At 39.7% G+C, this 72,089-nt stretch overlaps 3 protein-coding genes across 4 annotated transcripts in view; 2 read left to right on the top strand and 1 right to left on the bottom strand.

Annotated features, from left to right (window-relative positions):
• Nucleotides 1-8,380, bottom strand: part of LOC113432635 (interferon-induced protein with tetratricopeptide repeats 5-like) — a 13,569-nt gene extending 5,189 nt beyond the window's left edge. The window contains exon 1 of the mRNA XM_087964163.1: nucleotides 8,230-8,380. Coding sequence (XP_087820289.1) covers nucleotides 8,230-8,234 — 5 coding nt within the window. The 5' untranslated portion in view covers nucleotides 8,235-8,380. The remainder of the gene's footprint in view (nucleotides 1-8,229) is intronic.
• A 12,012-nt stretch (nucleotides 8,381-20,392) lies between these two features.
• Nucleotides 20,393-49,364, top strand: LOC113430077 (putative lysosomal acid lipase/cholesteryl ester hydrolase). Of its 2 annotated transcripts, none has more exons than XM_087964160.1 (10): nucleotides 20,393-20,757; nucleotides 26,319-26,430; nucleotides 32,671-32,788; nucleotides 37,471-37,669; nucleotides 38,886-38,995; nucleotides 39,732-39,868; nucleotides 45,035-45,181; nucleotides 46,469-46,540; nucleotides 46,997-47,068; nucleotides 48,670-49,364. In XM_087964160.1, exons 2-10 carry the CDS (start codon nucleotides 26,326-26,328, stop codon nucleotides 48,910-48,912), a joined length of 1,203 nt encoding a protein of 400 aa, XP_087820286.1. In that variant the 5' UTR covers nucleotides 20,393-20,757; nucleotides 26,319-26,325; the 3' UTR covers nucleotides 48,913-49,364. The 2 variants fall into 2 exon arrangements, with proteins under 2 accessions (XP_087820286.1, XP_087820288.1); XM_087964162.1 differs by having other exon boundaries at nucleotides 20,636-20,746.
• A 17,566-nt stretch (nucleotides 49,365-66,930) lies between these two features.
• CH25H (cholesterol 25-hydroxylase) lies at nucleotides 66,931-68,373 on the top strand. The gene has a single exon (XM_087964159.1). The coding sequence runs from the start codon at nucleotides 67,034-67,036 to the stop codon at nucleotides 67,877-67,879; it is 846 nt and encodes a 281-aa protein (XP_087820285.1). The 5' UTR covers nucleotides 66,931-67,033; the 3' UTR covers nucleotides 67,880-68,373.
• Nucleotides 68,374-72,089: the final 3,716 nt, after the last annotated feature.

Raw genomic sequence — 72,089 nt, 5'->3', positions numbered from 1 at the left:
CCAGGCCTGAATCCTGACTAGTAGGGGTCGAGATAATCCGTTTCATCCAGAAACCTCTGGAGCTGCTGCACGACCACCTTCTCAACAACCTTCTCCACAAAGGGAAGATTGGAGACAGGTCAGACATTATCCAACCAGGTGGAGTCCAGCGATGACTTCTTAAGAAGACGGCACACCACAGCCTTCTTAAAATGCTGGGGTAGCGTCCCCTCCTGTAGGGAAGCATTAATCACTGCCAGAGTCCACCCGCCTGTCACCTCCTGAGAATCTTTCACAAGCCAGGAGGGACATGGGTCTAAAATACAGGTGCTTGCGCACATACTCGCTAGGATCCTGTCCATTTCCTCAGGAGCAACAGGATCAAACCTTTCCCATTTAACAGGGCAAGAACCTGCCTCAGAAGCTTCCACTGGATCAGCTAATCATTAATACAGTAAATATGGGTAAACTCTCCACTCAGAGTTACCAGGTGGTAAGATGGCCAGCCAATACATTTAATAAACAAACAAACAAATAAACAAATATCCTTATAAACAAAAGTTCCTTTGGGGTCCCCCATACTTTTTTAAACTAGGTAGGAGTCCCAGGAGCAAAAAGTTTTAAAACGCTATTATTCTAGTCTTTCCCAAATTGATGCCCTCTGATTGGTTGGTTTTCAATTTTCTGCGATGCCTGGGAATTCTGGAAGATGAAGTTCAACATACAAGGCTGACTTGAAAGGATTGTAGATTCATTGATCTCCCACTTTTCTCCGGTAGCACAGCCAGGCTTACATGGGTATCTCCCTTCAAGTTAGCTTTACAATAACCATTCGGTCAGGTTGAATGGGCTTAGAGGGAATGACTGGGCCCAGTTGAAGGTGGACTTGAAGTGGATCTTATTTTAATTATTTGTTTAGTTATTCAATCTGTAGAGCCACCCATCTCACCTAATGCCTGGCTCTCAACAATCCAATAAAACAAGGTAAAAACCAATATTGTATCCAAATGTATAACGCCATCACAAGAACTGGAGGTCATGACTTTGTGTACCTTGGCTCAACTATCTCCAACACTCTCTTTTTAGACACTGAGCTGAATAGACATATTGGTAAAGCGGCCACCACATTTTCCAGACTTACAAAGAGAGTATGGCTTAATAAGAAGCTGACGGAAGATACAAAGATTCAGGTCTATGGAGCCCATGCCTTGAGCACACTCTTGTACTGCAGCGAGTCTTGGACCCTTTATGCATGGCAGGAGAGAAAGTTGAACACCTTTCATATGCGCTGCCTCCGATATATTCTTGGCATCACCTGGCATGACAAAGCTCCAAACAGTGCAGTCTTGGAACGTACTGGAATTTCTAGCATGTATATACTATTGAAACAGTGATGTCTACAGTGGCTTGGGCATGTCATGTGGATGTCTGATGGGTGGATTCCGTATGGAGAATTAGTTCAGGGAAAGCACCCTAGAGGGAGACCACAGCTGCAATATAAGGATAGCTGCAAGAGGGATCTAAAGGTCTTGGGAATGGACATTAATATCTGGGAAACCTTGACCTCTAATAGTTCAGTTTGGAGGCTAAAGACACCAATTCAAAGAGATACTCATTTGGCAGGCTGAGGGAAAGAGGCAGTCCCAGAACCAGTGAAATCTGGGGGCTGGACAGGGGACAGTATCTAGCCTCAGTGTGGAAGGGATTGCCACTCTTGAATTGGCCTTTTTTAGCCACATTAGATGCTGTTTTAGGACCCCTTTTCAGAGCAGGATACCATAGTCTTTTGAGACTGAAGGATGCCAATTAAAACAAAAACAAAAATGCCATCGAGGATCTTCCTTATCTTAGATCAGGGTTCCCCAACGATTTTGGCTTTGCAGATTGGCAGCGAGGAAGGCATGGTTCATGCATACACCCACTGCTTGTGCAAGGGAGGATGTGCATACATGTACGTTCAATGGCCGTCTCCATTGGCCCCGTTGCAAACCACTCACAGCCCACAGGTTAGGAACCCGTGTCTTACACCACTATTTTAAGCCCTCTAACCCCACTGGCTCAAAAATGCTTTTGTTGAAAGAAATCTCTTAAATCTCTTAAGTATAGGCTACTTTCCAATTCTTAAGGAATGAGGATAAAGCCAGTGTGACATTTGATTAAGAGTGGATACAGTTCATGTGATTGCTATTCTGCATTTAATCATTTTCACTAAAATAGCATTGTAAAATTAGTGCTAATGTTTTCTGGGCACTTAAATCTTTAAAATGCCTCGGAGGAAGCCTCAAATGGAAGAATTTAATTTCATCATCATCATCATCATCATCATCATCATCATCATCATCATCATCATCAATGACCCCATAATCCCTTGCGGGGTGGAGTCTGGGCAACTGAATGAAGCTAGCCGAGTGTTTAATGGCCGGATGCCCTTCCCGTCTCCAATGTGGAATTTTCTTCAGCAGATATATTCTGGGCATTGTGCCCAGAGAAATATCTGCCTCTACCTAGGATCCAACTCACAGCCTCCTGATTCTGAGGCCTGGAAGAATTTAATTTTATGGTGTTTGAAAAATCAATAGGAGGATTAAGCTGAACCAGCAGGATCAGAGAGGGCTGCCTGTAAGGTAAACTACAAAGCATTTTTGTTTTCTTCCTTTCACCCTTGCATGTAAACTTGCAGTGTTATTTGCATAAACCAAAACAGACACTAACCTTCGTTTTATCACTGCACCCCCCCTGCCTTGTTGAGGATGTAAATGTGTCCTTTCTAAGGTGAGGCTTGTCTGCAGTGAAGGTATTAGCTAGTTAATCCCTCCAATCTGGCATCCTTCATTGGCAATATTGAGGGCACAAGCATGCCCAGGCAAGTCTTTTTCTCCTACCACATCCTCATGTTGTCACCTCCATATCATCCCCAACCCATGAAGGATTTAGACTTAGTTATTGCCTCACTCTGACTTTCTCCAGGAGCAGTTTCGAAGTATGGAAATTCTGTCCACCTTTGTCACCCCGTCACTTTGGAGAGACACAATGAGATTGCAGGCATAAATAAAGGACCACAGTCCACTATGGGCCATGGGTGGTTTGGAAGTGGGCCATGCAAGTGGCGGGCCGGTGTGCATGTGCACAGGCAGCAGCCCACCGTTTGCATGGGCTAACAGATAACAGATAGCCAGAGTTGGAAGGGACCTTGTAGGTCATCTAGTCCAACCCCTCGCCCAAGCGGGAGACCCTACACCATTTCTGACAAATGGCAGTTCAGTCTCTTCTTGAAACCTTCCAGTGATGAAGATCCCACAACTTCTGAGGTTCAGCTGTTCCATTGGTTGATTGTTGTCACCGTCAGAAAGTTTCTCCTTATTTCCAGGTTAAATCATGAGTTCTCCTTTCTGCCCCCCCCGCCCCCACCTCCGGCTGCCACAAAGGTTGGGGACTGCTGCTTTGAGGGACAGGAGGCAGAGCTGCTACCAAGACAAAAGGAACCTGAGTCAGGTGCAGAATTGTAAGCTGAGAAAGTGTCTTACAGAAGATTTCCCCCTCCCCCCAAGAAGAAAAAGACAGGGATGGAGGTAAGTGCTTTCAGACTTGAAGGACTCTGTCACTACTATTGTGTAGCAAAGAATCATTAGCCTGGATAACTAGTTTACCTTGAAGGACTCACAGTAACACTCGAGGTTTTTAAGAAGAGATTGGACAACCATTTGTCTGAAACGGTATAGAGTTTCCTGCCTCAGTAGAAGGTTGGACTAGAAGACCTCCAAGATCCCTTCCAACTCTGTTATTCTAATTCTAATAAGAATTGGCAAGGTGGCTGCAACTTTCACACTACTTTAGTTTTCCACCAACTCAAGGTATATGTATGTGTGTGGGAGGGACATTTCAACTTGGCAGAGAGCAGGGATGTCCATGAGGTATGGTCAAGCTTAGAGGTGGCATTCAGCAGGTTCTGACCAGTTCTGGAGATCCGGTAGCGGAAATTTTGAGTAGTTCAGAAAACCGGCAAATACCACCTCTGACTGGAGATTTTACAGTATCCTTCCTCTGCCACGCCTACCAAGCCACGCCTACAGAACCGGTAGTAAAAAAATTTGAACCCCACCACCAGTCAAGCTGTTAGGCTGTAGTCGCCACCATGGTATGATTGAAGCTTCTCCTGGTTTTTTGTTGCACATAAACAGAGAGGTAGAACTTTGAATGCACTTCAACATTTTTCACCATACCTTACAGATGGGAAAGGGGTGTCAAACTCAACGCCTGCAACCCAAATCCCGAGCTCTGTTTTCAGCTTTGATGGCCTCTTACAACCCTTTGTCGGTGAAAATGGAGCTTGGGAGAGCCGCGTGCAGCCGTCCTGAGCTCCATTTTTGCTGGCAGAGTGCTCGGGCCACCTCAGGTGCCCCCGACATGAGTGACGCCAAGCTGGCCACGCCTATCCTAGGCATGCCGATCCAGCTCCCCCCAAGATCAAACACAACCCTGATGCAGCCCTTGATGAAATAGAGTTTGATACCCCTGCTCCAAGTGATCAAGAAAGAAAGAAGAAAATAGCATTTTTGAACCTTCCCAAGTTTTCAGTGTTGCCTTTCCTATTTACAATGCTATAAAATCATCCTTATAAGTCATCAGATTTGTAAATGTCATTTGGCTTAATGTATGCTACCTTCTTTCTCTCTCTCTCTCTCTCTCTCTCTCTCTCTTTGAAGATTTTGCAGATCATTCCTTTTCCATCCCCGTTCTTATCATAAAGCTGTTCAATACCACAGACAATACTGCTACCCTACAAAAAGATCTTGACTATGTATCCGAATGGTCAAACAAATGGCAACTTCAAATCTCAACAAATAAATGCTCTGTCTTACATATTGGCAAAAAAAATCAGAAAATAAAATACAAGCTGAATAGTCAAGACCTTGTTGATGACCCAAGCTCTGTAAAGGACCTTGGAATACTCACCTCTAATGATCTAAGTGCTAGAGCCCACTGCAACTACATAGCCAAAAAGGCATTAAGAGTTGTTAACCTAATCCTACGTAGCTTTTTCTCTGGTAATATCACACTACTAACCAGAGCATACAAAACATTTGCTAGACCAATACTCGAATACAGTTCATCAGTCTGGAACCCACATTACGTATCTGATATTAGCACAATTGAGAAAGTCCAGAAATATTTCACAAGAAGAGTTCTCCACTCTTCTACTCGTTTGTAGAATACCTTATGCCACCAGACTTGAAATTCTAGAACTAGAAAACCTTGAATTACGCCGTCTTCGGTCTGATTTAAGCATGGTATATAAAATCATACATTGCAATGTCCTACCTGTCAATGAATACTTCAGCTTCAACCATAACAACACAAGAGCACACAATAGATACAAACTCAAAGTAAACCGCACCAAACTTGATTGCAGGAAATACGACTTCAGCAATAGAGTGGTCAATGTCTGGAATACTCTACCCGACTCTGTAGTCTCTTCCCCAAACCCCAAAAACTTTAACCTTAGACTGTCTACCATTGACCTCACCCCTTTCCTAAGAGGTCTGTAGGGGGCGTGCATAAGCGCACCAACGTGCCTACCCGTCCCTGTCCTATTGTTTCTCTATTCTTTTATTTTTCTTATATATACCCATTTCATGTATTCACAACTATGTATACACTTATACTTATTATCTTGGAAACAATTGACAAATCAAATAAATAAATAAATAAATAAATAAATAAATAAATAAATAAATAAATAAATAAAGGGTTAAGTACAGGTAGTCCTCAACTTACAACACAATAGAGCCCCAAAATTATGTTGCTATGTGAGAAATGTGTTAAGTGAGTTTTGGTCCATTTTATGACTTTTCTCATCACATTTGTTAAGTGAATCATGGATTCCGAGTTTGCCAAACATGTAAATATTACAGAATTTACAGCTTCATGCTACATAACTAAGCTCCATTTCATGCTGAATAAACTAAATTATTAATATATCTTAAATAGAAAACTATCTTTAGATAGATTTTTACTCCAAAAGCATTTTATTAAAACAAATTTGATAACAATGAAAAAAAAATCCATTTTTTTATTTATTTAAAAAATCATCGATTTTTATCCACCCTGATCATGATCACCCAACTGTAAAATATTGCAACAGGTAGTAAATGTCAGCTAGTTGCCAAACTTCCAATTCGTGATCAAATGTTCATGGGAGATGGTGTGATATTTCTGACAGTCATAAATGGGAGTAAAGGTCATTACTTTTTCCAAGGCTATTATAACTTCGAGCCATCGTTAAATGAATTATAAGTTGATGACTACCTGAAAAGTATTATCTTTTCCATTTAATCTATTTTGAGTTCTAGTCTAAAAAAAAAAACATTTTCCTAACAACTGTTCAAATCTCCCTCCCTATGCTCACAGAAGCTATTATTTATATTAGAAATGATAAATCTAGTAATTGGCTCATAATGAAACAGATTTAATTGGATTCATTGCAGTTGATTTATACCCTGGATAACTGCTTTAAGTTCATTTACGGCATTATACATTTATAAAACAGACTGTATTCTTTTCAAGAAATAAGCTGAAACTTTGCATAATGAAAACACTAAATACTACGCTAAATGCATATCGAAGGAGCATAGTGATCAAACCAATATTTGCTGTTTGCTTCTGATATAATATGCTAGAAATCGTTCATTAGGAATTAGGTATTGTTATTAGCTTCTGCTCATATTATTGTATACTGTCAGAAATTAGTTGTTAGGAATCAATTCTAGTTTATTGTCACCTTGATACCGATTGGCATTAGTGCAAAGTTTGTTATCTTGCTTCTGTGTCTTGGCTTCAAAGCAGTGGTGGGATTCAACCAGTTCGCACCAGTTCGGGAGAACCAGTTGTTAACTTTCTGAGCAGTTTGGTAAACTGGTTGATTGGAAGAAAATCATTAGGGCAGAGAACTGGTTGTTAAATGATTTGAATCCCACCACTGCTTCAAAGCTAGGCACATCCTTGAAAATATAAAAGAAACTGTTACCCAAGAATATCAGGCTCCTGGATGGAGGAATCGGAGTAGGGAGCTTTCTGCCTCATACATAGTACCACAGCAGGGAGTTACCTGAAAGCATTCTGCTGAATAAACAACTTGGCCAGTCAGAGGTGGTATTTGCTGGTTGTCTGAACTACTCAAAATTTCTGCTACCGGTTCTCCAGAACTGGTCAGAACCTGCTGAATACCCACCTCTGCCCCTCCCCCACAACACAGGGCTATAGGGATGCTCCATAGACAAGGAGGGCAGAGACAGGTGCCTAAACAAAGAAAAACCTTGGTAACGAACCTTTGACTCCGGTTGCGTAAACTTTGTCTCTAATGGGGTAAAAATGCGTATAATACTGTGGAAAGGGAACTTCACAAGGACAGTGGTGACACCCAAGCAGGAAAAGCCCGAGGGGAACATCAGGCCAGCCATAGAACAAACTTGCATAGGAAAAGAAATTCAATTAAAAAGTATTGAAAGAAGCCCCCTAGACAAAAGCCAAGTAATTAAGAAAGCTAGGGAAACAAGGAAAAGAAAACCCTTACAGGATCAGCAAAACAGACAAAAGACACAGAATAAATTACATAGGAAACAGACAGGAGATTGCCAGAAAACAAATAGAAAAACCCATTATAAAGGTAAAAGAGATTAAGAAAGAACCGATAAGGCAATCAAGCTGCCCCGCAGAGTTTATTTTCCGCACCTCGCTAAGTATGCCTTCCGGCAAAAAATAAACTCTGACAGGATTTTAATATCTAAACATTAAACACTAAATGAACATTCACACACAAAGGGAGAAAAAAGGTATAAAGAACCAGGAATTCACCATTCAAAGTTAGCTAGCTAGCCCCAGGAACGCAGACTTCTTGCTATCTCTCGCCTTCCTGAAAAAATAAAAAGCAGTTGTCTGTATCCTTGCACCGGAGCTCTCCCAGCAGGAAAATCGAATCCTCAGAAGAAAGGCATTTGCCAGCCTTTCAACAATACTCTGGGCACTCTTGCAGTGGTGTGGTTATTCCTTATGTATATTTTGTCTGTATGTTTTAGAAAGAGTTTTCAGCTCTTTTAGCTTGGCCAAAAATAAAAAGCTGTTACTTTTTGCAAGCTCTCTTTGGCATCTCAGTGGCTCAGGGAAACTTCTGGGACCTTACAGTATTTAAGGCTAAATACTTTATAAGTAAAATAACCGAGAAGGCTAATAGGCTGTTACTTCTTGTTCACTTACCTCATATTGCCTGGTTAGAAGGTTTTTTTTAAGAGAGCTTGCTTCTCTGAAAATAATGGGCCTCTTTTCCCAATGATCTGGTTTGAAATGCTGAATTGGTTTGTTGCTACTCGCTTTTAACTTGTCATAAAGAGAAAAGAGTTTTTTGTTTCCTGTTCCAATAAAAGGAAACTGAAAGTTGCTCTATTAGCCCACCCCGGTGTAGGATCAGTTTTTATTTCTTGTGGTCCTGCTCGTGTTGTTCCAGTACAGTGACAATAGAAGATTCCACATTCTAGCAGATTCTTTTCTGTAAAGAAATTCTGTATTTTGATTTGTTGTTAAACAGCAGTGCTAACGGTATGATGAGTGGGGCTTTCTTGTTCTTGAAAGATGTGACATCCTTTTTAAAAAACAACAACACACGATCTGTTGAAAGTTTCATTTGTACTGGCTTTGTACTGTTTTCCAAATGAAAACAATGAATTACCATACCAAGTAAGCTTCTGTGCCCAAATCAAAATATGTAGGAGCCCCATTTTGTGTCTTGTGACCAGAGTTTATGGATTGGTGTGTTGTATGGATCCTTGTTTGTAATTTAAAATGTCATAGCTATTACTACGAATTAGTGTGTCATGGGTGTTAAGGCAATTTCTAATGACACTACATGAAAATATAATCCTAGAGTCTTCACTGTGGGGGATCCACATGTTGACCAAACCTTGAATTGGCAAAGCCAAATGCTGGATTTGGTGTTTTTTTTAATGCAATATGAAGTTGCATGGAGATCTGTTTTGTTGGAAAATGTAGCACTGATCTGGGTTTTCCCCCCTCTTTCCTGATGCTCAGGGTTGCTGCAATATGTTGTGTTCATCTATATACTGTAGTGTTCTTAAACAATGTCCTTTGTGGGAAGTTGGGTTGTTACTTTGGTAGTGGAACACTTGATTGATGTGGATAGTTTTTTTTTTAAATAAACTTGTGTTTGTAGTTTGCTGTGTCTGATGAGGATATCCAGGAAGAGTAGCTTGCTCTCGTTTTCTTCACCCCTTCTGAATTGTATACCTTTGTTGACAATGTTGATAGTTTTGTATGTATTCTCTAATTGGTAATCTAGATGGCAGATTTGTGGGTTGCAGGAAGTCCCCCCCACAAAGAATGAAATATTTTGAGGCAAGATTAAAAAGGCAAGATATTTTATTTCCCAAAGGGAGAAATAGAGAAACATGTATTTCAGAGGCAGAAAACATAATACAAGTACAATTTCTCTTTTTGAGAATAGCATGGTCCTGGGTTATCACTTCTCCATACAGACACAAATTCAATTTCATATTCATCTTTGTGTTCTATTCCATATCTTATTACTATTTTAACATTTTCTCAATAATTTTTCCCTTCCCTTAGTTTTTTCAATCTTACTTTTAATTATCTCATTCCTTCCTAGATTCAATTATATATATCTTTTTCTAAGTTTCAATATCTTTCTAGTCATTATATTTATACTTTTGTATGTCCTGTTTCAATTTCATATTTTCTTTTCTCAATAAACAAAATTTTTCCCTAATTGGAGTACGACACCTTTGTATCTTTTAATTTTTATCCATTCAACTTTTATTTAAACTTCAATTTATGCCTTTACAATTATAACATTCAATATAACACATAACTTCCAATCGAATTCTGCTTGGTACATTCTTAAAATGCGTACTAAGTTCTTAAAGAAAAAGTATATAAAATACTTATTCTATTCCAGTTCAGCTCTATCATTAATGTTAGTTATAATATTTGACATCTTTAACATTTCTTTTCAATAGGGTATCATACTTCTAGGAACACTTATAATATTTCCATAATTTTTTCATGTTTCCTTCATATTCCTTTTCACTTAAATTTTTATAACACAAATAATTAAAATGTTCCTCTCCTTTCCTAATTTCATTCTCTCATTCTCTTTATTTCATTTATTTATTAAACATTCCATTACATTACAATGAGTATTTTATCTATCATTGTAATCACACTTGTTTCATATTTTCAAAGTTCATTTCTATTTCTAATATAACAATACTATCTTATGTACCCTTGCAGAATCCCCCTTTCAATTAAGTTTTCACCCATTATCTCTGTGTCTTCTAAATAGGCTTATACCCTTAATCCAGGGGTGGGCAAACTACGGCCCGCGGGCCACATCCGGCCCGTTGGTCATTTTAATATGGCCCGCCTCTGAAAAAAAAAATCCCCTCTGAATAAAAAATCGGGCCGCCAAAGAGACTCCCGCTGCGCTAAAAAATCGCACACACAACACGGAGCTGGGCAGCCGCTTCCTGATGGCGGGGCCAAGGCCGCCGCCCGGGAACGCCCACTGCTTTCCCTTGCCAGGGCCGGGCGGTGGCGTGTTGCCCTGCGCTGCGTGGCCCCGCCTGGCAGCGCGCTGGCTGGTCTCCTCCTCCTCGGCCATACAGAACAAACAGGCAGAGAAGGAGGAGACCAGCCGGCTGGTTGGGGAAGCTTTCTGCGCCGAAAGAGGCAGCTACTAATCTCCGGTTTTGCTCCGCTCTCCAATGGTCCGGCACCACCCTGTTCTATGCGCTGGCTGCTCGGACTTGCTGGGCCTGACACATAGAACAGAGCATGCTGCAGGCATCTCGCGACAAGCCCCAGGACATGTGGTCACCTGCTGGCTGGCTGGGCCAGGCCAGGCTGGAAGAGGCACGTTCTTCAGAAGGAAGAAAGCGTGCTCCAGGAGGGCGGGTGCCGAGCAGGTGGGCGGATGTTCCGGGACCACTTAAAGGTCGACTTTAAGAGTGCCCCCATGGAAGAAGCCGAGCAAACGTAGTGGTGGCAGGGGTGACAGGGCATGTGTGTCCCTCCACAAGGAATATGAAGGGAGGCAGACACCACACCTCTCAGGAAAAAAGTAGGTGCCAAAGCCCTGGCTGTCACCTGGTAGGGGACCGTGGAGGGACCCTCACATGCCCTTGTTGCCCCCGCCGCCTCTACTTTTGTTCTCGTTCTTTGCTTCTTCCATGGGGGCGCTCTTCAAGTCAATCTTTAAGAGCTGGAAGACGTTTGTTAGATCACCACCAACTCATCGTTGGGAGAGGTGTAGCCCTGAATACACGAGAAGTCTTGGGCAAAGTTCTCTGACTTTTAAAACGCATCCGTGCAGTGTTTGCCTCCCTTCATGCTCCTTGTGCATGCCGGAGCACCTAACTGGAGCAAAAGAGAGCGAAGTTGACTGCTATGAAATGAGCACCTTGGCTTCCCTCTTGCTCCTCACAGTTGCCCTGAGCTGGTGCGGTTCTTTACTTGGGCAGCCAGACGCCTGCAGCAGCACCCGCAGTAGCAACAGGCAGTTCCGCCCGGCTCCACTCAGGTGTCCGGCTGGGGCTGTCAGGAGTTGCTACCGCCGCGCAGCTCGCGCGGCTCCAGTCCGCGTTGCCTTGGGAAGGAAAGGCAAAACCAGGAACCGCTGAGCCTGAGCCTCCGGTGCCGCTGCTGCCATTGCAAAGCACCGCCGTGGCTCTTCCTTTTGCCTTTCCCTTCCTGAGGCAACGCGGGACTGGAGCCGCACGGAGCCGCGCTGGCGGTAGCAACTCCTGACTCAGGGGGCCTCAAGGGGAGGGGAAGGAGGAGAAGAAGGGGGGGGGAAAGGGTGGGGGGGCGATTCCCAAAAAAATCTTGTGCTGACCCGGCCCGTCTGTCAAATTTTAAAAGTCAATGAGGCCCCCGAGCCAAAAAGTTTGCCCACCCCTGCTTAATCCTTGTATGTTTTCCCTGTTTCTCTATGTCCTGTTTCTGTCCTTTATAGTTTCTTTTCCTTTCCCTCTTCCCCCTCTTCTTCTCCCTTCCCTTTTTGACCCCTTCTCTCTCTAATTCTGATTCTCTCTTCTGTAATCCTCTCTTCTGTTTCTTCCTAATGTTGTAATTACTTTTCAAACTATTCTTTTTTGGGGTTGTTTTTTCAAATCGTAATTTTTTCACTCTCTTTCCCCCCTTTCCTTTCTTTTCCCCACATAGAAATACTTGGTGATTGAAGATGGCTTCTTCTTTGTCCCGCCCCTCTTGTTCTACAGGCATTTCTTGTTGTTTCTCATAGTTCAGGATCTCCATTTCTAAAAATTGAAATACGAAGCCAAAAGAACCTCTTCCTTCTTGTGCATCTTCTTTCTGTTTTTTAAGTTCCATTCTCAATTCTTCCAAGAGTGATACCATTTTAAAAACTTTTAAACAATCACCCAATTAATTTTAGTCCTTTAGATCCGATAGCCAAAAATCCAAAAATCACCAAGTAATCCAAATAATCCAAAGCTGTTTCTTCTTGCTTCTTTTTTCCACTTTCTCTTCCTGGGGTTCTCTTATCTTGTTACAAAGTTTCAGTTAAAATGTATCTTTTAGGAATCTTGTTAAAGTTTCACTGTTAATTCTTTTCACTTCCGGGTGGTCTCTTCCATTTTTCCAGATCCCACCCTTTTGTTTTTTTCCTTCTTTTAAAAGTTTTTGAGAATCCAGAAATCTTTATTATCCCTTTGACATTTTATTTTCAGCTTAAATACCTGTTAATGTCAAAGTGGATTTTTGCCAGTTTCTTGCTTAACTCTCTTAGTTGTCAATATAGGGAAGAAAAGAAAAGAAAACCCAAATCCTTTCCCTTCCCTCTCTCATTCGCCGTTTCAAAGTCTTCTTTGGGAACAATGTTCTTTATAATTCAAATTCCAAGGTACCTTATATTGTTGCTTTTTCAGTTCAACCCAGTCAGCCAAAACTTTCTCTTCTTATCTTCCTCCTGCACATTCTTTTCCGGTTGTGTTCTTCTTTGAGGTGGCCATTTCCGACCACTGCTGCAGCCACCTTCGGGAAAGGGAGTAAAGGCCAGCTGGGGAGGAGAGATGTGACTCTCCTTGACCCTGCTGGCAGTCTCCCCCTCTTCACCACCTCTACGGGGTGGCTTAGCACTGATACCAGCTGGCTCAGGGCGCTCCCGCGGCGAGCACACATCAAAACTGTGCATGATCACAGATTTCGGTATGTCGTCGAAGAAGCTCAAACTGGAAGCCTCCCACTTTTTCTTAATAGCCCACAGCAGATGTCAGCACTTAAGGAGATAAAGAGCTTTTTGAAAGAAGCTAACTATATAGATGGCTCTATTCATAAGCAAAGCAAATACTGCAAGCAGAAATTCATTCAAGACAGGATATTTTGAAACTGCTTGCAGCAAAGTTTGATAGTTAATAAAAGCAGAGTGATAGGATTAGAAGCAGCCTCTCACCCAAGATCCAACACAGGATGAAACCCAATTAGCCACAATAGGAATTGCCTAACATCCTTTCAGACCTCTTCATTGCACCCCCAGAGCAGCAAACCTGGGAGCATAGATAGGAATCCGACAACAGCCAATACCTGGGAGCCTCGTGGGGACTCCTGGGAGAGGAGGGGAGGGGTGGGGTGGGTGGGGCCAGCTGGTTTTCGGAACTACCCGTTCGCCAAACTGGATGTAAAATTAATATCCGGTTTGCCAAAACCAGCCCGAACCGGTTGAATCCCACCCCTGATAACCCCTACATAGGAATCTGACAACAGCCAATAGAAAATTAAAGGACATGTTCTTGCACAGGAACAGGAACCTTAAATACAAAACCCAAAGAAGGTATAAAAACCCTACCCACTCTCAACTCCATTTTGTCAGCTGCCCAGAATCACATGTGGTTCTGCTTCATTAAACCACCTTTCCAGTCAGCCTCCATGTCTCCAGTGTCTTTCTCCCAGCTTGGATCTGAACCAGATGGATATTTCTTCCAACAGGGTCAGTATCGGAGGTTCTGCCCTATAGAAACTGACTTAGATTTCACTTGCTGCTTTACACAGCCGGAATTCAGATAGTCCCAGAGAATGATAAGCATAATTTAGGACGCAAAACTCAATTTACGGAAAATTGGTGGGCTTCAAAGCAAAAAGGCCTGACATGTAGCTCAAAGATCAAGGTACTCGCAACAGAGACAAAACTGTTTTATTTCTATCACAAGGTGGCAATGAAATACTTATCAGATTCACAAACATGTTTATTCCTTGGCTCAACCGGGGTTTTTTTCTTCTTCAGTTCAGTTCTTAGAGACGATTTAAACAAGTCCCTGCAGTTGGCAAGATTTTTTAGATGTGATTTGCCATGGTCCCTTTTCTACAGCTGAGAAAGTGACTACTGGCCTAAGGCCAACCAAGTGGCTCAATGTTTAAGGGAAGAATAGAAATCTTGGTCTCCTGATACCTTAACCAGGGCACCAAACTGTCTCTCTGGCTCAACATATCCTGTGATTTTCGATCTGTATTCTCAATAAGAAACCGCCTGTCCCAACTGACTTGGGATGTACTTGCTATTATAAAGGAGGACTACATTGTGTATAATCATGCCATTAAACATTTTTTAAAAGAGAGGATTTCTGATCAAGTCATTAGAAGTTCGCATTTGGACACATCACTTCAATGTTCCCATATTGCTGAGCTGTTAGCTTAGTCTTGGGTGTAATAGTGTGAATAGAGTTGTAGACTAAAATAAAATGTTGATCTTCCCTGTGTATGCATGAGAGGGAAGGCTGCCTACAAAATGGCCAGCACCTATGATCAGGGGTGGGATTCAAATTTTTTTAACAACCGGTTCTGTGGGCGTGGCTTATGTGGTGGGCGTGGCTTGGTAGTCATGTGACTGGGTGGGCTTGGCTTGGTGGTCATGTTATTGGCTGGGTGTGGCCAACTCAACATCACTCAAATTGAGGCACGCATCTCCTCACCTGGCCTCTCATGACTGTGGGGATGCTGCAACAGTCATAAGTGTGAAAAAGGGTCATAAGTCACTTTTTTCAGTGCCATTGTAACTTTAAATGGTCACTCCACACAAGCAAAGTACCAGCAAAGGAAGGAAAAAAAAACTCCAGAGAAGTTCCAGAGACAGGAAGTCTAGTCCTGCCAAGAAGGGTTAATGGAGAGGCAGTTTCTGTAAGCAACACCAGAATGTTTCCTTCCTGCCTTCCTTACAGGATTAGGCCAGTAATTTCTTCTAACAACCAGTTCTCCGAACTGCTTAGAATGTTAACAACTGGTTCTAGTGAATAGGTGTGAATCCCACCTCTGCCTATGATGCCATTGTCCTGTTCCTTTAAGGCAGGGGTGTCAAACTGGTTTACACTGAGAGCTGCATTAAGCTTATGGTTGACCTCAGTGGGGGCATGGTGGATGTGGTGGGTATCACTCGTGGCTGGGGCACCTGTGGTGACCCAGGTGTGGATGGGCGGATCAATTACCTCCAGCAGAGGAAGGCAAGACCAGGGTGAGAGCCAAACCCTTGTCCAGCAGAGGAGCCTTGCCATCCCTCTCAGGCCGTGCAGAGGACCCCCAGACAGTGGCGTAGGTTGCCTGGAGACCTGGGCAGTGGAGGGCAAGTGCCCAGCCCTGCCCAGCCTTCCCCAAAGGGGCTGTCCGGCTGCACTTACTTCCTCCTCAAGGCTGCTGCTGCTGCTGCTGCTGCTGTGCTCTCTCCTTGGCCAAGTTGTTCATGGTATGTGCGGGAGTGTTTGGGTCAGAGGGAGACCTACTCACTGAGGATGCTTTGAACCAAAGTATCCTCAGTGATAGGATGGGAGGCCACCAGGAGAGGTCAGGAAGAGGGGACAAGTACTGATGGCCAAGCACTAAGGCAGGACTTTCCTCAGACCCTCCCCCCTCTCATAATTTCCTTCCTTCTGTGATAAACAGTTCATGGTCGCATATGGAACTACCTGAGACAATAAGTTGAAAGTAGGAAATAATTTTATTAACATATTTGCAAATAGGGGTGCAACAAAGGTGAATGCGTGACAAGGCATAGGTCAGCCCTTTTATCCCGCTACAGAAACTTATTTTCCCACCTCCCCTTTTCCTGTTAAAGCATGCAGCTTATCTCTCCCCCCAAAGCCCCCATTTGCCTTTTGTTTTTCAGCACAGTATCCTGTCAAAGTGGTCAATCTATCTCCCCCCTCCCCTTTTCCTGTTTAAAGCTTCACAGTTTTAACCAACTTCTACATAGCCTAAGCTCTATTCCTCTTTTGGTTCTGTGTTTGCAGTTGCCGTTTGCTTGCCAGGCTTGTGGCTTGACATTTAGCTTTTTACCTGTTACATGTTTTTTTTAAAGATGGCTTATAATTTTTCCAGTTACATGTATTTTATGCTAAGCATTTTACAAACAATATATACTCCATGTTGTTTTGCATATGATTATATATTTGTATATATCATGATTTATTTATCCCTTACTTCTTTCCTTCCCTCCCTCCCTCCATCCTTTTCCTTTTCTCTTCTTTCTTTCTTTCTTTCTTTCTTTCTTTCTTTCTTTCTTTCTTTCTTTCTTTCTTTCTTTCTTTCTTTCTTTCTTTCTTTCTTCCTTCTTTCTTTCTTTTTCTTTCTTTCTTTCTTTTTCCTTCCCCTCTTTTCTTCTTTTCCTTCCTTGCTCTCTTCCCCTCTTTCCTTCTTTTTTCTTTGCCTTTCCTCTTTTCCTTTCTCCTTTCCTGTCTCTTCTGGATGCTCAAATACAAAAGGGGAAACATTTCACAATGCCTCCTTGCTGTGATCAAATACCACTTTTGCTAGTAGTTTTTTGGCCACTTAAAAGACTGAGAACAAACCCGGCTCAGTTTATCCCATGCTTGCATTTAACAGGGGCATCCATAGACAACATACAGCTGTGGCTTTACCGTGATCGTTGATCAGAGCTCCTCTTTTTTATGTGCAGCAGCTTTAGCATTTAGGATCAGAAGTAAGTTAGTTGCTTTTGCATTAATACATAATCCTTAAAAGGGGTCTCCTGTAGGGACCCTGCCAGGGTCTAATTCAGACTGCAAATATAGCAAAGGAAAATATTTTTCCCCATTCTGCTTTGTCCTGTTTTTCCCACTGGAAATGGCTGTTTGCAACAAGAAAACCCAAAAGTATATATATAGACTGGGTGAAACCAGGCTTACTAGCAGCAACTGTGAGAGGGACCTTGGAGTCTTAGTAACCTAGAGGTGGAGCTTTTGCCTCATAATCAAGGAGGCTGTGAGTTCGATCCTAGGTAGAGGCTAATATTTGAAATAGACTTTCCAAGGTCATTTTTAACTCTGTTATTCTATGTTCTATGGACAACCAATTAAATATGAGCCAGCAGTGTGTGGCGGCAACCAAAAAAGTCAATGCAATCCTAAATTGCATTAACAGAGGGATACAATCAAGATCAAGGGAGGTACTAATACCACTCTCAAGCCTTAGTAAGATCACACCTAGAATACTGCATCCAGTTTTGGTCACCACACTATAAAAAAAAAGGTTGAGACTGTTGAAATATCCATCTGGTTCAGCTCCAAGTGGTGAGAAAGACACTGGAAACATGGAGGCTGATTGGAAAGATGGTTTAATGAAGCAGAACCATCAGGCAATGGTCCTGGTGCAGCTGACCACATGGAGTTGAGAGACAGGGTTGTCCCCTGTTGCCACTATTATTTGTTCTGACCTTGGAACGGGGTGGTATTCTACCGGTTCTGACCGGTTCTATAGAACCAGTTGTTATGATTCTGCACAGTTTGAGAACCAGCAAATGGTGCCCCTGGCTGGCCCCTCCCCTCCCCGCCAGTCCTTATTGCGCATGTGCAACATTGCTGACTGCGTTCTCCCCCTCCCAGTCCATTCTTTATTAAAGTATTTTATTTTTTTCTCCGACAATCAGCTGTTCCGATGATCAGCTACCGGGATCCCCCTCGCTGTCTTACTGTTTCACCCAGGAGGCTTCCCTGAAGCCCAGGAGACAAGGGGGGCTTGTGGTGGGGGTCGCAGCTCCATTCTTTGCCTTCCTGAGCCCCAAGGAAGCCTTCTGGGAGCAAAAGTGCCCCCCCAGGAGGCAGAAAAAAGGGGGGTTGCAAAACCACGCCCACCCAGTCACATGGCCACGCCCGCCTAGCCACACCTACAGAACCGATTGTTAAAAATTTTGAATCCCACCCCTGCCTTGGAAGTACTGAATAGAAATATTAGACAGGATAGAGAGATAAAGAAAATGGAAATAAAAAATGAAGAGTATAAACTACAGGTATTTGCAGATGATTTAGTTTTTATCTTAGAGGATCCACTGGAAATGGGACCCAAACTATTAAGGATAATAGAAGAATACGGTGAAGTGGCAGGTTTGAAAATGAACAGAGAAAAAACTAAAATGCTAGTGAGGAATATCACAGAAAAAATAATAATTAACAAAGAGATTGGATATTCAGGTTACTAAGAAAATAAAATACTTGGTGATCCTGTTAACAGCTAGGGGGAAAATATTTTGGGGACCTTAATTAAATAATATTGAAATTTATCTGGCAAGGGAAAAAAGCAAGAATAAACTTTAAAATGTTATAGGACTCAAGGACAAGGGGAGGGGTTTGGACTGCCTGAGAACTATATCACCAAGCTGTGGCATTATCATGGATGAAAGAATGGATAGTATTAAGGAATACAAGGTTGTTGACTTTGGAAAGGCATGATTTACAACTTGGTTGGCATGCATTTCTATGGTATGGGAAAAATAAGACATATGGTTACTTTCAGAGACACTACATAAGAAATGCCTTACTGTTAATATGGGAGAAAACAGAGAACAGCACTATTTGAACTATTTGAAAGTACCCGTCTGGATTTCCACAATGGAAGCACTTAATCACCTGAACACTTTTAGGGAAATATTGTAAGATACAAGGATATCTTAAATGAAAGAGATGAGCTTAAAAGCAAACAAGAATTGGACAAACAAGGGATAGATATGATTTGGTACTCATACTTGCAAATACAGGTGAGATATGAGAAAGATGTTAAAGCATATGGCTTATACAACGTATTGACAGCATTAGGTAAGATACTAACAGGAACAGAAGAAAGGTTGATTAAAAAAACATACAGCTACCTATTAGGCATTAAACTAGAAGATGAAGGAGACAATGAGAGCATGGGCAAAGAATTTTAGTTATAGAATAGCACTTGATGACTGACAGAAATTATGGGATAGAAATTATAAGGTAACAATGTTAATCGCATACAAAGGCAATTTATACAAAATGTTTTATATATGGCATTATGCGCCAGCAAGGTTGGCAAAGATATTTAAAGATAAATCAGCAAAATGTTGGAAATGCCGCCAAATACCTGGCACATATTACCACGTGGTGGACATGTGATGAAGCTAAAAAATATTGGACAAAAGTATGCTGATGGTTGGAATAGATGATACAATGTATTGATTTAAAACCAGAAATCAGAGGTGGTATTCGGCAGGTTCTGACCAATTCTGGAGAACTGGTAGTGGAAATTTTGAGTAGTTCGGAGAACCAGCGAATACCATCTCTGACTGGACATTTTACAGTATTCTTTCCCTGCCACGCCAGAAATATTCCTGTTGTGGGGATCTTACCTGAAACTTATAGCAAAGAAAATGTATATTTGATTATTCATGTGATAACTGCAGCGAGAATCATATTTGCTCAAAATTGGAAAAAGGAACAGACTCCTACTAAAGAAAATGTGATTAGAAAAATATTAGAATGTGCAGAAATGAATAGATTAATACTTGTAATTAAAGAAAGAGAGCAAACTAAATATTATAAGGTATGGGAACTATTCTATCAATGGTTAGAGAAAAAATATGAAAGCTAGATATCATTAATGGATTAGTTAAGAGGGACAATAGATATTTTTTAACAGAAATAAATAATCTAAGAAAGATAGTGATATTAAGTACAATAAGTATAAGATTAGAGAATACTACTATGTAATGAATATGTAATGAATATGACTGTAAACATTAACTGCATTGCACAAGATACTTGTAACCAGACCAAATGAATGCAAATGGAAGAAGATGTTTGTAATAAAAATAAAACAAAACATTTATTTTAAAAAAATGGGACACAGTCATGGTCATAAGTATAAACCAGTTGCCAAGCATCGTGGGAGCCATGCTGCCAAGGTCGCAAGTGCGAAAAATGGTCACAAGTCACTTCTTTCAGTGCCAAGTTGTAACTTTGAACGGCCACTGAAGGAGCTGCCCGTATGTTCAGTCAGGGCCACGGGGCGGGGGGCAGCCTCTTGTGCCAGCCGCTCTCTTGGTTGCTGAGGGCCCAGCTGCAGAGCGGAGGAGGCGGCTGCCCTCTTTCCGTCTCTTCGCAGGAGCCTCGTCAGGGGGGAAACGTCCCGAGAAGCGCTTTAGCACCAGCCACCCTGGGCGCGACAGCGGCAGCGAAGCGTAAAAAGGGCAAGAAAGGAGGCCAGGCGCCAAGAGAAGGCAGGGAGGCGATTCCCTCAGCTTCACTTCGCTCCCAGCTCCACTCCGGTCCCTGTCATGGGTGTGAGGGGCGGAGCGTATTTTCTCCCCGGGAACGCTGATTGGGCAATACGCATAGCCTGAGAGGCGTGGTTTGGCCTGCGCTGCGATGCCGGGGAGGAGCGCTTAAAAACTACCCCGGAGCCAGTGCGGGCGAGGTTTCTCTTTCTCTGCCTTCGCCGTCTCGTCGCTTCCCGGTGAGTTTGTGGCTGTTTCTTTTCCTGTAGGGCACCAGGGCGTGACTCGAGGGGAAGCCCCGATCAAATCGTTGCATATGAAGCTTCCCAGGAAAATGGGATGCGGGGAGGGTGGTTGGGAAACGTGTGTTTTCCATCGGGTTGGCGGCTCTTCAAATGCCTTTAAGGGCCTTCTTTGGGGAGGTGAAGAAACTTAATGTGGTGTGTCCCAAAGGTGCTTTTTTCGGGAGGCAGCTGGACTTTCTTGTTTTTTTTTTCTTTTGAAGACATTTCTCTTCTCATCCAAGCAGCTTCTTCAGCTCTGCCAGGACAGTGAGGATTGGAGGGATTGATCTTCCTTGCAGACAGCTGGTAATCTGCATCCTTTAGGAGACCAGCTGTCTGCGAGGAATATCAATCCTTCCATTCCTCACTGTCCTGGCAGAGCTGAAGAAGCTGCTTGGATGAGAAGAGAAATGTCTTCAAAAGAAAAAACAAGAAAGTCCATTTGCCTCCTGAAAAAAGCATCTTGGGGATTTCTGAAGGCGATATGAAGTTCTTGGCAACCATACGGAAGTAGTCTGCCACCAGCTTTTCTGGAGTATTTTTCAGATCTCCTAATAGTTTAACCTATAAATTCCCTATTCAACAGCCTTCCATCTAGTTACAGGCCAGGTTTCATAAAGGTCTTTTTTGACTTAACAAATGAAGGCAAATATACGTGCCCCAGAATAATGTTGCGGGATCCAATCTGCGTCGGACCAGTGTGTTGTTTTTTAATTTTGCTCCCAAGCCCCAGGCTAACTACAAATAAAAACAAGTTTTGGGGACTTCCGGTTTGAAGGGCTTCGGCGACAGGCAGGAATCCGTGATCGTGCGCAGTTTCTGTCTGGGCTTGCCGCTGGAGCGCCCCGAGCCGGCTGGTTTTGGGGCTAAGCCACCCCGTAGAGGTGAAGAGGGGGGAGACGGCCAGCAGGGTTGAGGAGAGCTGCATCTCTCCTCCTCACAGCTGGCCATTACTCCCTTTCCCGAAGGCGGTTGCAGCTGTGGTCAGAAATGGCCACCACAAAGAAGAACTCGACCGGAAAAGAATGTGCAGGAGGAAGATAAAAAGTGAAAGTTTTGGCTGACCGGGTTAAATTGTAAAAGCAACAACTAAGGTACCCTGGAATTTAAACTTACAAAAAATAACAAAGAAGTCGGAAGCAGCGAAGGAAAGTGAAAAGGGAAAGGTTTGGCTTTTTTCCCCTTCTCTCTCCTTCCCTATACTGACAACTAAGAGACTTAAACAAGAAATTAGAAAAATCCACTTTGACATCAATAGGCAATTAAGCTGAAAATAAAACAAAATGCCAAAGGGATAATAAAGATTTCTGGACATTAAAAATTTTCTTTTTCATAAGCAGGAAGGGAGAGAAAAAGAATAAGGGCAGGATCTGGAAGGGAGGAGACTGCCTGGAATTAAAAAGAATCTACAGTAAAACTTCAACAAGACTTCTAAAAGATACATTTTAACTGAAACTTTGCAACTAAATAGTAACCCCAGGAAGAGAAAGTGAAAAAAAAAGAGCAAAAAAAGAAACAGCTTGCGTGTTTTTTGATTATTTGGTGATCTTTGGATTCTTGGTTATTATATTTGAATGACTAAAATTAATTGGGTGGTTGTTTAAAAATTTATACAATGGCACCACTTCTGGATGAATTGAAAATGGAACTTAAAAAGTACAAAGAAGATGCACAAGAAGGGAAGGGTTCTTTTGGCTTCGTTTTTCAGTTCTTAGAAATGGAGATTTGGAACTATGAGAAACAACAAGAAACGACTGCAAAACAAGAAGACTGGGACAAAGAAGAAGCCATCTTTAATGAACAAGCAATTTTATGTGGGGAAGAAAAAGGAAAGGGGGGGAAAGAGAATGGAGAATTTAAGACTTAAAAAAACAACCAAAGAAAAGAAAAATAATTCAAAAAATAAGTATAATACTGGAAAGCAACAGAAAAGGGGAATACAGAAGAGAGAAATAGAGGTAGAGAGACAAAGGGGTAAAAAGGGGAGAGAGAAGAAGAGAGGGAAGAAAGGAAAAAGAAGACCTATTTAGAGATAATGGGTGAAAATCTAACAAAAAGGGATTCTGTAAAGGTACATAAAATTGTATTCTATTAGTAATAGAAATAACTTTAGAAAATTGGAAACAACGTATGATTAAAATGAGGGATAAAATAGTGTAATTTAGTGAAATGTTTGTGAATAAAATAAGTGAAATAAAATAAATGAGAAAATTGAATTAGGAAGGAATGGGAACATTTTAATTAGTTAATGTTTTATAAAATATAAGTGAAGGGGGGGAATTAACTATGGAAAGTTTATAATTGTTCCCATAGAAGTATGATATTTAATTGAAAAGTAATGTTAAAGATGTTGAGACTTTAATGAATATTAATATTAATGATAGAATTGAATTGGAATGGAATGTTGTTTTAATTATATATATATTTATAATTTTTTCTTTTTTTAAGAATACAGTGTGTATTTTAAGAATGTACCAAGCAGAATCCGAATGGAAGTTATGTATTATACTGAATGTTACAACTTTAGGGAAAAGATATACTCCAATCAGTAACTCCAATCAGTCATACTCCAATCAGTAACTACAGGAAAAATTTTGTTTAATGAGAAAAGATAATAGATAATTGAAACAGGACAGACAAAAAATATAAATACAATTATTTGAATTGAGATGAGATAATTAAAATAAAATTGAGAAAATTAAAAGAGGGGAGAAGCTATGCAGAAAATGTAAAATAGTAATAAGATATGGAATAGAATATAAAAATGAGCATGAACCTGAATTTGTGTCTGTACGAAGAAATGTAACCCGGGATTACACTACTTTCAAAAAAGATGTTTTATTTGTATTTTTTTTCTCTTTGTGAAAACTCAAATAAAATTTACAAACAAATAAATAAATAACAAGTTTTTGCTATAAATTCTGGCATGTTTGTTAAAGATAACAAACATAACCGCTGTGGTTTTTTGTTGTGTTTGTTTCAGTGAATTGATTCAACATAGGATTTACAGCACAAAATGGAATGAATTTAAGGCGGGGAAGTTAATTCAGAATTGTTAATTGAAGTTGCCAACATTATGTCAAAAACTCCCTTCTGGGCATTCCATAACTGTTTGTTCTGCATTTTACTAGCATGTTCTGTCTTTTCCAAGCCAATATCCAAGTACGAAATACTCACCTGCAATCCTATGATCATCATGCCAGATCAGATTCGCCTACCTATTTCCATAGATTATAGCAGATCATAATATAGTAGTTCAACTTGTAATAGTAGAAAAGCCTGGGAAAAATCAGGTTGACCTCTTCCAGTCAGCTTAAACCTTGCTGAAGGTGTGTGTGCTTCCACCCAACTCTCAGACTGTTCCCTACCTAAAAAGTTTTTTGCATGCGGGGTCTGTCCAGCCCAAGACAGCAATTGAAGACTAGTATTGAATGCATAAAGTTGAAAGGATGGAAAATTACAATTCTGACAATGACTTTAAGTCCAGAACTGTTTTGTTTGTGACTTCTAATTCTGGTCTTGAGACATTTTTATTGCAGAAGGAGAACAGTGTGTCTCAGTCAGAATCCTTTGGGTCCTTTTTAATATATTATAATTTTAATTTCCATTTTCAGCAGTAACAGGGAAGTGACTTTTATGGAGGCAGGGGAATTGTGTAGCCTGTCATGAGACTTGTGACATGCTGCCCCCCCCCCCAAAAGGAACAGGCCTTCTGGGGGAAAGGTAGCTCCACCATTGAAGACATCCTCTTTGAATAAGGAATGAACAAGTTTTATCAGTCAATTCTTTTTTATCTTCTGAAAAACGCCACAGTCCTGGTGATTGAGCTTCATTCAGTTGTACTCTTTTTCTCTCTCTCTTAAAAGCCTCTTCTTGAGTCTTTTCACATCCACTGTGTCTTGAGCTATTTTTGGAGTCCTACACTGCTCCATACTTTAATTGCCTCCTTTTTGGATGGGAGGAGTTGCTTTTACAAATGTGGAGATTTTCCTGAGCAATCTTGCCCCCCCCAGCGCATAAATGGTGCTTTATGTTATTATTAGAGTTTGAGATGTGAACTTGCAATTTCTATATAGAGTTAGAAAGTACAAGGACCAAGCTGGGTCAGATCAAAATTCTCTGTGGAACAGTAAACGTGAGTAACCAGGTACTGGAAACTCTGCAAGCAGAATAGGAGACCAATAATAGATCCCAATTCCCTAGAATTGAGTTCAGTTCTTGTTGATTGATAGGAGACTTTATAATGATGTGAAAATATTTTTTCTTTTGCTTTTTTATTTGTTGGGTTTTTAACTGCCCAGTCTAACATTCATCCCTGAGGTTTCCTAATGGTCTCATGTCCAGATCCGACTTTATTTATCTTTTAAAAATTCAGCCAAGATATATACAAGTTGTTTTTTTAAACTAGATTTTCAACATGTAGAGGCCTATTTATCTGTTCCGATATTGATCTTGTGTTCCTGGCAACTTCAGTTTTTGATAAATACATTGAAAACTCAACATTTGCAAATGTTTAGATAAGTAACATGGATTTGTGGTGATGTTAATGTCCGTCCCCCCCTTAACTTTTAATATCCGGTAACTGGAAACTGATAGCAGTCATTGAGATGATATGTGTGTGTATGCAATATGTAATTGCTTTGTAATGATAGTACTGCACTGTGGTGTAGTAGTTATGGTGTATTAGTAGAACCAGGTGATGCTGATTCCAGTCCACCTTCAACCATGGAAATTCCTTGGGTAACTTGGTCAATCAGCCAAGCCTACCTCACAGGGTTGTTGTAGGGAAAAATCAGAGAAGGGGTGATGTGTAATTTTCCTTGAGTACCATCAGGAAAAACAAGGTATAAAACCAAGAAAGAAATCTGTTCAGGTAATGCTGTACCTTATAGCCTGGATCAGGGGTCTCCAACACCCGTGGCCTCCGGGCCCACTTCATGCTAGAAACTGGGCCAAGTAAACAAGCAAAGCCCCATCTGTGGGATGTAAGCAGCACTCAAAACCATGCCCCCTCCAGTCCACGGAAAAACCTTTCTCCACGGAACCAGTCTTTGGTGCTCAAGAAGTCTCTGACCTAAGATGAAAATGCACAAGGATTAATTTACTGATTGTCTCCCCTGTCAGAGATTAATGAGGGCAACTAGTTCTATTAAACCCATTGATTGTGGAGATTGGCCAGAGGCAAAAGAAATAATGGGAACATTCTAGTTTAATGTTTTTCAATCTCAGTAACTTTCAATTCCCAGAATTCCACAGCCTCTAACAATGGATTTTCTGTTAGATTTTCTGTTCTAGGCAAACACTGGGTTTTTTTTGCCACAGCTCTGAGTATCAGCTGAGCGTAAATCAGTTTAAGCTGCTTTTATCTCATGTTTCTGTATAGAACATAAGAGAGCTGCGGCTTCACAGTCTTAATGTGGGTGTTAGAGGAGGTTGATTATTACTGTAGTGTTTGTGGTGGTATAGACTTGCATATTTGTGCTGAGGAGATGACCTCTCTCTCTTTTTTTTGGTAGAGATAAGATGTGGCTGTTAATAATCGCAGTGAGCTTGTTCCAAGGCCTGGTAAATTCAGCAATGCTTGACAGGAGAAAAAGTGATGTGAATCCAGAAACATCCATGAACATTGTAAGTTGTTACTATTATCACTTCAATTTCAGACTATTTCAGTGATTGGTACTGCATATTAAGTCTGTGGCCAATCTTTTCATGAAGTTTGATCTTCATTGAAAATTTGGACTGCAGAGGAAAAACACTCTGTTCTTAAGCAAATTTTCCCCAATTGGGAGCAGTTTAAAACAAGTAAAGCAAAACAATGCAATAAACTGCAGAATTTTTAAAGTGCTCAGTGGTGAGTTGAGTTCTTGTGAGATACATATCCAAACCGGCAAACATGTAGAAGGAGAGGGAGAGCCAAATGAAACAAAACGTTAAAAAATTATGATATTTATGTAGTTACTTACCAAATACATCTCAATTATATTAAACCAAAATATTTTTACAATCCCCAAGTCATGTCACAACTTTTGAGCATCCCTAATGTTTGGAAATTTCAAGTTGAAAAATTTGACCTGCCTCACTGGGGATGGTGTTAAAGGAGTTATCAGTATGGAGTTGTTCGGTTGCCACAAACAATCCAACTCTCCACGAATTACATTGACTCGTATCTAATGCCAACTTTGTACTATCCATTGATTGCCTAGGTTCTTATGAATAGGGTTCAACAATAAAATTTCTGAACTGCCACCTAATGTATGGTCCTGATTCTTTTCACCTGATTGAATGTTCCTGATTTTCTTTCTTTTTTTTTTTTAAGCAAATTTTATTAATTTCAAAGACAAACAAATCATCATCAACCATTACATATTTGAACCTTTTTCCATTATAAATTTTACAAGTCAGATAAAACCTTATTTTATACAATACAATTCTATTTTAAGCCATTTCCATATGAGCATAAAAATACCTCTTATCCAATTTCTCTTTACTTCTCTTTACTCTTATTCAATTTCGCTATTATTATTTCATCTATTTCTTTCTGACTTGGTTACCATTATTCTCATTCTGTATTTCTACAAGGTTTTATTAATACTCTCAAATACATAAACACACAACAAACAAACATATAAAAAATCTTTTAGGAAAGTAACTTGGCCCCAGGTACCTCTCTTTATATGGGCTTCAATTATATTCATGCTCATCTTACATATCATTACCTATTTTATTTACCATTCTATATCTTCTATATAAACTTCTCCACACATTTCACTCTTCATAATTCTATCTTATTTAATCCATCTTAATTTAAATCATTATATTTGTATCTTTTGCCCATTCTTTATTATCCCTCTATCTCATTCCTTATAATGAAAAAAAAAAAGAATTTCTCCTGAAATCACTAATCAGAGTATGATGCCTTTCTATCCTCCCCCTAAATTAATTAGATTAACATTTAAAATAACACCTAATACCCAATCTGATTCTGCTTGGTACATTCTATCTACTAATTTTTTTTAATAATAATAAAAACGGAGTAATAAATCCAAAATGATTAAATACATAGATAAATAATAAATCTAAATATTAAATTATAACATTCCCATTGCCTTTTCAAAAAACAAATGCTACTATAATAGTTTTATAATAACATCAATACCATAGTCATATTAAACTCTTTAATTAAAACTCAATATTCTAAACATTCCCTTTAATATTTTATTAAATTTTAAAATCAATCATTATTAAACATTTCAGCATTTTAATTTCTTATTAACTCTTAAGCCATTCTAATTTTCTATTTCTAATACAGATGTTACAATACCATCTTATGTACCTTGCAAAATCTTTTTTAAGAAAATTGTACTTTACCCTTTGTCCCTAAAAAAAATTCCTCTTTTCCCATCTAATTTCAAAACTTTGTGGCTTTTCTCCGCCTTTCCCCTTTCTTTCTTCCCCCACCAAATCTTCCTACCCCCCCTTCTTCTAGCCTCTGCCTTGCTGGCATCCCTTCTCTGTTGTGTTCCCTTTTTCTTTTGTTTACTATCATTATATTTATTTTGCATCTTATTTTTCTCTTTCTTGAATGTTTTTTTAGATCTTAAGTCCTTCATTTTCCTCGCTTTCTTCCTTCCTTCTTTCTTAGTTAAATTTTGGGATTCATTAAAGATGGCGTCTTCGTCTTCTTGTTGTTGTTCTTCTGCCTCCATCTGTTGTATTGTTTGTTGATAGTTAACCAGCGCCATTTCTAAAAAAAGGAAGGCTTTTTCCATACCATCTTTACCGTCTGTTTTTATTTGCTCATATTCTTCCCTCAGTTCCTCAAAAGAAAAAGCCATTATAGATCTTTTCTTTTCTTTTCTTTTTTCCCTCTTTCTTCTTACACCAACCAAGATATTTCAAAAAAATAAAAATAAAACAATCCCAAAATCCTCAATCAATCCAAGCCAAGACAAAATTCTCCCTTTCTCTTCCAGGGGTAGTATCAGACAAAAGAAAAAAGAAAATCCAAATCTGTATTTTAAAGCCTTATTGGAATTATATTTCTGTCTTCAAATCCTTAAGGCATCTCCTCCAACAAAATCAAACCAGATGAATATATTTTTTGTCCTCTCCCTTCCGACTTATCCCATAAAGCTAGTTTTACCTGAAAAAAAAAACAGGTTTCTCAATATCCACTTATTAATTCCGTCGGGAGGGAGAGTAAACTTTCCTTTCAGCACCTCAAAATTGCCGCTTATTTTCTCTTGTGGAAAGAATCATCCAAAAAGCCATCATTTCCAGGAATTATATTAAATGTATCTTAGAGTCCTGGATCAACCAAGAAAACTTTCACTCTCAAAAGCTTTCTCCTCTTCCTCCTGCGCATACTTGCCCAGCTGCCGGCTTCTTTGTGGCGGCCATTGCGGACCGCCGCTGCACCGTCTTGGGAAAAGGGGGTTCTGCCGGCTGGGGAGGGGGTCTGCAACACCCCCAAACCCCTCTCCGGATCCCCCTATCTTCAGCTACCCCTGCAGGATAGCCTAGCTCCGGACCCGTCCGGATCGGAGCACCAAAAGCGGCTAGCGCGGCAGGGATCGCTCAGAGTCGCAAATCCCTGTTGCTCGCGAAGCCGACAAACCGGAAGTCCCCTGATTGAATGTTCCTGATTTTCATTGTAAGCCAAAAGTCAGCGTGTTTACCATGGATGTGATTGGATGTACATATGACTCCCACTGTATCTGTCTTGTACAATAGGTACATAGAGTGACATTTGGACACTGCCTCTCGGCAGTTGCTAAACATTAGTCAAATACAGAGATGAATTGCTTCAGCTTTATTGCTTAGTTTTTCTTCAACAATCATATGACGTAGCTGATTTACATATTAATACAACTTTTTAATATTCCATTTAAAAAATACTTTGTGATTTCTCCCCATCCTTTTGTACATTGAACTTGCTGTTTTATGTATTTTTAGATAAGTGAAATAAACTTTCTAGGCCTGTGTTTTCCAACCTCTCTAGATATTTTGAGAGAGCAGAAAGATGGAAATTAGCCCTAAAATGTAAGGTGGTCTAATTACAAGCTTGCTCCAAACAGAAGGAAAAAAATTCTACCAGATTATATTTTCTTGAAACCAATAAAGGGTAAATCTGGAAAAAGTACAAAAATAATTGTTTATGTTTATCACTTGCTTTACAAAGGACAATTCTAGAAGAAAACCAAGAAAATAAATAATTGAATTAAATCTAATGGACAGCTTTCTGAAATAAAGGACTGGGTTGTTGTTTTTTTATAATAAGGACACATGGACAATGCACATGTGCAATGTGGCCAGAGTGCACACAGAAAGTTTAAGATGGTGGCATGATAATGTGGTTGAAGGTCCCACCCAACATACAGTACACATAAAAACAGTCCGTGCTTTGTTCATATTGTCATAGCCACCTTCTCGTGGATCTGCAGAAACACCTGAATTTAACTTTGTCTTTTGCATTGACATCCTACCAATTGCCATCCTTAACCCTCCATAACCATTAAGGTTGATCGCCAAAATGTTATTTACCCCAATTGCTAAGCTTTAAAGAAAAGGTTTTCAAAGAAGGAGCTAAAACAGGGTCCCCAACCGCCGGTCCGCGGACCGGCGATACCGGCATGGAACAACCCTTACCGGGCCGCTGGTTGCTGGGCGCCGCCATCTTTTTGGTAAAAAGCGCTTCTGGTGAGCTTTTCCGGTAGAAAGCTCACCGGGCGCTGTTTCGTCATAAAAGATGGCGGCGCCAGTGCTCGTGAGCTTTTCCGGGTAGAAAGCCATTTCTACCCGAAAAAGCTCACCAGAAGCGCTGGCGCCGCCATCTTTTATGACGAACAGCGCTTCCGACGCGTCACCGGAAGCGCCTTTTCGTCATAAAGATGGCGGCGCCCAGTTGACGCCTGATACCGGGCGCGGCGCCCAGCTGATGTCGGAACCGGGCGCGGCGTCGAAAAGGTTGGGGATCCCTGAGCTAAAACCTTCCAGTACTAAAATAAGGCTGGGGGAAATAGTTTATTAAAGCATTGGAGTCGGATACCTGGTTAGATTTTCTCCAGTTTGTGTGAAGGGTTGACTTCTGATTCCTGATTTTAATTCATATATACTTTGCCTTTATTAATGTGGCTAACTTAAAAAAATGAATTAAAATGACAGACTCTATTGAGTTAAGAAGAGACTATAATATTGCTACTGAAATTAACAAAAGCCCTGCCTAAAAAGGGCAGCTTTGGCCTAGTGGTTAAGACACCAATTTAGAAACCAGTAGACCGAGTTCTAGTCCTGCTTTTGGCATGAAAGCTGGATGGGTGACTTTGGGCCAGTCTCTTTTCTCAGCCCAACCCATTCACAGAGTTATGATTGTGGGGAAGATAGGATGAGAAGGGAGTATAAAGGTACGTTTGTTGCGTTGAGTTACTTATAAAAATAATAAAGATGGAATAAAAATAAATAAAAAGTTTTCAGGTTTCCTCCATGTTGAATGAATGAAGATCAGTGCCATTGATTAGAAATTCACCTTCCAGAGAAACTACTATATTATTGGTACATCTCTACATCTACAGATCTTAATAGTTGGGTTGCTTCAAAGAGTAGTAGTAATAATACTTAAAGAGGGCTGTAAAGCACTGTGTATCAGTATATAAGGCTACGTGTTATTGTAAGCACTGGGCAAGCAGTCCAGATCTTTTCAGTATAGACATTTTGTAGAGTAGTTGTCACATTTGGCACCAGTAGTTACTTTTGAATGCTTTTCAAGGGTGGTTCTTCTTACGGTAATACAGAAAATACGTTTGTATGTATTCATGGCTATCCATGATATCTGTGTCGATCAGTAGCAATAGAGTAATAATAGTGGTCAAGTGTGAATCGCTTTTGAACCAGTTAACCACTTATCACTATTCAACTTACCAAAGAACTGGGGGGAGGGATTGATGAGAATTCAGACATTCCAAGAATAGACCGTGTAAGCCGAGACACACCAAGGTCACTACTGCAGGTGTCCGACAAAGACAAAACAAAATCCTTATTCATTATTGGACAGTGTGATCATGATGGGTGGGAGGAAGGGAAATCCAATGTTTACCTATGCAGCGTTGCACGGGGAAAAAACATAGAGAGCAGGTTTTAATTCCTCAGTGCCAAAATGGTGTACTCAAAAGTTTCACTTTGGGAATTTTGAAGTTTCCGAGAGTGCTTGGGTTTTTTGGGTCTGCTAGTTGGACTATTGACAGTAGCATTCCATGTAAAGCACCAAATACTCTCTGGGCAGTTCACAATGGCAGCATATTGCCCTCAACATTCTGGGTCCTCATTTTCCGACCTTGGAAGTATGGAAGCCTGAGTCAACCTTGAACTCTGTCAGGATTTACCACATTCAAACCACAAGTAGGTATATAGAGTGGCATTTGGGCGTTACTTCTTTGCAGTTGCTAAACCATTGTTAAGCAACTATGAACACTGAAGCAGGTTGATAGTTGCCCTAGTTAAGGATCATATACAAAGATGAATTGTGGTCATCTGACAGTTACAGCAATAACTGTAATATTAAATGGACTTTTTTATGTTTACCATAAAACCTTTGTGACTTTTTTTTCATCCTTTGATATATAGAATTTGCTTTTTAAATGATGTGTGTTTCGATAAGAGAAATAAAATATCTAGGCCAGCCTTTTTCAGCCTCTGTAGATATTTTAAGCCAACAAACTTCAAAATTCCTGGCTAGCGTTGCTAAAAGTACTAGGAATACTAGGAATAGCGGTCCAAAACATTGTGAGAACATTAAATGGGTGAAGGCTGGCCTAGGCACTTTAGAATAACTGAATAATGAACAACACTATCTTTGATTTGTTTCTCTTTTAGAGTGAAATTATTTTATTCAGAGGATATCCCAGTGAGGAATATGAGGTGGTGACAGATGATGGATATTACCTAAGTATTAATAGAATTCCTTATGGGAAAATAAGTCAGAAAACCAAGGGTGAGTATATGTTTGTAAACAGATAATATATTATGAAAGTATATAAATCACTTATAAATATTGTCTGTCCTTGTTAAAGTGATTGTTTCCTATTTCCAATATATTTTAATTTGTTTAATTACTCTGCTCAGTTCAGTAAGGGCATTAGTCCAAGAGATTCTTGTGAACTGTTAAAATGGAATGGCCAGAATTTTACTTAGTGCTGATCTTTGTGCCTAACAGAGCCCTATGCAGAACGATATAACAGGGCCTTCTAGATCTAGGGCTAACCAATTACATGTTGGGTATAAATCATATAAAAACTTCTTCAAAAAGGAAGCTGTGATACTGTATGATGGGCAGCATTTTGATCATCTGTTAAATTCAAACACTGCAACCATTAAAATCCTGTTCATTTATCTAGCTGACTAAACACAAAAGGAGAGACAATCTGTATATTATATAACTCTTGTTGCAAATCTTGTTGTCACGGCCCTTAACTGGACCAAACAGTGCATCACAAGGCAACAATTTTTGAACCAAGATACCTCAAATGGGCTAACTTAGAGAACATTAAAATAAAAGAAAGAAGCAGGAAAAATTACTCTGGGACTGTTTGATGATCTTGGCAGAAACTTAAATTTATGGATATTGGACTATCTGATGAATCTGAGAAAAACTATCAAACACACTGATCAAATTAAATTACTGGACAGTCGGTTTGGACTTAAAGAGTAAAGAAAGAGATGTGAAGAAGTGTCTAAAAATGATAGAACTTTTTTTGGAATTAAAAATGGAACTAAAAACATAAAAGAAATGTTGCATGAAAGAGGTGAATCGTGCTGTCCTGCCTTACAATAATTAGAAATGGCAATTCTGGAGTATGAAGAACAACAAGGAGTGCCAGAAGGGGAGGAGCTGATTAAAGAAGAGGCCATCTTCAATGAACAATTGGAGCAACGAACATTAAAGCAAAGGGAGAAAAGAATGGGAATTAAAACTTGGAGATTTGAGGAGGCAACCAAAAAGAGGAATGTTTTGAAAGCCAAACAAAGTTGCTGCTTTCCTTGCGTGCAGACAAAAGCAGAAGAAGAAAGACGTGGAAAAAAGCAGCCCGGTGGCCAGGTGAGGCGCGCGGGGTGAGTGGGGCAAGTTCCCCCCTCTGCCCTTTCCCCCCTCTCCTCACTACCTCGTCTTGTTCGCAGTGCAAGCAACGCAAGCCTTGTGTTCCCACAGGCATCTGAGTGGCGCAGCCTTGTGTTCCCGTGCAGCCTGGATTAAGTGCTTTGGGCAGTGCTTTGGGGTTGACATTTCTCTGTGGACCACCAAAATTTTCTCACGAACCACCAGTGGTTCCAGGTCCACTGGTTGGCGATCCCTGGTCTAGGCAACAGATTTAATCAAAAGAAGGACTAGGGGTGACATAATAGCAGTATTTCAATATCTTTGGAGTTGCCACAAAGAAGGTCAAGCTATTCTCCAAAGCACCTGAAGGCAGGACAAAGAAACAATGGATGGAAACTAATCAAGGAGAGAAGCAACCTAGAACTACGGAGAAATTTCCTGTGGAATATCGGTGGAGCAACTTGCCTCAGGAAGTTGTGAATGCTCCAACTCTGGAAGTTTTTAACAAGAGATTGGACAACCATTTGCCTGAAGTGGTAGAGAGTTTCCTGCCTGAGCAGGGGGTGGACTAGAAGACCTCCACGGTCCCTTCCAACTCTGTTATTCTATTCTAGATAATGAGATGGGTGGCCTATGAATGGCTGGCATATAAATTTAGTAAAAAAATAATAATTCTGCTATTGCTACCATAATGCTTCAAATTGCAAGGTCTCTCAGTTTTCCAAAGGTGTGGCAAATAAAACAAATGTAACCCAGCAGGAAACCTCCGTTCTTGTTTTTGAGGTTGGATACCTCCACAGTGATGTGAAGCCTTGGGGCCAGTTTGGCTTCTTGAGATTTCCTGCTTCTCTGTTCAATATAAAAAGCAGGCCCCTCCACCACCACCACCCACCCATCACCAATTCTTTTCTATGAGGTCATTTGCAACCATCTCAGCAGTTACTCAACTTTTACACCAAGGTAGAAATGAGTGCATTTGAATGCTGAGCTCAGTCTTCTATTTTTATTCCTATAGTTTCTTAAAAATAGAGGAAATGGCAGCTTTAATAGGGGAATTATCTTTGCTGAATGTGGAAAAGGAGAACGTAAAGGGAAGATTCATCTGTTTAGATACTTTAACTTCCTGATATTTCCTGTGGGAAGAATTATTGGCCTAAAATTTACATTGATCATCTATGGAATGAGCCCCCCCCCTTAAAAAATAATAATAATAAAAAAGAAAGATCTGAATGGGTCCTACTATGCTGGTGGTTTCCTTAATTTTTTATTACTTTAAAATAATAGAAAAAGAGGAAAAAATAAAAGAAAATGCAAAAATATATAGTGTACATTATCAGAAAAAGTATATAACAAGTACTTAAAAAGTGAAAAGAATAGAACAGGAAATTTAAAAAAAATAAAGTAATTACAACAGTAGCAATTACACTTTTCTATATAATTATCTAAACAAATAGTCATATATGTATTACACTTGTATAATTACCATGCTTTGTACACTGCACTTGGTACAAGTGTACTGCACTTTGTACACTGCACTTTGTACAAGTGAGCCCCATATTTCATTATATTTATCCATACAAAGTCTACATTGATAGGCAGTCTTCTCATAAGTAGTGAGTGTAGTCAGGTCTTCAATCTATTGAGTAAATGAGGAAATATATTTATTTTTCCATCCTTGCAGTAATAAGGGCATGGAGAATCCATTTAGTTATCCAGTTGTCACATTCCATGAATAGATGTGCTGAAGTCATCAACATTAAAACATTAGCACCAATTGTTGGCTTCCAGTACATATATTTAAAATTTGAGAATAGGTACTTTTGATGATATTGCTCCAGATTTGGAAAATTGAATTCTCCCTCATTAATTGGTACTTGCATCTTGTGTAAATATATTCTTGGAATTGAAGAACCCCATAATTTTTTTCTAAAAAAAGAATGTATTTTCTGAAAATATTTCCCATATATTTGAACAGGAATTCCTCTCAGGACATAAATTAATTTGGGAATAATGTTTATTTTGTCAGCATTCCCCATTCTCCAAAGGATGAATCCCATCTATCCATATCTTACTAAACCTCTTTTTACATTTGATTTATATTACATGTTACCAAGTTACATCTTTCCGTATAGGCATACCAAAATATTTAATGGAGTCAGTACAAATATGAAATTGTTATTTCTTAAATAGAAGGGTAACTACATTTATCAATTTCAACAATCACAATTAGAACTAGTTAATATATTATCCTGCTACTTTACTAAGGCATCTATCATTAGCATCAACACTGGAATAGCATGTTTAGAATTAAGCAAAAGAATATAATCTGCAAATAAAATCAGTTCATTTTTTTATTATTTTATTTTTTAAAACATTTAAAGATTTTTTTTTTAGTTTTCTTTAACCTGTTATGTATTTTTTCTTTTTCTTAAAAAAATTCTTCTGTAGCCCACTCTCCTTGTCCTTCCACACTCAGGGTGATTGATTGATATGTTCAGCTGAATTATGTAGCGTGGTGAGGGGCCAAAGAATTGGCTCTTCACCCAGGCGCCCTTTAAACTTTGGTTGTTTTTGTTGTTGATGTTTCCACCTGGTTTGTTATTCTGCCATTCCTACCCCCTTTTATCCTTGTCATTTTTATTATCATATTTTACATTTTTTATTTAGCATATGCTGACAGCATGACAGAAGAGAAGTAAACAATATACACAGTCCACATAATGGTATATACAACTTCTATGGAGATTCGGCAGAGGCCTCATAGCTGGATGTCCAATCCAGTTATCCATGGGCAATCTTGCATAATATGTTTAATATTGCGCAATGTTGGCTCCAGAATCACAACAAGGGGAATCTTTCCACTGATTGGCAGACGGGTGGTCTCAACGATGTCACGTTGTCGTCATATGATGTTTTTTGATGTTTTTTCCCTTCACGGAGCTGGAGTGGGTGTAGCCTGCATGTGATGCATCTGGCCCACTGGCTGCTCGTTTGACAGCCCTGGGGTAGAGTCACTTCTTCCAGTATCACACCTAATTCTGTTCAGTTTCAACCAGACAGAACGAGGCAGGTCAAAATCAGGTGGTTTGTTAGACGGATTGTGAATGGTCAGGCCACAAGAAGGTACCTTTGTTTTAATTTAGCGGTCCTCCTACCTTTTGGGCACCAAGGACCGGTTCCTTGGAGAGAGGTTTTTCCTCTGAGCGGAGGGGGCGTGGTTTCACATGCTTGCATCCCGTGAATGGGGCTTCGCTTGTGTGCATGGCCTAGTTTCTGGCATGCCAGTGTCAGTCAATGGACCGGTGAATGGGGACCCCTGTTTTAAATCATTTGTAAACCACTCAGAGTTGCTGGGAGTCGGACGGCATATAAATATGTGAACCTAATCACACATGCATGAATTCTCCTCTTGAGAACCTCTTTGAAGAGATTCCATTAGGATCAATGTATTTATGCATGGAATCTGCTGTCGTTCAAAGAAAGGCATTTGTACAAACGGCTGTGGAATGAACTTTCTTGCCTTAGGAGAGGATGCTGTAGTTCTGCTTCTAACTATGTGTGAAATGCTTCCCTTTCAGAACCAAAGCCAGCTGTGTTTCTCCAACATGGCTTTCTTGCTGATGGCAGTAACTGGGTGACCAACCTAGACTACAACAGCCTGGGTTTTGCGCTAGCTGATGCTGGTTTTGATGTTTGGTTAGGGAACAGCAGAGGCAACACCTGGTCCCGAAAACACATCAACTATACCACAAAGCAAAAAGAATTCTGGATGTTCAGGTAGACAAATTTGCTAAACGTTAGGAACTGTTTGGTTTTGCCCCTCTACCTATCCCTTTCTTTCTGCTATATGGATGAAACTGTCTATGACTTCTTTACCAAATCCATAATATGTAAACTGACCTTTTTATATTCATTAAGAACATTGCTAATTACATTTTTGTCCTGGCACTTTCCCAAAGCTGACCTTTTTTTAAAAAGAAAAGTCTATAAAGAGACTTTCTCTTTATAACCCTCCAGGTTTACCAAAAAGAAAAAAAAAGTTGCAGAAAGGAAGGGAAAATGCTGAAAGAAAGAGCTAAGCAGGCTGATTGGGCAATTCTAGGAGCTGAACTGCAGAAATCTTAAAAGTTATTGAGGTTGAGAAACACTGGATTAAAAGACCTAGATTCCAGATGATCCCCAGCTATAAAAGATCAGTGGATATTTTTGAGCCAGTTGCTGTTTCTTAGCATAGATATCAAAGTTGTTGTGGTTCAGAAAAATGGGAAGAGTGAATGGTGTGTAGGCCAGTTTGAGCTCCCGAAGGTGGAATATATAAATGAAATAAAGGAGAGTGCATGACATATATAATAAAACAAGTAAGTAAAGAGAGACACACCCACACACCTAAACACCCATTTCATATGCTTATATTCTTCTGGGTAGGTTGCAGGAATTTTAGAAGCAAACTATGGAATCATTGGAAGACTATATAAATAAAAATAACAGTGGTATAAAATTGGTCATGATTCTTGAAAGCTCTTTTGCAGAATGCAGAGAGATTTCTCAAATACACTTATTGTTGTTGCTAACGTTAATTGCATTTTATAGTTATTTCATCTTTAACGTAGTCTTTTAAAACAAGCCACATCTTCAGTGTAAGGAAAGAAGCTAAACCAGAAGTGTCTTGATAGGTCAGTAAAGGACTCGTGAACCCTAATATGACTTGAACCCTGGTATCTTTCCATCACATTGACTGGATATCATTGTGTGGCATCTTGGATAATATCAGTGGAACAACTTGCCTCCAGAAGTTGTAAATGCTCCAACACTGGAAGTTTTTAAGAAGAGATTGTATAACCATTTGTCTGAAGTGGTGTAAGGTTTCCTGCCTAAGCAGGGGGTTGGACTAGAAGACCTCCAGGTTCCCTTCCAGCTCTGTTCTTCTATTCTAATATGGATCCCACTTCTTTATGTTATGTGTAAATCTGATGGATTCCCCTCTCCTCTTTAGTTTTGATGAAATGGCTAAGTATGACCTTCCTGCTTCAATAAATTTTGTCTTGAACAAAACTGGTCAGGAGCAACTCTTCTACGTTGGTCATTCTCAAGGCACCACCATAGGTAAGTTAACAAACTAGGTTGCGTAAATAACATTGGTAATTTTAATAGCTACATAGGTGAAGCTGAATTTCATAATGCTTAATGATAAAAAATAATTACGCCAAATACAGGTAAATAGTCTTAATCAGTATTCCTAAATTGATGTTTTGAAGATGAGTTATGACTTTAGCTTGTGGAATGTCTAATCTGAAGGGTATTAGCTTAGGAAAGACATATTTTAAATAATGGAAAGTATGAAAATTTGAATGAAGACTTTAGAGTTTTGAAGTCACTCTGGATTGAATTAAGATGTCTTGGACCAAATGAACATCCCAATTTCAATTGAACTCTATAAAAGGATATGTGGAATACAGTGTGTCTGCACAATGGATTAAATCTTCCTCCTGGTTTGTTGCCTGCTTAATTTAAAAATGGCATACCCTAGGTAACACAGCCGTTGCCTGTGGAAAAAAGAAATCAAGTTTTTTTCAGCATAGCAAAAGAGGCTTTTATATCAAATTTCAGAGTGTTTAATTATTTTGAAAGCTGCTTTGGTTTTATAAAGAAAAATGGATGAAAGAATTCTTCAGGCACAGAGAAAGTCCCCTTTGGCTTAATGATGCTGGCCATAAATATTGAAAATTATGAAAAATACGGTTGCTTTTGTGAAATATGCAACAGATTGTTTTCTTACTGATTTTGTTCAGCCGCATAGTTTAAGTTCTATTAATGTCTTTTGTGTTTCTCCTTCTTCCAGGTTTCATAGCATTTTCAGCTTTTCCAGAATTGGCAAAAAAGATAAACATATTTTTTGGATTGGCACCCATTATGAATCTGCAGTTTTCATCCAGTGCTATGATCAAACTTGGAGAGCTTCCCGAATTGCTATTTAAAGTACGTGTTTTGTTTAAAATATTTGCTTGAACCACAAAGTGCAGCTGTTAGGTGATGCAGCTGAATACTACATTTCTTCTTGTACATACTTGAACAAAAGACCGACATGCCTTTGAACAAAAGTCTCAACAAGGAACTCAGTTTTAAACAAACACTACCTGTGTGTGATTTGAGATGTTCTGGGCCATCATAAATGATGGCTGTCTATTCTGCTTCCTCCTCTTTTCCTTCCATAGCGGGGAAGAGTGAGATTGAGCCAATAGAGACAGTAAGTGGCCCAAAGTTACTTTTTAACGATGTCCATTACCCCTCTCTCCGAAATTATTGAAAGCTGCCCAGCAGAGGTGTTGAAAGGAAAGAAAAAGCACCAAAACATTCATGTACGATCATGTACCATTTCTGACAAGTAGCTATACAATGTCTTCTTGAAAGCCTCCAGTGATGAAGCTCCCACAACTTCCGAAGGGAAGCTGTTCCATTGCGTGATTGTTCTCACTTGTCAGAAAGTTTCTCCTTATTTCCAGGTTGAATCTCTCCTTGTTAAGTTTCCATCCACTATTCCTTGTCTGGCCTACAGGCGCTTTGGAAAATAGCTTGACCCCTTGCTCCCTGTGGCAGCCCCTCAAATATTGGAACACTGCTATCATGTCTGCCCTGGTCCTTCTCTTCACTAGACTAGCCAAGCCCAGTTCCTGTAACTGTTCTTCATATGTTTTAGTCTCCAGTCCCCTAATCATCTTGGTTGCTCTTCTCTGCACTTTTTCTAGAGTCTCAACATCTTTTTTATAGTGTGGTGACTTACTTTCACCACACTATACAAAATTACTTTCTTGGCCTTGTTGCTTGCGGGCACCTTGTTGTGCACAATCTTAAAATGAGCATAAAGTGGGGAAAATCCCAATTTAAGCAACATGTGAAGTACTATAGATTAGATTTCACTTTGGATGGATTTGTATTTGAAAAATAAAAGTTGAAAGTAGTTCTTCTGATTATCAGTCTCAGTTTACAGGTAGATCTCAACTTATCACCTTTTACTGTTGAAAGTTAACAATGGCACTGAAAAAAGTAATTTATGACCATTTTTCATACTTGCCATCGTTGCTGCATCCCTCTGGGACACATGTTCAAAAATTCAGATGCTTGGCAACTGACCCATATTTACGACCGTTGCAGTGTCCTGAGGTCACATGATCTTCTGACAAGCAAAGTCAATGGGGAAACCAGATTCACTTAACAATACTGTTATTAACGTAACATCTGACTCATATTTATGACCGTTGCAGTGTCCTGAGGTCATGTGATCACCTTTTGTGACCTTCTGACAAGCAAAGTCAATGGGGAAACCAGATTCACTTAACACTTAACTAACGTAACATTTGCAGTGATTCACTTAATAACAGTGGCAAGAAAGGTTGTAAAATGGGGCAAAACTCACTTAACAATTGGCTCAATTGTAGTGGTAAGTGTATTCTTCTGGTGCAGACAAAAGCTTATAAGCCCTGTGTTAGGCTAACCCAAAGCTTGCATAGATAAAATTAAAAAATGAAATGGTGTGACCTACTTTCAGAGGACTTGTTCCACATTGCACACTCCGGGTTTCTGCGTGTTGTTTGATTAAACATTAGCCAATAACCCAGCATTGCCCGGGTATTTATTTATCCCAATCCTGTATTAGACAGAAAAATGCTGTTGTCAGGCCTCACGGTGTTGTACTGTTCCTGCATGTCTAGATGTAATAGCTCTATCTCTCTTATCCTTTAGTCGGGCCTTACGCTGCTGTACTGTCTCTGAAGTTCTAGGTGTAGTAGCTCTCTCGTGGAGCGTCGCAAGTCTTCTATTCCTCCCCTCGGGAGTTTCTTTTCTATGCTGGTGTTTCATTTTTGTAGCGTTTGATTGCACTTGGGCAATCGCCTGATGTTTCGTTGGAGGGCTGAGAGGGAGCCCCCTTGTGGAGTACTGTGAAGCCGTTACCATGGCAAGTCCACTGTGCTGTACAGTAGAATCCATTTTAAGGCACACATCCCCCAAGGGGTGTTAGGGGTGTCTTACCCCCACAGTATTTGTTTCCAGAGGGTAAGTCATCTGCCTACCACGTTTGGTTGAAATTGCTCGAGACGTTCCAGAGTTATGTTGGAACACACACACACACACACACACATTTTTATAGATATACACTGCTCAAAAAATAAATAAAGGGAACACAAAAATAAGACATCCTAGATCTGAATGAATGAAATATTCTTACTAAATACTTTGTTCATTACATAGTTGAATGTGCTGACAACAAAATCACACAAAAATTATCAATGGAAATCAAATTTAACAACCCATGGAGGTCTGGATTTTGAGTTACACTCAGAATTAAAGTGGGAAAAAAACACTACAGGCTGATCCAACTTTGATGTAATGTCCTTAAAACAAGTCAAAATGAGGCTCAGTGTGGCCTCCACGTGCCTGTATGACCTCTCTGCAATGCCTGGGCATGCTCCTCATGAGGTGGCGGATGGTCTCCTGAGGGATCTCCTCTCACACCAGGGAGGAGGGATCCTGAGGGATCTCCTCCCACAGTCTGTAGTGCAACGTGGCATTGGTGGATGGAGCGAGACATGATGTCCCAGATGTGCTCAATTGGATTCAGGACTGGGGAACGGGTGGGCCAATCCATAGCATCAATGCCTTTGTCTTGCAGAACTGCTGACACACTCCAGCCACATGAGGTCTAGCATTGTCTTGCATTAGGAGGAACCCAGGGCCAACCGCACCAGCATATAGTCTCACAAGGGGTCTGAGGTACCTAATAGCAGTCAGGCTACCTCTGGTGAGCACATGGAGGGCTGTGCAGCCCCCTAAAGAAATGCCACTCCACACCATTACTGACCCACTGCCAAACCAGTCATGCTGGAGGATGTTGCAGGCAGCAGAACATTCTCCACGGTGTCTCCATACCCTGTCAGGTCTGTCACATGTGCTCAGTGTGAACCTGCTTTCATCTGTGAAGAGCAAGGGCGCCAGTGGTGAATTTGCCAATCTTGGTGTTCTCTGGCAAATGCCAAACGTCCTGCATGATGTTGGGCTGTAAGCACAGCCCCCACCTGTGGACGTTGGGGCCCTCATACCACCCTCATGGAGTCTGTTTCTGACCGTTTGAGCAGCCACATGCACATTTGTGGCCCGCTGGAGGTCATTTTGCAGGGCTCTGGCAGTGCTCCTCCTGTCCCTCCTTGCACAAAGGTGGAGGTAGCGGTTCTGATGCTGGGTTGTTGCCCTCCTATGGCCTCCTCCATGTCTCCTGATGTACTGGCCTGTCTCCTGGTACCACCTCCATGCTCTGGACACTACGCTGACAGACACAGTAAACCTTGCCACAGCTCGCATTGATGTGCCATCCTGGATGAGCTGCACTACCTGAGCCACTTGTGTGGGTTGTAGACTCCGTCTCGTGCTACCACTAGAGTGAAAGCACCGCCAGCATTCAAAAGTGACCAAACCATCAGCCAGAAAGCATAGGAACTGAGAAGTGGTCTGTGATCACCACCTGCAGAACCACTCCTTTATTGGGGATGTCTTGCTAACTGCCTATGCTTTCCACCTGTTTTCTATTCCATTTGCACAACAGCATGTGGAATTGATTGTCAATCAGTGTTGCTACCTAAGTGGACAGTTTGATTTCACAGAAGTGTGATTTGGAGTTACATTGTGTTGTTTAAGTGTTCCCTTTATTTTTTTGAGCAGTGTAGATAGAACGAAGAAGATAGATTAAGGTTAAGTGGCATCCTCGGTAGTAACACTACTCCTGTAATGCAAAAAATCATCTTTGCTGCCAATATGCTGTAGCTTAATTATTGAACATGCCGTCGTAGGGAAAATTTTTACTCTGCCATGAAGTGCCATGAATTCAGTATGAAAACCATAGCAGGAAAATGGACCAATGCTTCTGCAGAATGTATCAAAGAAAATAGAGCTTGGTGATTCTGTAATGATAATGTTTAGCATTTAAACAATGTCCCCCAGTGCATTGGTTTGGCTCATTCTGCCAGATTGAGAAGGAGAGATGTTCAGTTGCTCCAAGTTCTATATTGAGTTGGTGCCTAGAAAATACTTGAATTGAGTGTTGTGTGTTTTACCTGTTCTTACTACTGAGAGGTTCTACTGCCAACTTCTTTGAAAAGATGAAGTGCCTATTCAGGTTGGAAAAAAGTAGTAGTTCATGATTGCCTTGGCAAAGGTCAAGAGATTTGATAGCTGTTTCAGTCTCACTGAAGAAGCCATGAAGATCCTGCCCACGTGGATTAATCTGCTGAAATTAGTCTGCTGAAAATTAATACAGAATACATTGCAGAAAATGTCCAGAGTGCCACCAAAAGCTCTATTAATAGTGAGCAATCATACGACTCTATTGTATATTAAATCAAACGTAATATTTTCTCTCTGTCTTGCTCTCAGCTTTTTTAGAATACGACTCCCTTCTATGATTCTCCCCCCCTGTGCTCCCCTCTCCCAAAAAATACAGGGCCCAGAATAATGGTTGAAAGTTACATCTTTCAGGTTATTGTTCAGTGTAATTTCAGTTCCTTCACATACAGTATTTTCTCAGTTCTGTAGCATTGGGACCAAGGTTGGGTGTTTGTTTTTTGTTCCACTGAATCATACAGTATTGAAACACATTTATTTTCCAAATTCAGCCTCAGTGTTTTGTAAATTTGGCAATAACATAGAATAATAGGGTTGAAAGAGACCTTAAAGCAGGTGTGTCAATCTCCTGGGCCGCGGGCTGGTTGTGTCATGCGCTGGCCATGGCCATCCCCGTTTTAGCAAAGGGAAAAGTGATACGCGCAGTGAGTTTGACACCTCTGCCTTAGAGGTTATTAGTCCAACCCCCACCCCTTGGCAGGAAATCCTACACCACTCTGGATAAATGGCTTCATAGTCTCTTCTTGAACACCTTCAGTGATGGAGCATCCTAAACTTCGGAAGGCAAGCTGTTCCACTGGTTAATTATTTTCACTTTCAGGAAATTTCTCCTTAGTGCTAGGATGGTTCTCTCTTTAATGATCTTCCACCCATTACTTATTGCCCATCCCTAGGATTCTAGGTTAATCATATTGAGAAGCATCCCTATTTTCCAGCAAAGTGACCTGTATCATTATACTATTCTTATTTTGGCAGGAAATATTTGGAACTAAGCAATTTTTACCCCAGAATGCGCTTATAAAATGGCTTGCTACCCACGTGTGCGACCGTGTTTTACTTGATGATCTTTGTGGCAACTTTTTCTTTCTCATGTGTGGATTTAATGAGAAAAACCTAAACATGGTAAGAGCGTGAATTAAATGCGTAAACTCTGTTTTGAAATGAAATGAATTAATCTGTAAATGTTTTTTAAAATAATACTGTGCATGTTATCAGACAGGCAAATACTCTTCTCTAAGCTTATATCTCATCTATTTGGTAATGAAAGACTGAGAATCATGGGCAGCTTAAGAATGGCACGATGGAGTCTCTCAAATTCTAAAGACTCCCTCAAGTAAAGTTGAACTGGTTTTTTTTTATTTTTTATAACAAAAACAACAAATAAAACCATCTTTCAATTGTACTGTGTGTCAGTTGGGTGCATATATCTTGGGCATATAATAATATTGGTATACATTTCTTATTGAGTTTACATTCATATTATGGTCAACATTATATATCCTCTTATATCATTATTACATTGTCATTAAGTTTTTATTTCAATTTCAAACTATCCTTAAAGGCAAATCCCAAATCGTACTAAATTATATTTATATTAAAGCTTATTCACAAATAATCAATTTTAGTATATCATTATTAATACAATATCCTTTAATTTCTTACTCTATTTTCTAGCCATCCATAGAATAACACCCAAATCTTATAGTACTCATTTTCTTCTTGTTCTCTAATTGCTAATGTTAATTACTCATTTCTGCACATTCCATTATTTTTTTAATCTCCTCCTCCTCCATTGGAATTTTCTCATTTTTTCAATTTTGAACAAATACAATTCTAGCTGCAGTTAATACATTAATATTCAAGTATGTTATTTCTTTACTATAGCTTTCAGGCAAAATCCCCAATAAAAATATCTCAGGTTTTAAGTCTATGTATCATTCTTTCCAACCATGTGTGTATTTTAGTCTAAAGTCTTTTAGCTTATGTGCATGTCCACATGTGGTAGTATGATCCAGGTATCTGATGACATTTCCAAAATTTCACTGATTTATCTTTAAACATCTTTGCTAGTCTTGGTGGGGTAGGTGCCACCTGTAAAACATCTTGTACAAATTCTCTTTATAGTCTGTTGACATTGTTAATTTATAATTTCTAGTCCATAATTTCGGCCATTTATCCAAATCTATGCAAATGGTTTTTTTCAGTTGCATAAATTAGTCTAGTTCATCCAAAAACTAGACAGATGAGCCCTTCTTAGCTTTTTCAAGATTAGCCAGGGTCAATTGCATTTGGACATGATGGGCAAATGTTAAGTTCTGGTGCATTTTTCCCTTTTAGATGAAATTTTAAAAAGAAGTAATTTATATACTTGGTTATAGATTTAACAAACCATTTCACTGTTGTTTTCAGAGCCGAATAGATGTATATTCCACACACTGCCCAGCTGGAACATCTGTCCAGAATATGCTTCATTGGACTCAGGTAGAGATGAAATTTCCAGGTTGATTGATTAATGCTTGCAGCAATGATGTTTAGGTTATTGGCTTGCATTGATGGGTCCTGATTCAAATGTTAGCTTTTACCTGTGTGGCAATTCTGCAGGTGCTCTTCTAGGAGTAAGACCAATTGAACTTTGGAGGTCTTACTTCTAAGGAAATTTCCCTCAACAGGAGGTGGATGTTAAGGTTACTCAGTGCCATTATTTGCACTAAATCCTGGATGCCTGCCAGGATGGGAAGACTTTGGAAAATATACACAGCTGTGTATTTTTCAAGGAATGGGCGGCTAACAAGTGTTACAGGAAAACTGCTACACCTGATTGTTTTCTCTTCCTACATATAATAAATGCCTCAGAGCAGAAAGGCAATAAATTGAATGAATGAATGAATGAATATTCTTGAAGGCATCCACACCTTTAAAAGTAACTTTATTTTTAAGGTTGTACGGTCTGGGGAAATGAGAGCATATGACTGGGGAAGCAGAAAGGAAAATATGGCTCATTATAAACAGGTAAGAATTTCCAGACACATTCGACCGCAGTATTATCAGATAACCAGTATACAGGTAGTCCTTGACCACAATTGAGCCCAGAATTTCTGATGTTATAAATGAGATAGTTGTTAAATGAATTTTGTTCCATTTTGACATTTCTTGCTACTGTTGTTAAATGAATCACAGTAGTTGGTTAAATTAGTAACATGGTTGTGATAAATCTGGCTTCCCTATTGACTTTGCTTGTCAGAAGGTCAGAAAAGGTGATCATGTGAACCCAGGACACTGGAAATGTCATAAATGTGAGTCAGTTGCAAAGTGTCTGAATTTTGATCATGTGACCATGATGCTGCTGCAATGGTTGTAAAAAACTGAAAAACTGCCATAGTCCCTTTTTTCAATCATGTCGTAACTTTGAATGGACACTAAACAAACTGTTACAAATCAAGGATAATGATGCTGCTTCTTTTGTTTTGTTTTCTTCTTTTTTTGCAAATATATAAATTTTCTTATGAATGGCCTTATCCTAAGGCAGTGATGAGGTGTCCCCCTCCTCCTGCATTTACAATTGTGCTTTCAGGGCAAAAAAAATATCCCCATTTGTATCTACTTTGGGACTTAATCATCTGTGGAAACCTGTTTCAAATGAAGTGGCTAAAATGAGTGCGTTGGAAGCTGATCTATTATCTACATGAAAAGAGTAGGGCCATCCTCATTTTCTTGGGTAGTGTTAGAAACCGTTCAGTTGCTGAAACTCCTGTAACCCCTTCCATTTTATCTGAATAAATCCTGGCATCTAAACTAAAACTTTCTCTCAGCCCAGGAATTCTCTACTTAGAATTCTTTTTATTCTATTTGCCCTAATTATGCTAGGGTACTGGAACTTAGGTACAGATTTTTAGTGTACTTTATATTAAGAAATTGAATTGTTTTTGTTGTGTTTTTTATTGTACATATGTGTGGTTTATTGTTTTGGTATTTTTACTGTTTTCATGCTTTACATAACTTGGAAATCAGCCCCCAAAACTTTAGTTATTGAGGAAATATGACAAATATTGATAAATTCCTGGAAAAATGGGAGGCCTTTGTTAAATACCCACATTTTTCCATCTATAAGATGCCCCCGTGTATAGGACACCCCCATGTTTCATGTAGGGTAAGCAAGCACACTACAAGCCATCACTATGCAGAACCCATCTTATTAGAGAGAGAGAGAGTAATACAACAAGAACAGGAAATGCATCACAGAAACAGTAGAGTTGAAACCTAGAGTGGCAATGTGATACAGGAAACAACTACAATAGAGAGGAATAATAGAGCTGCATATAAGGTAGAGGTTCGCGTGGCAGAGCTGGAGGATGGGGATTGGCCACGCCTTCTCACGGCCCCCTGTGTATAAGATGCCCCTCCATTTTCAAGTGAATATTTTAAAGAAAAAATAGTGTCTTATATATGGAAAAATATGGCAATTTGCCTCAGATGACATGTTGAACAGATCTGGAGATCCTCGGCTTTCCAGTTGTTACCAAACTACAACCTCAGCCAGTTTGCTCAGTGGTGACATCAGGATGAGAATCTCTTTGGATTTTTTTAAACTGTTATTTTTCCTTCTTTCTTAGCCAACACCACCTCCCTACAAAATGAAAGGAATGCTTGTTCCAACAGCTATGTGGACGGGTGGCCATGACTGGCTGGCAGACCCAAAGGACATTGCCATCTTAATGACTATGATCCCAAATTTGATATACCACAAGGAGATCCCAGACTGGGAACATCTGGATTTCATCTGGGGCCTTGACGCCCCCCAGCGCATGTTCAGAGATATGATTCAGATGATGCGGAAAGTTCAGTATGCCCGTTGATTACTTGAAGTTGTAATCCCAAAACACCGATGCAGTTGTGAAAAGGAAGTCTTGCTGTTTACATAGGTAATAAGTATTATTCCAACACAATCCTCCAAAACACACACTCCTTGTTTGCTTAAAATATGAAAGAAGCACTTGGTTCTCTAAACACAAATGATCCTGGAAGGCATTACAGAGTAGATTTCTTGCCTTAAAATCCTCCTGTGGATTTTAACGCTGCATCTCTCCGTAATATGGAGAGAAGAAATATTTTTATTCATTTCAATAGGAAAAGGCTTGTGAGGCAGTCTTCTTGAATTGTTGTCCTGGTTTTGGAAACAGATGCATGCATTATATTTTCTGGGACATCTGGAAGACTTGGGTGTTTTAGAGGGAGTGGGCATGTTAAACGCAACATCATGTGTAGCGGAGATTGTTCTCTTGGAAATAAATGATCTTTTATAATGAAATATGCTTCGACTGCCTCAATTGCTACCCTGAAAGTTTTGAACATGTATTAGAATTAAATACTGAATGAAATGGGTTGCACATCAATGGGGGAACTTGTCTGTTGTGTTGGAAAGTGGCTTCATTGCAACCGAGCTTTTCACCAGCCTAAGAAGGCAATGCAGAACAACATACAGCAAAAATTGAACCCAGTGAAGATGGTTGTTTTCCTTAAGATGGTTGGAATGAGATTTCTTCTTCCTAAGAATTTTAATGCCTTGAATGCCAGAGATATGCAGTCCATCAGATTCCATTCTCTGTCATATACATCTTACGGCTGTGACAAGTCACATGGGGCATAATGAAAATGTTGATAGGGGGACTCAACATTAAAGTCCCCTGAATATTTCGTCCTTAAATTTTCTCCTACATTTTAGAACTTTTGTCATTTTACAGGCCCATCAGGAGTGGTGGAAAGGAGAAATCAGTTTTGGCAACTTTGCAATTTGTGTTCCTAAATTTACTTCTGCTTCTCTTCATTGATGGTGGGCTGTAGAGAAACGTCCAGGGCAATTGTTCTGATTTGTTTTTCTTTAATTCTATGAAGTTCAGCAGCTAAAGGGATGAGGATTACAAATAGGAATGCTTGAAAGAAATCACATTTCCTTCACAATAGAGTACATCCAAAACAAGGAATCTTAATTATATCACAGCAGTTTTTATTCTAACTACTTCCCAACCTGCTGTCCTTATGTATATCAGACTTACATACCTACAGTTCTTGGCCATATGAAACGCCAGTTGGGAGATTACGGGCACTGAACCTCAAATCATTTGTAGAGGGTACCATATGTAAAACTTGACCATACATTTAGAGACTTGTATCTGTTAAGTTTACATAAAACCTTATATGGTGTTTAGATCTCCAGGACATGATATTATCAAGGTTCCGAATGACAAACCCAACCAAAGTAAGCACGACCGAGATGATCCAATCTCTTAATGCAGAACTTAATATTGAGTACATCATTACGGCACTGATGAGGGCAAAACCAGATTTATCTATTTCCCGTGCAAACCCACATAGTTCAGGTTCTGCCCCTCTCCAATTAGAACAGGTCACATTGTCCAATTGAGTCTCCTGGTATTGTGAGAAAGTCTGTCTCTGATAAACACCTGCCAAAACGTCTTTGGTTCCCATGCTTGGCGTCTTGATATCTGCAACCTAAGTTCTATCTTCCCCCTTCCCTCCCCCATAGTTCGTAGGCAAGCTGAGAAGCGATAATAGTTGCAACAGAAAAAAGCGGGCTTTGAAGCTTCACAGATAGCTTCTAGTAGGATGGGCACAAGCTGTTGTATTTTAAGAAGCAAATTTTGGGGATTGCTGACAGCCAATGTGGTCTAGCAGTTAACGTAGTGGCTTGCACTGGTGAGACCCAGGTTCTAGTCCCTCCTCAATCACAGAAGTTTAAAGGTCAACTCTTAGCTCAGTAATTTTTCATTTTTTAGCCCAGCTTCCCCCACAAGGGCTGCTCTGGAGAATACAGGAGGAAACACACTATACTCCTGTCTTGAGCTCCTGTTTTAAAAGCAGGCTGAACATTGAACAAATAAATATGGATGATAATGGGAATATAAATAGTACCGTGAAATGGAAGCATGCTTTTACCAAGATTGTTTAGTTTGTTTTAACCAAGCATAAAGAGGGTAAACAAGAACTAGTTGAGTGGTTAAGGTGCCAGGATAGAAATTAGAAAATCTGAGTTTTAGTCTTGCCTTAAGTATAAAAGCCAACCAGGTGACTTTGAGTCAGTCTCTTTCAGGTCATGATATCAGGTTCAGGTGACAAGCTGTTCAGTCAATTCCTGTCACAACCAATGGATCAAACTTGGCTGATCTGGGAGAAAAAAACACTTGTGGGAAAAATGCTATGAAGAAAAAAAAATAGAGCACAAGGAGGAACAAAAAGATCTGTAGGGTCAAAGTTTGATATGCTGACTAAACACTTAAGAGTGCTATAAAGCACTATATCGGTCTAAGTGCTATTGATGTTGACTCTGGGTGATTGTACCCACCCTGTTTCTTTGGAAGTATTATGGAAGTGATTTATTCTTCAATTTTACTGAAATGTTTTCCGGTTTCCAAACTGAGTAAAGAGCCATGGAATTTCCAAGTAGGTGATTGCTCATCTAAATAGGGATAACAAAATAGTGATTGGCAGTTTCATTTCTGAGATTAACCAAGACCAGCTAGGTCCTGCCATCTGTTGAGATGGATATTTGAATAGGAAAGACCTGGTGTATCTTTTGTCTTATAACATCATAAATCCAGTTCTTTTGAAAGCCAGGTCATCTGTCCTGATTATGTAAATAAAGCAGAGGAAGGCAGGATATTCTATTCTATTCTATTCTATTCTATTCTATTCTATTCTAAAGCTTGAGAAAACAAGTATGTCATTCATGATGCTGCTTATAAGTGCCATGTGCTTAGAGCGCAAAGCAATGTTAGAGACCCCGCATACAGGGGTGGGATTCTACCAGTTCGCACCTATTCGCTAGAACCGGTTGTTAACATTCTAAGCAGTTCAGGGAACCGGTTGTTAGAAGAAATTACTGGCCTAATCCTGTAAGGAAGGCAGGAAGGAAACATTCTGGTGTTGCTTACAGAAACTGCTTCTCCATTAACCCTTATTACATTCTTGGCAGGACTAGACTTCCTGTCTCTGGAACTTCTCTGGAGGTTTTTTTCCTCCTTTGCTGGTACTTTGCTTGTGTGGAGTGACCATTGAAAAAAGTGACTTATGACTGTTTTTCACACTTACGACTGTTGCAGCATCCCCACAGTCACGAGAGGCCAGGCGAGGAGATGCGTGCCTTGATGTGAGTGATATTGAGTTGGCCACGCCCAGCCAATAACATGACCACCAAGCCATGTCCACCCAGTCACATGACCACCAAGCCACGCCCAGTAACTAAGCCATGCCCACAGAACCGGTTGTTAAAAAATTTGAATCCCACCCCTGCCCGCATACCCACTTCACGGTCTGTTTCTGTTGCTCCCCCCTTCTGGGAGGAGGTTTCAAAGTATTTCTAGCAGGACTACCAAGTTCTGTAACAGCTTTGTTCCCTATGCCCTCCGTCTGGTCAACTTGCAAGATTCGTTTCTCTTGCCTTGTACATGTATATATCCAAACTATAGACTGTGTTGTTTCTGTGTCATATAATTTATGTGGGTACATGCATAATTTTGTATTTGTTTATTTATCTTGTCATGTTTATGTTTATATTAGAGGTGGAGACCCTTTGAGAGCTATATGCAATGTAATTTCATTTTAATGAATGCTGATTAGTGTACATTCAAAGCGACAACAAAGTATTCTAAGATCGGGAAACCATAATGGAGTGTTTCTCAAACTTTCATTACCCAAAATTGCTTATCAAAAAGTCCTTTTTATGCAATGTAGGTAAAACACTTGTAGTCAATTTAGGCCCCGTTATAATTGGATAATGGATTCATTCTGTGTTACCCTAAGAAGTACTTTTAAACAATTTTGCATAATATATCCAGGTTTGGGATACACTGCTATAGTGTGTTAACTTTCTTATTCTCTTTATATACCTGTGCAAGCATAGTTTCTCACTAGGGAACCAATCAGGGTATGTGTATATGTGAAATATTGTATATCTGTGAAAAACATATTTATTTTCTTGCTATTTGTTTCTGATTAATTTAACAGACCACATACACTAGCAATATATCAAACAGGCTCTACAAAGAATTAATTCTGATTTTAACAATTGTAGCTAATTTGGGTTATGTTCACACTAGAACTTGCAGAAATATTGTTCATGATCATAATTGGGAAATGGATTTAGTGGAATTAATAATTAGATAAATGTTACACTTGTAGGGCAGCCAGGTATTCTTGGAGATAGCATTTTCTTACAGTAGCCACTCACAAATATGACTATATTCTTTGATTTTTAGCCTCGATGTTAAAGCAAGACAACACAATTAAATTATGTTCTCTCATACACACAGATGTCACCCATATACCCCCATACTGATTAGATTTTCACTAACCTTTTCCATTTACTGACACTCAATATTTCCACCCAGAATGTTGGCAGTTGAAAGTCTAAAACAGGATGTCTCAAAACCTGGCAACTTTACAATGTGTGGATTTCAGCTTTCAGAATTCCCCAGCCAGCTCTTGGTCTAAATTATATTGAGTTATTTTGGTCTCAGATACTAGTTTAAAATATCTTGAGGATACCATATATTAATCTTATATAGTTTCTAAGCACAAATCAAAAGGTCATAAATTTGAAGGAACTTCTGCCATGCCAAATGTCCTCAATGGTGTATTTATCATTAATTTTAACCTAGCTCTATAAAACATTTCCCACAGCCATAATTATACTCCTAGGAGCAATCTCTTTTTCTCCCCAACTACTATCCTGGAAATATTATTTAGGATAAAATAGAATAGAATTCTTTATTGGTCAAGTGTGGTTGGACACACAAGGAATTTGTCTTGGTGCAAATACTCTCAGTATGCATAAAAGAAAAGATACATTCATCAAGAATCATAAGGTACAACACTTAATGATAGTCACAGTGCCAAAGAAGCATTTGACTGCAATTAGCCTCCATTTTATTTTCTCTCGGGGCCAAAGGCATTCTTACTGCTAGAAGCTGCTGGATTGTTTAACACCATGCCATGTTCCCATTTAAAATACTATTATGACATAAAATCAGGCAGGTTGACAGAACATGGCAGGTGCCCAGGGAGATATCCACCAACATCCTGTTTCTTCCCCCAATCCATGATACAGAAAAAACAGATCTAAGGCTGAGATGATACTAGATGGCTTTAATTCACTGGTCTTTGCATCATCTTTTTTTCCATTCTTTGAGTTATGACTGTAATAGAGTCTGCCCATCAAGTCGTAACTCACGAGGGTCAGAAAGCAGATTGGAAACTGGAAGTAAATATCAAGGTTTTGGCAAAACCATTGTAGCACGCCGTCATGTGAGCGCAGGATGCTGCAAATGGCTGCAAATGCAGCCTGATTGCCACATGATTGGGGGGATGGTCGACCTTCAGATCTTCAAATTCAGGTCATACGCGCACACACACATACCCCATCGGTAGGTCCATCGGAACTTCAAATGGTTGCCGAGCAACCAGTGGTACATCAAGGGCTGTCTTTATATAAGAAAGGATATTTGTGTGTTCAGAGAATGCTGCACAGATGGGGATTTCCTATTAACTGCAATTCCCACATTGCAATTCTTGCACGTTATTGCTTCCTGACAGCCACTATTTTACTATGTTAAGAATAAGTTGAAGTGAAACTTTAAATCTTCCTTGTGAAGAAGAAGCTGAAATCGGAGCAATTAAAACTGTTTAGTCAGAGCAGGAATGACATTACAATGTTCACTCTGCACCTAGCTGTCGTTACAGTGCTGGACAATGTTCTCTGCTGAGTTGGAAGGAATACAGTACAAAGGTAAAGTGAGGTGTCAGGAAACGGTGAGCGCTAGAGGGGCGGGAGAGGGAAAAAATCTCATCCCTCTACCTCATGTGACTTTGGATAAGTGGCTCTCTTGCTTTTGACTGGGTGTTGCTTGTCAAGCTTCACCTCTGTGGGAAACATTTTCTGTGTCATGGATTCAGAACGTTGAGGAGAAGATCTGCATTTACTGCAATGATCATTGGGTGCCTGCTTCACAAAAAAGGGGGACCATGAACAATGGAAAAATTTAAAGGTTTTTATAGACACGGAAGGCTGCAACGTGGGAAATCCAATTTGCTACCCAGTTTGAACAACACTGGCCAGATCCTTGTCAATGTACCAGGGGTTAGTTCTATTGTTAGGCAAAATGAATCTTTCAGGAGGCAGCAGAGCTGGGGAGGTTCATTGTGAAAGAAACGGTGTTGGAAGAAATATTCTTCTGGGTTCAGTTCCAAGTGGGGAGAAAGACACTGAAAACATGGAGGCTGTTTGGAAAGATGGTTTAATGGTGGACAGGATCACATTCCTGGGAGCTCTTGGGAGAAGAAAAGGGAAGAGATGCTGAGAGTTCCTGGGTTTCATGCCCCTCTCTGGGCTTTGAACTACCTGGGGTTCAGGAAGAGTATCCTGATTGGTTGATGTCAGAGGTCATAGCTAGCTTGTCTGTAAACTAAGTTTGGTTGAAACTTGGTGGGTGATGCAATGAAGGGCAATTCAATGGCTCTGCCTGAAGGAGGTAGATCTTTGTTATGTAGCCCAGGCCTTAATGGCCCATTAACAGATATAACAAATTTCTGTCTCTCTGAGTTTCTACTTCTCTTTTAGGGGAAATATTCTGCCCTTTTTAAATATATCCTAAAATATTTCATTTTTCTAGGGGAGGAGTGGGTTATAACTTCCAGCAACAGAATGTGGAGTTCATTAGCTGATGGAAGGTTGGGGGTTCACTAGATTGCAACCTCCTTTTAAGTATTGCCTTGCACTGTGCTGTGAGCTGATGAGGAAGCTTCTATTTTGGGGGGGGTTAGATGGAATTTCAGGGGTGCCTTGTCTGGAACAGGGAGGGCAGTTATGACCTGATAGAAGCAGGAAAAGACATGCACGGGATTCGACCCTGATCATATCCAAAAGACAAGGAGGAAAGGGTGCAGTCTCTAAGCCCATTTTCTCCACCACGCTGGTCCAAAAATGCCAACTGTGTAGGCATGGAAATATGCTTTTAAAAATTGTGTGAGAAATTGTATTCCAACCCTCTGACATGATTTTTTATAATGCTATTTTTTTAACATGCCTTTCGTGAGTTTATTATTTCATATTGGTGATTTTTAATTGTTTCCTACTAGCCAGTTGTGGATATATAGTGCTTATTACTATGGGGTTAGTAAGAGAGTAGAAAAGAACTAAGATTATTGCAGCACATCCTGTCACAAAAAAAATTAATGATAGTGAAACAAAGGAAAATTGAAATGTGCAATAATGTGTTTATTTTCAGAACGAATAGAATAGAATAGAATACTTTATTGGCCAAGTGTGATTGGACACATAAGGAAATATACATAAAGAAAAGGCACATTCATTAAGAATCAAGAATCATAACGTACAACACTTAATGATAGTCATAGGGTACAATCAACAATCAAATCATACTAGGAAACAGTCAAATGGGAGGGGATGGGTGATAAGGAGTGGTGAGAAGATTAACAGTAATAGTAGTGTACACTTTGTAAATAGTTGGATAGTGTTGAGGGAATTATTTGTTTAGCAGAGTGATGGCTTTCGGGAAACAAATGTTCTGGTGTCTAGTTGTTCTGGTGTGCAGTGCTCTATAGCAGTGATCCCCAACTTTTTGATGCCGCTGCCCGGTACCGGCATCAGCTGGCGCCGCGCCCGGTACCGGCATCAGCTGGGCGCCGCCATCTTTTTGATGAAAAAGTGCTTCCGGCTTTCTACCGGAAAGCTCACGGAGCGCTGGCGCCGCCATCTTTTTTGATGAAAACGTGCTTCCGGTGAGCTTTCTACCCGGAAAAGCTCACCGGAAGCACTTTTCATCAAAAAAGATGGCGGCGCCCAGCAAGCCACGGCCCGGTAGGAGTTGTTCAGCGGACCGGTACGGTCCGCGGACCGGTGGTTGGGGACCCCTGCTCTATAGCATCGTTTTGAGGGAAGGAGTTGAAACAGTTTATGTCCAGGATGTGAGGGCTCTGTAAATATTTTCACAGCCCTCTTTTTGACTTGTGCAATATACAGGTCCTCAATTGAAGGCAGGTGGGTAGTAATTGTTTTTTCTGCAGTCCTAATTATCCTCTGAAGTCTGTGTCTGTCCTGTTGGGTTGCAGAACCAAACCAGACAGTTATAGAGGTGCAGATGATAGACTCAATAATTCCTCTGTAGATACTGCATGTAAAAAAGGATCTGAAGTGGTAGCAAGAAAAAAAAGATACCATTCTGAGAGCATCTTTTACCTTATTTTTCCACAAAGCAATATAGACCGAATTGGCAATCAAATAAACCAATACACATCTTTCTGGTTTTTAATCCTAATTACTGTGCTGCCATCTTCCTTATTTTGGGTGAAATTCAGGACCAGCTTCATTAAATTATAATCATTTTTTTATTTTGTCACAAGAGGGTGCTGCAATACATGGCCATAGCATTTTATGCTTACTTTAAAAAAAAGATATTGAGACTAAAGTACAGAGAAGAGCAACCAGGATGATTAGGGGACTGGAGACTAAAACATATGAAGAACGGTTGCAGGAACTGGGCTTGGCTAGTCTAGTAAAGAGAAGGACCAGGGGAGACATGATAGCGGTCTTCCAATATTTGAGGAGCTGCCACAGAGAGGAGGGGGTCAAGCTATTTTCTAAAGTGCCTGTAGGCCAGACAAGGAATAATGGATAGAAACTGAACAAGGAGAGATTCAACCTGGAAATAAGGAGAAACTTTCTGACAGTGAGAACAATCAACCAATGGAATAGCTTGCCCTCGGAAGTTGTGGGAGCATCATCACTTGAGACTTTCAAAAAGAGATTGGACTCCCATCTGTCAGAAATGGTGTAGGGTCTCCTGCTTGGGCGGGGCGTTGGACTAGATGACCTACAAGGTCCCTTCCAACTCTGATTATCAGTTATATCTGTTATATCTGTTATTTGTTATATCTGTTACTTTTTCTTTTTAGGTTTGAGAATTCTCATCCTTAAAAACAGAGTTCAGTACTACAAACAGAATGGATGCCTGCCTGCCTAAACACTATTTTTCTTTTTAAAGAAGTTATTTTCAACTATCACCTTCGATCAGTATGAGGCTAATTATGTTTTTGCCCATTAGGAGGGATAAAATTAGAAGAGAAATGTAAAAAAGATCTAATAGGCCAACATTTCCAATCCAGTCTCTAAGAAGTTCTTTAACCATATGTAAACATATAATGTACACATTTTTTAATTTGTATTAATATTTCTTGCCAGTCATCCTTCTATTGCAGAGCTGTGTGGAGTTGTCCAGTGACCTTCCAAATTATAGACCTGGTGACCTTGGCCAGTCTAACCAAAAATTAGTCCTAAAAAATGATTCTTTTTAAAATTGAAATTGGAAATGCCATTGTTGCAACCATTTCTATGTTATTGAAAACATGAAATTCTACTCTATGTTTGAATGTAAATTTAATGAAAGCACAATAGGGAAATGAGCAACTGGCAAGTCGTGTTGATATACTATCTCTTGTAAACAGTTATGATGGTTTGAATTAGTCATTTTTTTCTAGAGTTCTATTTGCACAATTGATAAACCAGATACTTCTGGAACATTTGTAAGTGGGGCAGAAAAGAAATTAATCAATCGCAGCCTTTGGAATATTTGATAAAGAAAGCAACCTAAGGACCTTGGAAACATGTGACCTGTAAATTCTTTTTTGCATTACCCAGAGACCTTTCCAACTACAACTGCTTGAAAACCAATGGCAGCTTTGCTACCGTTATTAAGTGGGAGAGGCACAAAATTTGTAGCAGGGTTAGGGTTAAAGAGAACAGAATGTTAAATAATTCATTTTTATTGTCTTCACAGAATGGAGAAAATTAATAAGACAACTGCATTCAGGACAGGCAAGCCAGAATATCTTTTTTTTTAAATAAAGCATTGTGTTGTGGAATTTTTGGTGTCCTCAAAGCTCTTGCACTAATGATGTTACCTAATTGGCTAATACAATCAAGTTTAAGGAACACCAAGAACTTCTCAGTTTAATACTGAATAAAAGTCTCCTCAACTGAAAGCAAAATGTTATTTATTGCCCCTTGAGCTTAGTTCAGAGAACAACAAATGAGGATGATCAAAAATTTTAAAATGAATTTATTTTAAAGAGAGATGGAAGAAACTGCCTTGGCATATTCGAAAGAAGACTTGATCACACTTTTCTAGTACCCCAGGAGGGTTACATAGAATTGCATGTCCCGTTACTCCCAGTTAGTTCATGAAATCATAACATTAAATTATAGGAAGACAGCTTCAGGTGTTAGGAAATAACCTTGTCATTGGACAAGGTTGGGCAATCCATTAGTCAAGAAACAGCTTTAACTGGGATACCTGCAACAAGCAGAAGTGTGTGGATTTGATGATCCTTTCCATATCTATGATAGTTGAATTCCAATGGCAAGAATTGAAATCTCTGTCTTGCCTCTGTTATGTATAGCCAGTAGATGGAGCAAATAGCTAATTTTTTCTCTCCACTACATGAGTGATGCAGTGTGATTTCCTGTACCTATGCCAATAATTTACCTACCTTTTTACATGTAACTGTAACTGCGGAGTATGGCAACAGATTGATTTTGTCAGAATTTATGTCCTTGAGTCATTGATAAGCGCACATTTTTTTTGTAGAGGCTGAAATTAGAAGTCACATCTTTAAAATCTGTGGGCAGAGTGATATTTGTTTGATAGTGCTGCTATCCCTTTCGTTTTCCAAGGAACATTAACATTTCTGGATAGAAAAAAAATATTAAGTGCATTTGTTGGGGTGCTTCTTTATATACTTGATGATAATGACCCTTCAAGTTGGTGTTGACTCCTGGCAATTGCTTGGACAAGTCTCTGAAATTTCTTGGCAATATTTCATTTCAAGAAGTATTTGGCATTGCCTGCTTCTTACTGCTGGTAGAGAGTGACTGGCCCAAGGTCACCCAGTTGGCTTCATCCTTAAGACAGGACTAGAATTGATGGTCACCCAGTCCGTCGCCTGGTGCTTTAACCACTACACCATTCTGGTTCTCTAATATACCCTTCCTTCCTTCCTTCCTTCCTTCCTTCCTTCCTTCCTTCCTTCCTTCCTTCCTTCCTTCCTTCCTTCCTTCCTTCCTTCCTCTTTCCTATAATAAAGGGAAGAGGAAAAATACCCTGCCTTAAATATAAAATATAGCACATGCAATTAATGTTCATATCCTCCTATCTCAAGCCAAGACACTCTACTGTTTTGTCCTTTGCTATCTTGTTTTCTCTGGGCCAAACAGAAGAGCAATTCTGATGCTTCTTGAGTGCAGCTGTTTTGCCTTCTTCCTTTGTCACATGAAGCTGATATGATAACATGAAGATCAGAAATGGGTGAAATGTTGGTTGATTCCAGAATTGGCCCACAAGAGGGTTGCTGGCCAGCTCAAGGAAGCAGAGCTTATAGATGTTCTTGTGATGGTGCAACATCATGTTGTGAGTTTGAGTGACAAACCTAACGTGAGGAATTTGAAAGATAGATTGCAAAACCAATGTAACCGTGTCTCATCAGGATATTCAATTATTTCCTGTGACTTGAACAAAATTGGGTGCCTCCTCAGGTCACGTTGGACATATTAATCAGTTTCTGACTGATAACACATTTCTAACATTACCTAAGAGCAATTTTAAAGGCTAGGGTTAATTAAGTAATTATTACTGCTTGTCGTTTTTGTGCAACCTTTTCCTCCGATCTTGCAGTTTCTAAACCCACCCTCTCACCCACATTTGGTATTTAATATATTATGAACTGGAAACGAGTCCACGGATTATTGAGTCATAATAAAAGTGCCAAGTATTTAATGTTCCAAAATAGATAATAATCAGACAAGAAAGATTTAATAACCCCCGTGCCAAGATTGATAGATAAAGAGACAGAGTAATAGTTATTTTATTCTGTTAGACGGGTAGATATTAACATGGCTCAGTATTGAAACAATATTAGGGATGTTAAGTGAATGTGATTTGCCCCCTGAACATAAAAACGGCATTTTGCAGAAATTATGCATGGCTGACCCTCAGCACATCTTTTAGGAAGAGAACAATGTGAACCCTAAGGATCTCTTCATTCTCAGAGAGATCCTGAGAATGAAACCACCATGGCATGGAGACTGCCTGAAGTTCTAGCAGTGGCATCTTCTCTTTCCAGATGACCAGGAAAGCTTCAGCTTTGATGTTTGGGGTGAGACATCTGAGTTGAGAGTGTTCACTGTGCTGTTCTTATTCTGTTTTCCAGAATAAGTTGTCCTAATGTCTTGTTGTGATGAGTCCCAAGGACTCAACAGTTGAGAAGAACTTCATTGCAATCTGCTTTTCTCTGCTCTTCAGCCACAAGGTTTGATGCTGTCTTCATGGAAAGTAATGGGAGTTACTTTCAAGATAGCAACTGATCTCAGTTCGGAGTGCTTGTATCACCATCACCACTGTCAGCCAACCTCAAACCAAGCTTAGTGACTAGAAGAACCACTATTTCGTTCTCTTTCAGAGCTGAAACCTCATGGATTTTTAAAAGTGTTGCCATAGGAATGTTGCCCTTTGAATGTTCCTATGTATGAAACTGAAAAAGGAAAAGATGTGGTGTTCAGAGCATGGAAAAAAACAGAAGTACTGCAGACAAATAATGATTGATGGGGGCATGTGGGAGTTCCACAAGCTTCTCACCTCAATCAACTGGTCTTTCCATGAGATCAATATCCTCAGACCCAAAAATAACAAATCAATGAAACCATATCAGTGAAGTGTCCAGCCCCATTGCAACCCCAACCAAAATGGCCCTTGTCTCTCAAGGAAAGGGGCAGTCTTGCAGGCTCTTTTTACATATGATGTAACATGTGCACCTAGGACAGGGGTCCCCAAACTTGGCAACTTTAAGACTTATAGACTTCAACCCCCAGAATTCTCCAGCTAGCTATGTCTTAAAGTTTGGAGGTCTCTGACCCAGGAGATATTCTTCTGCTAGAGGATGGAAAATATTTGTTAGCCTTAGTCTGACTTCAGCCTGCCTCAGAGTGCTCTGATGAAAAGATAGAGGCTCCAGCGTGAGCACATACCTTGCCAAGTCATTGATAACTCATAGTGTGGTAACCAAGATGAATGGATGATCCTTGAAAGCTACCTGAAATTCGAGGTCAGAATGATGTTGGAAGTTATAACTCACCCCTCTCTTAGAAAAATGAAATATTTCCCCTAAAAGAGAAGTAGAAACTCAGGCAGAAACTCACCACCCTCCTTTGCTAACGGGCCATTAAGGCCTGGGGCAGTTTATTCTACATAACAAAGATCTACCCCCTTCAGACAGACCCATAGTAGGAATCCCAAAGCCTTTTCATTACATCATCATCCAGCAAGGCTCAACCAAGCCTGGGGCTTAGGACAGCTTACAGAGTTGCCCCTGCATGGCCCCATGGGAGTCTGACAACCAATCAGAATACAAGGTCAAATTCAAATCCCAACAGAGGGCATGAAACCAAGGGACTATCCGCATTTCTGCCCTTTTTCACCCAGGAGCTCCCAGGCGTGTGATCCTATCCACCATTAAACCATCTTTCCAAGTAGTCACCCTGTTTCCAGTATCTTTTTCCCCACTTGGAACTGAACCCAGAAGGATATTTCTTCCAACAATGATAACCTCATTCTATCACACTGTTACTAGCCTGCAATACTCTCATTCATTTTACAGAATAACAAAAACATAGGCTGGAATCCTGAAGGTGGCATCCTATCTAATCTCTAAGAATTTTCTAGTGAATCTTTTCCCCCCCGGTCATGTTTTCAAAACTTCTGAAATGACACCTTACAACATGAGAATGAATGCATGATCCCCATTGGCAATGCTCATCAAACCGGGCCACTTATTAAAACTGACAGTTGGAAAGTGCCTCTAAATTTGTTTTTGGCTCTGCTTCCAGAATGCTACACTTTTTGCTTTAAACGCCTTTGCTTCTGAGAATCCTCCTCAGAAACCAAAGCAGAAGATACATACATACATACATACATACATACATACATACATACATACACTACATACTATACATATATATATATATATATATATATATATATATATATATATATATATATATATGGTATTCAGCTTTGTTCGGGTATTTTCCCACGTCGTTATAGTTGTGCTTTTAAAGTTGTAGCAACTTTTTGGCAGAATCTCATCTGCCATCATCAGAATCTCATCTGCCATCATCAGGCTTCTGGTTGTGTCCGTCTGTTATATACACACTGTTATATATATGTATGTATGTATGTATGTATGTATGTATGTATGTTATACACACACACACACACACACATACATATACATATACACACCATCTGAATATATATATATATTTATATATATTTATATATATATATTATATATATTATATATATTATATATATTTATATATTTATATATATATATTATATATATTATATATATATATTATATATATATATATATATATATATATATATATATATATATATATATATATATATATATATATATATATATATATATATCTACTTTGGGACAAGATAAAACAACTTACAACTTGGAGAGCTGATTCTGAAGGTATTTACAAACAGGAAAAATTATTGAAAAATTAAAGAAATTAGAACATGACAAGAAAACCCCAACAACTCACAACAACACCTGAAACAATTAGTGCACAACGTTTCCAACAGAGAACTCACCAAAACAGAAACAGATGTCCTAACCAAAGGATTCAATTATGCTATAGCACCCCAAAAATCCCCACAGAATCCATCATATGTGCAGTAGAATCCAGCCTAACTAAATTAAATACAGATGAAGCTGATAAAATAAGACACCAAGTTACCAACATCTTATGCACAAGCAAACCACCAAAAAGCAACTTACAGAAAAATGAAATCAAAGCACTACAAACCCTGAAAAGAGATAGCAGCATAATCATCCTCCCAGCAGACAAAGGGAATGCCACTGTAGTAATGGACAGAAAAGACTACGAAACAAAATTGACAGACCTACTCCAAGACTCCACATACAAACCCATAAACACTGACCCAACCACATATCTGGAAAAATTAACCAAGAAGAAAATTATAACCAGCCACATAAGCAAAGAGATCCAACACATGATCATACCCAGAGAGAAATCTTCCAGATGCCCCAAACTATACGGCCTCCCAAAAATACACAAAGAAGGCATACCTCTCAGACCCATAGTCAGCTCCAGAGGAGCACCACTACAAAACCTAGCTAAACACCTAGCAAAAGAGCTACAGCCCCATGCTGAAACAGCAGCTTCTCATGTAAAAACTCATACCACTTCTTGGAAATGATCAAAGATCTACACGTGGAGCAAGAAGATCTGCTTGTAAGTTTTGACGTGGTTTCACTATTCACTCAAGTCCCGATAAAAGAGACCCTTGAAATCATCAAAAATAAATACCAACCAGCTAAACACCTCATGGAACTAACAGAACACTGCTTAACCAACACATATTTCATATACAAAGGACAAAGATACAAACAAATAGAAGGAGCTCCCATGGGATCACCACTGTCACCTGTCATTGCAAACCTGTTCATGGAAGAATTAATCCAGAGCCCTGGCCAATGCCACCCTCAAACCCAAACTATGGTTAAGATACATCGATGACACATTCGTGATTTGGCCCCATGGACAAGAAAACCTAAACAATTTCCTAACACACCTAAACAGCGCACACCCCAAAATCAAGTTCACCATGGAAACAGAAACAAACAAACAACTACCATTCCTAGATGTACTAATCTACAAAAAACAGATGGCACACTAGGACACACCATATACCAGAAGAAAACCCACACCAACCGCTACCTCAACGCCCAATCCCACCACCACCCAGCACAGATAAACTCCGTGGCTAAAACACTAATTACCAGAACCAAACGCCTGGCAGACAAGACACACATTAAGACTGAACTATGCACCCTGACTAAAGTACTGACAGCCAACGGCTTCCACAAAAGCAAAATCACCAGCTTGATCCACAAAAACACACTGAAACATAATAGAGACCCAGAAGATGAACAGACCTATGGAACAGCTGTCCTGCCCTACATAAGAGGTACTACAGACAAAATTAGTAAGGTACTACACAGACATCACATCAGGACTGCCTTCAAAACAGACAGAAAAATAGCAGCCATCCTTAGCAACCCCAAAGATAAAATTGACCTGGAAAACCAAGGCATATACGAAGTCCCCTGTGCATCATGCCCGGCCACATACATTGGACAGACCAATAGAAGAATAAGCACCCGCCTGGATGAACACAAAAATGCAGTCAAAAAGCTGGAACACACTTCTCACTAGTCCAACACATGGAAGCCACAGGTCATAGCATCAACTTCAATGGCACCAAAACCCTGGCCACTATAGAAAACCCTAATCACAGAATCATCAGAGAAGCCATAGAGATTGAAAAAAGACCAGAAAGCATGAACAGAAGAGATGATTCCACCAGGCTGTCAATCATTTGGAAGCCTGCACTCACAAACAAAAAAATCTCCACACCACAAGCCAGGCAAACACCTGGGCACAAACAGATCCCCCTGATACCTCCAGCTCAAACACACCCCAACCAGGCACCCAGATGAAACCCAGCTTCCTAACTAATGATAGCCGTCCATTTACCCGAAGCCAAGCTGCACTAAAGGCCTCCATTAAAGCAACACAATGCTGCCAGCCAATCAAGATACAAAAAGAGCCAAAAACAGACAGAAGATATTAGAGACACCAATCAAGCAGAACACAGCAAACTCCGAGACCAATAAACACAGACCAAGACTCCCAACCAATCAGGATGAAGAAAAAACCATTCTGGCACAGCAATAGGCTGCCCCAAATTCAAATCTGAAACTACTGTAAAAGTCTGACTCACAGACGGACACAATACAGAAGCCTGATGATGGCAGATGAGATTCTGCTGAAACGTTGCTACAACTTTAAAAGAACTACAATGACGTGGGAAAATACCCGAACCAAGCCGAACACCATATATATATATATATATATATATATATATATATATATATATATATATATATATATATATATATATATATATATATATATATATATATATATATATATATATATATATATATATATAAATACCATCCGAATATATATATATATAATATATATAATAATAATATATTATATATATAATATATATCTATATCTATATATCTATATCTATCTATATCTATATCTATATCTATATCTAATCTATCTAATCTATATATCTATATATCTATATCTAATCTATATCTATATCTAATCTATATCTATATCTATATCTATATCTATCTATCTATCTATCTATCTATCTATCTATCTATCTATCTATCTATCTATCTATCATCTATCTATCTATCTATCTATATCTATATATCTATATCTATATCTATATCTATATCTATCTATCTATCTATCTATCTATCTATCTATCTATCTATCTATCTATAACACACATAACTGTCATAAAGCTCGATTGTGATCTTTACTCCCCGTTTCTCTTCTAAATTAAATGCCATTAATACAATTCTTTAATACAATTAATACAATTCTTTTCGGTGCCATTCCTATGCCATCCTTTTTCTGCCTGCTCTTCAGCTGCGAAATCCAGTCTGTTGTAACACACACACACGAGTCAGGGCGAAGGATAGCTCATCCAAAGATAAACATTTGGCGGAAGAGAAGGGAAATTCCTCAGCCCCGTCCCTCCCGGTTACTTTTTTTTCAAGAGAAAAAGGAACTGAACTGGTTACTTGCGGGAAGTTTTCTTTTCCTTACGTCATCCACGGGAGCACATTTAAAAGGGACTTGAGGCATAACAACAGCTCCAGTAGACCAAGAGCACAGCGACCGCGAGGGCTCCGACTGCAATGGAAATCAGCACACACAACGGAAGCGCGCTGCTTTGTTGTGATGATTCGCCAAACGTGCTGGCTCTCCAGCCTCTCTGGGACTTTGTCCGAAGGCGGGAGGACTTGATTAAGTCTCCGTTCTTCCCGGCGCTGTTCAACTTTGTAATCTATACGGCTTTCTGCTCGCCTTTTCTCGCTCTGGATTTGTTAAGCCGTCGGATCTCCGTCTTGAGGAAATATAAAATCCAGCCGCAGACGTCGCCTACCCTGCAGATGGTGGTTCTTTGCTTGGCCCAAAGCATCTATCACCACCTCGTGTGCATCTTCCCCGTGACTGTTGCGCATTGGTACTGGAAGCCGGTGAGCCTGCCCAGCATCGCTCCCGAGGTACCAGCGCTTCTCCTGCAGCTCGCTGCTTGCCTGCTGCTGTTCGACTTCTTCTCCTTTTTGTGGCATTTGCTCCATCACAAGGTGCCATGGCTCTACAAAAATTTCCACAAGGTCCACCACAAGCACGTCTCTACCTTCGCTCTCACCACCCAGTATGCCAGCGTTTGGGAGCTGCTCTGGCTGGGTTTCTTTGCTGTCCTTGGTCCAATGCTGTTGAGGTGCCATCCATTGACAGAAATGACTTTCTTCTTGGCCAACATCTGGTTGTCAGTAGAAGATCATTCTGGCTATGACTTGCCCTGGTCAACCCACAGACTGGTGCCTTTTGGCCTGTATGGAGGAGCTCCTCATCACGATCTCCACCACCTGAAGTTCAAGTTCAACTATGCACCTTACTTTACACACTGGGACCGGTTATTTGGGACTCTTACTCAGGCTGTGAATCCAAGCAAAGTCAAAGTCAACCAAGACTGATTTTTTTAAAAAAAAAAATCTCCATCTTTCACCTTATCTTTCCCGGAGCCAATATTTGGAAAGTCTGGTGTGAAAACAAACTGAGGAAATTTGCACTGAACTTATTTATGCGAATATATTTATAAAGATGTTAATATTTATAGTTTGGGATTTGATTGTAATGACACAAACTGTGTGAAAGAGAGAAAAACAATGGGTTTTTTTGGGGGGGGGGGGGAGAGGATATCTCTGCTTTTATAAAGCTGCTATACATAATTGACTAATATATACATCTGCTGGCTGAAGATCCATATTTATATAATTATATATTACATATATAATTCCTATGGAATTTGTCTCATCTTCACATTGAGGGAAAAAAAGGCTTCTTTTTATAAATGTTTCTATTTGTTTGCTAACCTGAAAGTAGCACTGATCTTTTGTCCTGTGAAATTTAAGTTATTGATATATTATTTTTATAATGGTGAAATAAACCAGAATTTGATATTATTCTATTTCTGTTGTCCTATGTACTTTGTGAAAATATTAGAATGGGTTAATGTGGGTGATCGGCTTGTTAATTCAGAACATGATGCCATATGTGTGTGTGAGTGTGGGTTTATATAAAAAAATAACATTTCACAGGTAAAGAATTACAATATTGGAGAAGGAAAAGAGTTGTGTCTTCGCATTTTGGGATTTCTACTTGCACTTTTTTTTTTCTGTTCAGGAACGCAGGAGCAAGAATTATAGTATCCTCCTGCTGCTTCTGACAGTCTATCCTGCTAGAATTCCCACCACCTTATTCTGCAATAGAGAATAGAATAGAATAGAATAGAATAGAATAGAATAGAATAGAATAGAATAGAATAGAATAGAATAGAATAGAATTCTTTATTGGCCAAGTGTGGTTGGACACACAAGGAATTTGTCTTGGTGTAAATACTCTCAGCATACATAAAAGAAAATATACATTCATCAAGAGTGGAGAATCATAAGGTACAATACTTAATGATAGTCATAGGGTACAACAAGCAATCAATCATACTAAGAAACTGTCAATATAAATCGTAAGGATACAAGCGACAAAGTTACAGTCATGCAGTTACAAGTGGGAGGGGATGGTGATAAGGAGTGATGACAAGATTAACAGTAATAGTAGTACAGTCTCCCCTCTCTTTTCTTTTAGACATAATCAGTGATGGGATTCAGCCAGTTTGGTTGTTAACTTTCTGAGCAGTTTGGCGAACTGGTTGTTGGAAGAAATCATTAGGGTGGACAACCGGTTGTTAAATTGTTTGAATCCCACCACTGGACATAATGCATTCAAAAATGCCATACAGCAGCACCAAATTCAATATATTTCTATGGCAAAATATGGAGAGTGTTTTTGGAGATGGGGTTAGATGGAGGATCAGAGCCCTAAATCCTTCTTTCTAAGTATTTGTGTCTACTTAATGATGTGTTACCACGAGTATACAGGTAGTCCTTGACTTACAACAGTTCATTTAATGACCATTCAAAGTTACAATGGCCCTGAAAAAAAGTGACCTATGACCATTTTTTCACACTACTTTTGCTGCATCCCCACGGTCACATGATCAAAATTCAGGTGATTGGTAACTGACTCGTATTTATGACGGTTGTAGTGTCCCGGGGTTATGTGATCTCCTTTTACGATCTTCTGACGAGCAAAGTCAATGGGGAAGCTGGATTTACTTAACAACCATATTACTAACGTAACTACTGCAATGGTTCACTTAACAACTGTGGCAGGAAAGGTTGTAAAATGGGGCAAAATGCCACTTAGCCAATGTTTCATTTAGCAACATACGTTTTGGGCTCAGTTGTGATCGTAACTCGAGGACTATCTGTATACACAGTACAACCATCCCAAACTTTTCTCAGCAAGATTTGGCATTTCACTGTTCCAGAAAAAAATAAATTCAAAATTCTATACTGTGGTTATGCACTACTTGTTTAAAATACACAATACTGTAAAAAAACAAGTCCTACATTAACAGAACGTGAGAAGAATATTGGGAATTTCCCTGTATCACAATTTTCAAAAGTGACTAATTTCATTTTACACACCAGAAGGTAATAAATGTAATTTAAATTTACACCGTGCTACATTTAAAAAAAAGTTTCTGAGGTTTTTTGGTGTTGTTTTTTTTTATATAATGGAGTCTGGAACAGAGAATAATTTTACAATTTGGGTTCTGGATTTCTGTCTTGGTTTGAATTTAGGAAAGAACCTTCTACAGTCATCAAATTGTAGACTTTTCTTACATTCCTTTGGGCCACCATACAGATGGTTATTGTCTGTAGCAAGGGTAGTAAACAGTTACACATACACATATATGCACATATACCAGGGGTGAAATTCAAATTTTTTCCCTATCAGCTCTGTTGGCGTGGCTTGGTATACTTGGTATAATAGTAATATCAACCAGGGGTGAGTTTTTCCTGATTCAAATCGTCCCTACCACCTCCCATGAGGGGGGCCAAGGTGGTTGAATTTCACCCCGACAAATACATATAGACATCATTTAATTTTGGAGGGCTGAAGAGGCATAGGGTGTGGTGTCGTATATATTATCAAGACAGAGTAGAGCAATATTTCAGTGGTGCTAGGGAATTTGGGGCTAGGCGATAAACTCACAGAAAAAATTATGCCATCTAAAATGGCATGTTTGACAAATTTCATGCTGTGCTTTTAGGAGGCTTTAGTGACTATGAAATGGGGACAGGGTCTTACATTGCCCATTCCTGCCATAGTAGGGTTGAGCTGCAGAATACACATTTTCCCCTAGAATCTCTCAATTTCTAAAATTTCCAGTTTGAAAGATATGATTACAGAAGTTGGACAACGTACAGTATCTGCCTATGAAGTTAGGCATCTGTTACAATTGGAATAGAACATATTGCTCTGTCTAGGAAGCCTAATCTAATGGGGGAGGGGTGTCTCCTAACTTTCTAAACAAAGTACAACCAAAACATACATACTATGACATTATTATAACACCTGTAAACCAAAGAAGCTCGGGTTTAGAGAAATTTAGGTATGTTTTGCCAGCTTTGCATGTCATTAAGCTGTTTCACACAAATCGATATATGTGGGCTTTCAAGATGGCTGTTGATGTGCATTCCTAGCCATTACTGATGCTAGGACCTGAAGTTGGGAACATGAGGGATCATTTGACCTGTGCCTCAAGCTTAAAAGGGATCAGAAATGTAGACAATTTTTGTGTGTTTTACTTCAAATATTTCAGTTATGCCTGGCCTCCAAAAGTGGATGTTTTGCAGCCTGTTTGGATCTGTACAGTCTTATAATTATAAGTGAAGAATCACATAACTGAGGTAATATATATTACTTTTGACCCTGCATTTCCTGTCAGAAGCTTGACTTGTGTATATTTCCACAACCCTATGAGGTAAATTAGAGCTGAGAAAGAATGACTGGCTCATAGTTGTAATGGTGAAATGACACGAGATCTAGAACCGAGTACCGACAAACATGGCTGAAAAATCACCACCATGTCTTTTTGACGTTTTGTAACATTGCAACCTCCTTCTTCCTTACAAGCTAGTCCTTGATTTAGGACTACAATTTGAGGCCAAAATTTCTGTTGCTAAGTGAGACAGATGCTAAGTGATTTTTGTCCCATTTTATGGCCTTTCTTGCCACTGTTGTTAAGTGAATCACTGCAGTTAACAATATGGTTGTTAAGTGGAACTGATTGCCCCATTGACTTTGCTTGTTAGAAGATCACAAAAGGGGTTCATGTGACCTCAGAATACAACTGTCATAAATAGGAATCAGTTGCCATGCGTCCAAATTTTGATCATGTGGCCATGGGGATGCTGCAATGGTTGTAAGTGTGAAAAAAAGTCATAAGTCCATTTTTTTCAGTGCTGTTGTAACTTTGGTTACTAAATGAACTGTTGTAAGTCAAGGACTACTTGTATCTAGGATTTTAGTCTGCTCCAATCAGTCTGGGAGGCTTAAAATTTCTCCATATGGCATTTAATATTACAAGCACAATGTACAATAAACAAAAATATTTTGTAATCAACAGTCTGCTTTCTCCCTCCACCTCCTGAAGCCAATTCCTCATGAGCAACATTCAATCTTCTGCCCTGTTCTTGAAGAGAGCTACATCTCCATTGCCCTCTGAAACACCAATAGGGCTGGCTTGTCCTTATTCCTTGGGCTAAGCTAGTGTCT

The sequence above is a fragment of the Notechis scutatus genome, chromosome 4, assembly GCF_049901735.1.
Source record: "Notechis scutatus isolate UNSWTSFEM ecotype Mainland chromosome 4, rNotScu1.2, whole genome shotgun sequence".
NCBI classification, from domain to species: domain Eukaryota; kingdom Metazoa; phylum Chordata; class Lepidosauria; order Squamata; family Elapidae; genus Notechis; species Notechis scutatus.
Note: the sequence above shows the minus strand (reverse complement) of the source record. Positions and strands in the feature narration are given on the sequence as shown.

Bases quoted from the DNA above. Each gene is read 5' to 3' on its own strand.
- LOC113430077 (XM_087964160.1), top strand. From the start codon at position 26,326: ATGTGGCTGTTAATAATCGCAGTGAGCTTGTTCCAAGGCCTGGTAAAT. The intron at 45,182-46,468 runs GTAAGAGCGTGA...TGTTGTTTTCAG, and splicing joins ATGAGAAAAACCTAAACATG to AGCCGAATAGATGTATATTC. The intron at 47,069-48,669 runs GTAAGAATTTCC...CTTCTTTCTTAG, and splicing joins ATATGGCTCATTATAAACAG to CCAACACCACCTCCCTACAA.
- CH25H (XM_087964159.1), top strand. From the start codon at position 67,034: ATGGAAATCAGCACACACAACGGAAGCGCGCTGCTTTGTTGTGATGAT.